Below are 63,559 nucleotides of genomic sequence, written 5' to 3'. Positions count from 1 at the left end.
TTGTCTGTTTGTCTGTTGTCAACTTTAACTTTGTCCATAACTTTTTATTGGTTGGAGCTAGGACTTTCATGTTTCACATGTGTATTCCTTTTGACAAGACCTTTCTTTGGGTACCATTATATTTGAGCTTTTGACCTTGACCCTGGAGTTTGACCCACTTTTGCGAAATTTTATGAGACTTTAACCTTTGCCATAACTTCTGAACAGTTGGTGCTTGGGGTTTCAAACTTCACATGTGTATTCTTTGTGACAAGGCCTTTCTTTGAATACCAACCACTTTGACCCTTTGAACTTGACATAGGAGTTTGAACTACTTTTTGAAAATCTTTAACCTTGGCCATAACTTTTGAATGGTTGGAGCTTGGGGTTTCAAACTTCACATATGTATTCCTTGTGACAAGTCCTTTCTCTGGATATCACCTTTTTTGACTCTTTGACCTTGACCTAGGAGTTTGACCTACCTTTGAAAAACTTTGACCTTGGCCATAACTTTTGAATGGTTGATTCTACGCCTTTCATACTTCACATATGTAGTCCTTGTTATTTTACCCTGCTTTTGATACCAACAACTTTGACCCTTTGACCTTGACATAGAAGTTTGAACTACTTTTGAAAAACTTTAACCTTGGCCATAACTTTTGAATGGTTGGAGCATGGGGTTTCATACTTCACATGTGTATTCCTTGTGACAAGACCTTCCTCTACATATCAACCTCTTTGACCCTTTGACCTTGTCCTAGGAGTTTGACCTACTTTTGAAAACTTTAACCTTGGCCATAACTTTTGAATGGTTGAAGCTAGGACTTTCATACTTCACATATGTAATTTTTGTGACATGCTCTTCCTGATACCAACCACTTTGACTCTTTGACCTTGACATAGAAGTTTGAACTACTTTTGAAAAACTTTAACCTTGGCCATAACTTTTGAATGGTTGCAGCTTGACCTACCTTTGAAAAACTTTGACTTGGCCATAACTTTTGAATGGTTGATTCTACGGCTTTCATACTTCACATATGTAGTCCTTGTTACTTTACCTTGCTTTTGATACCAACCACTTTGACCCCTTGACCTTGACATAGGAATTTGAACTACTTTTGAAAAACTTTAACCTTGGCCATAACTTTTGAATGGTTGGAGCTTGGGGTTTCAAACTTCACACATGTATTTCTTGTGACAAGACCTTCCTCTGCATGTCAACCTCTTTGACCCTTTGACCTTGACCGAGGAGTTTGACCTACTTTTGAAAAACTTTAACCTTGGCCATAACTTTTGAATGGTTGAAGCTAGGACTTTCATACTTCACATATGTAATTCTTGTGACATGCTCTTCCTGATACCAACCACTTTGACTCTTTGACCTTGACATAGAAGTTTGAACTACTTTTGAAAAACTTTAACCTTGGCCATAACTATTGAATGGTTGGAACTTGGGGTTTTAAACTTCACACATGTATTCCTTGTGACAAGACCTTCCTCTGCATGTCAACCTCTTTGACCCTTTGACCTTGACCGAGGAGTTTGACCTACTTTTGAAAAACTTTAACCTTGGTCATAACTTTTGCATGGTTGGTGCTAGGGCTTCCATACTTCACATATGTAATTCTTGTGACAAGTCCTTCCTTTGGATACCAACAATTTTGACCTTGACGTTTTACTTACTTTTAAAAAACTTTAACCTTCGCCATAACTTTTGAACAGTTTCAGCTAGGGCTTTAAAACTTTACAGGTGTATTCTTCGAGACAAGACCTTTATTTTGGCACCAACATTTTTTTTTCTACTTTTGGCCTGGAATTTGACTTGCATTTGAGAAACTTTAACCTTCGCCACAAGCTGCCATACGGGGGCATCAGTGTTTCACAAACACATCTTGTGTTCTATTATGAATTAAAGTACTTATTGTCTGATAAATGTACGCCATGTATATCCAAATATTAATGGATTTTAAAAATATAAAGAAAATAAATATGTAACTATACATTTAACATGCTACCTGGATAATAAAAATATGCGATGTATTACTAGATTTTAAACAATAATGAAAATGGATGTGTAAATATTGCATGTTGTCTGGAGAATTAAAATACATATACATAAAATCAAGTTTGAAAATCATATTAATAATGTTTTTACACTGTACATTCACACGCTTTGCTTGTACAATGTTTAGATTACAAACTTGTATGTTGACTTGTCGACGCGCTGATGGTGAACGCATTTTATCACTTATCCTGATTGACAGACCTGTTCGGCATGTTGATTGGTCGACGATGAGTTAATCGCTAATCCTGATTGACAGCACTGTTACGGAACACTGAACGCGCGTTCGTTTCCTGGGACCGCTACTGAATTTGGGGTTCGCTTTCAGCGTCCGCTCTGGGTCCGCTCTGGGTTCGCTTCGAGTTCGCTACGGGTGCGCTCCGGGTTCGCTCGGGGTCAGCCCTAAGCGAACCCGAAGCGAAACCAGAGAGTGAACCCGGGATGCGCCCTGGGTTCGCTTTCTGTTAGGTTGTGTCTGGTCGGTACTGTATATGTGCCCCTAAATTACACGAAGTACGAGGCTCCCAAGAATTGCAATTTTTTTAACTTTCAGAGAAAACACACCAAATCAATGTTTATTTCAAATATCTTCTACAAAAATTTATCAGCAAAGTTGTTCTGCGGGTGTGACCGGTCAACTGGGGATGCTCACTCCTCCTAGGCACCTGATCCTACCTCTGAAATTTCCACGGGTCTGTATTTACGCCCTCTTCACATATTTGTATTGTTTATAGTATTTCTTGAGATGGATCTCTGATCGTTTTCTTCACATTTTACATGCGGCTTCCTGACATTGCTTGCCGACTTGAAAACTCGTTTCAGTTCATCAAACATTACATACTAGTCTCTCCGGTTGCCTGCTTGAAATGCTTGTACCTACGACAAAATCATTTGTTGACTTTTATTGTTCCATTAATTGCATTTTGCGTAATGTAAACAAAATTATATATCTTTTTATATATATATAACTCCCTGACTACCGTTATGCAAATATTACGCTGACATAAAATGTTTAAATGAGCTTAATAATTAACCGGCAATAGTTTTTTTGTTTTTTTGTTTTTTTGTTTTTTTTTTTCTGAATGCAATGTATTTTTATCTTACCTCTGAAGCCTTTGTGTTGAATGTTGTAACCTTATTGCTAGGGACGATAATGTTAATACAAACTATATATATGTGAATTTTGACATTATTTTTTCCAAATCATTTTTTTCGATTGAGGTATTCTCATCCTTTGATTTAAAACTTATTCCTTCATTTGAATTAATAAGCTATACTGTATAGATTTCGTTTGTCACCCTTATCCACGAATTTACATCCCCGCCAACAATTATTTTGACAGTATTTTTATCCATGTAATCTTCTGAATATACGAGTTACACACAAAATAACGTCTGCACAAACCAACGAAATTTTACTTACCCTTGATAATTCACCCCCACCCCCCCCCCACCCCCCAAATTAAAATGATTCCACGGTATGCTTAGTTTGTAGTTTTGGGGGATGAAGTTGAAAATTATAATTGTTGACAGAGATTGGAGCAGATGTGATATTGCTTGAAAATATAAACAAGAATTTATTATAAAAACTTGGATTGAATATAGATATCTTATTTCAGACAACGGACATCTGCTATCCTGGGAAGGTTCTGGTTGGAGGAAAATGCACGTCAGTCATTCGGCACCCGAAAGGAATTACTTATGCAATCTTTTTATTATGTCAATTGAAAGTCACATCGATAAGCAATGATACGAGCAAGATTATTAATTCAGTTGCAAATTCTGTTAGACAACACTTATATGAAAAGCTTTTAGCTTCAGGTGCAAATTCTTTGAGAGATTTTTACTTTTTACCAATATATCCTATGGTAACTACTTTTAAAGAAGATTACTTTCATTTCACACTGCAAGTGAATTTGTATTTCCATTTGTCTTATTCTAAACACTTTGACAGGGACCAGATAGAGAGAGATCTATTGGCTTTACCTGCTAACTTGTCTTTGAATGTTAAAAAACAAGGAAATGAAAATATTTCGATCGATCTAAAAGGTAAAAGCTTTTCCAGTATTACCATTGCTCTGAAATCAGAAAAAAATTTACTTCCCAATTCATATGAATCATTCGCTGCTCACATACATAATTTTCTAGATCATCGATCATATCCATCATTTTTTGTTGTTGTAAGTAATTTACTTTTTTGCCGTCAGAGAATATTTAACAAAAGCGAAGTCAAAAGTGGAAAAATAAAGGGTCGGATTACTGTAAAGCAAACCAAAGAAATCTTTTACTTTGGCGACTTTGTTTTAGATTTTGACAACAAATATCGAGTTTGTGTCCGATCCGAGCCATCTTCTACACTTGTTATGGATCATGATTATGTCAGTAAACTTGAGACCTTAACAACTGTTTTAAACATTATCAGTATTTTATCCTTATTGACCTTGTTTGTGCTGTACATGATAGTTCCCGGATTAGGCACTCTTCCTGGTTTGAATATTATGAACACAACTTTTTCTCTTTTTTGTATGCAAATCACTTATACAGTAGCAAATGTTTTACAAAGGTCGACTTTGCTTTGTATGATAACAGGTGTTATTTTGCATTACTTTTGGCTTTCCCTTTGCTGCTGCCTTTTTATTTGTTCTTTTCATATGTTTACGACTTTTTCTACCTACAGAGAGAATGCTAAAAATCGTGGTAAAAAGTTAAGAGCTACATTTACTTTTTACGTTTTCTTTTGTTACTTTACTCCATTAATAATTGTCGGTGGTAATATGATTTCTACTTTTCTTTTACAAGGAAGCATAGGATACAGCAAATTCTTGTGCTTCGTAGAACATTTCACTCAAAACGTCCTCACTTTTATTATCCCTTTAACTGTTACATGTACAGTTAACACTGTCTTGTTTATTTTAACTCTTCGTAGCATCAAATTTGTTAAAAACATCAGGAAATCGAAAGAGAATAAATCGGAGCTCATTATTTCAATTAAACTATTCAGTCTGACTGGAACAGTTTGGATTCTTCAGGTGGTCGATAGTCTTTTGCAGATTTCGGTTTATTTCCTTTGTTGTTACATGTTTTACGTCTTTGCAGGGCTTTTTAATTTTTTTTAGCTTTTCTAGTTCACCAAGAATTTTAAACTTCTTAAACTCTATCTTTTGCAAAAGAAATAATAACCGAATTGAAGAAAAAGAAATCAATAATTAGCTTTAGATGTTCCAAGTGGTTTAAAAAGGACTAAATCCACTGTATAATTTTGTTTGTTTGTTTAAGGTCACTTTGAAAATTTTTACTCATATTGAAATGATACCGCTTGCCAGTGGATGACTGCACATTTTGACCTGTATTCGACGCTTATTGCCTTTGAGCAGCGAGGGATCTTTTTCGTACCGGCACCTACTGTGACACAGGATCTCAACTTATACGGTCTCATCCGAATGATTGGTTTCCACGCCACACATGTGCAATATATTGCCGATACATTTTCAAAATAGTCAAGTCTCACAGTGGATTCGAAACTACGACGTAAGCATCAACTCCTTACTCGACGACTCTAACCATTGCGCCAAACTGGCGACCCCACTGTTTGGAAAATTCTAATGAACATTTTCGAAATCTCAGACACCTGATATTGTAATACGTAGAGCGAACAAAAGACGATTTGTTGGTAAAGTATAGAAAAATGTTTTCAAACTAACTAAAAGATGCAGAAAAGCAAACAAAATTATATTGAAAGAAATTATACATTTATATATTTCTGATATTTTATATGCATAAATATATTAATTAGGTAATAATGTTTTATTTATCACACCTTTTATTACATAAAAAGGGGTTGTCAAAAGTTCGTGGACTAGCGCCATAAAATTTAAACTGCTTGAGGTACAATAATGAATTATCAAACATTCCATAAGCATCATCCTAATAGGTTTGATAGAAAAGTAAGACTTTTTCATAAAGATTTCTCCTTCTATCTGTGAATGGGAAAAGGGAGGAATAAAACAATCCGTCGGGAAAAGGAGCAAAAACATCACTTAAGGAAAAGTGGGTGGAGCCCCCACATACTAAATTCATGTGTACATATGTACAGTATTTAAAAGTATATATCATACAAATAAGAACAAATTGCATTAAATTTAACAGACATAAGCCTTTATACGCAAAGTTTATCAGTTGGCCAACTGTTAAATCAACGTCAATGGAGTTATTTTTGAAAGCATTTTTAAAGCAAAACAAAAAACAAAACAAAACAAAAACAAACAAACAAACAAAACAAACAAACAAAAAAAAACAAAAAAACAAAAAAAACAAAAAAAAAAACAAAACACAATGATCATTATAAGGCAATTATTAATAGTATTATTTCATTTTTTCAATAAGGATTCCGACGTTGTAAGTTATATATTAAATCATGCATACGTACATGTGTATACATGTCAAATTTAATTTTAAGCATACCAAAAAACATAATTAAAATCGCCTTGGTAAGATAATATGTTAGAAAGTGGATTGTCCTTGAAGAAAGACAACTCCCTCGTATTGCCCACTAAATACAGTAAATACAAATGATCTCTTCGACAAAAGTGTTATATTAAAAAAAAAATTAAGATCTTTCAAGTGTTTGAAAAAATAAATCAAATTGGCGATGCAATACATTTTTAAAAGTGTATGGAAACAGAGTATAATGTTTGGTATAAAGTGTTGTGTTTTTATCAAGACAAAGTTTGTATACACTAGTGATGTTTATTGTCTTTGGGGTTATAAAATGTACTTTTTAATTAAAAATTGTCGTTCAAACTGTTTCAATATCTATATGTATGTCATATATCAATGTTGATTTGTTACTTTTGCGTAGGTAATATTTATTGAAATAAGATTAAATAAATGCATGACAAGCATCTTAGTGAATTCGATTGCAAATTGATAAATAATACTCAATGTTTTATTTATTTATTTTTTTTTTTTTTCAAAAATGTAAATTACTAGAAAATGCAAAATGTGAGTACATTTGAAATGATAATGGATATATAAAACATCTTATTTTTGAATGTGATAATGTAAAACATGTATAGCACAAGTTCAATATAGTTATGAAATAGGTTGTGCAATGGAAACATATTGTTATAGGATTCTACTTAGAAACCGATTCAATAATACATTTTCATAGTACAATTGGTTCATATTTTGCGTATAAATATGTATTTTTAAAATGGTTTGTTGAAAACTTTACAAAAAAAGTCAATATTAAAACAATTTATCTAAGATTTCTTCTACAAGGATATATATTTTTTGCTGAACCTATCAAAAACAAACGTGTCTAAAAAAAACAGTTAAGTGTTCATCAAATCTGTTATAAAACGTTAACCTTTTGTTTCATTGCCCCCTGCTTTCACTGAAAGTGGGGGATATTAATTTCGGTCTATCTGTCCGTCCGTCTAGCTGTCTGTCTGTCTGTCCGTCTGTCTGTATTGCTGCGTCTGTCTGTTACACTTTCGTTTCAGCGCAATATCTCAAGAATCCTTTGAGCTTTTGCAATGAAATTTTACATAGCAGCCTCCTATGGCCTAGAAAAGAACCCTATTGATTTTTAGGTCAAAGTGTCGAAGATCAAGGTCATAAATTCAAAATATCTGTCTCTTTTAACACTCTCGATTCCCCTCGATATCTCGAGAAGCCTTTAAGCTTTTGCAATTACATTTTATACCACAGCTCCCTATGGCCTACGAAAGACCCCTATTTATTTTTAGGTCAAAAGGTCAAGGTCGTTAATTCATGCAATTCTTTCTGTGTGTAAAAGTTACTTATCCGGGCGATATCTCAAGTAGCTTTTGAAGTTTTGCAATTAAATTGTATAGCACCACTCCCTTTGGCCCCGCCCGCCCTTCTTTATGTGACCCTCGACTCCACTGCCCCTAGATCCGCGCATGTTCTTCTTTTTTCCTTAAGTTGGCATCGACCACGCTCAAAGTCTTAGAGTTAATTACATTTAATTCAGGTTGTCAGCGGACGTCATATTTTAACAATATCTATTAGAACTGTGTAGTAAAAGGCTTTTGTTTTTGTTTTTTTGTTTGTTTGTTTGTTTGTTTGTTTTTTGTTGATATTTTTTTATTTACATGTACTAGATGGTGGTATTCAGCAAATAAATGAAGAAGTTATGACCAATTGCGTGTACAAACTTTCGCATGAAATCATTATTTCAGTGTGAAAAATATATTATTTAAAAAAGAATCTTCGTGTACACATTTTAAAGAATAAGCAGTCAAATCTATACAATGTATATCCTTATTGGCATTTTTTATTTGCTTCAGTGTATACATTTAATAATTCTGCAAATCCGGGGAAGGGGGGGGGGGGGGTTGCCCTCCCGATATGAGCATCCTCCTCCTTTTTTCCTTAATCGGGGAACATAAATTCTCTGAATTACCTTATTTATTGTATATTACTGGTTATCCTCAATATTCGGGTTAACTGGACATTGTAAATGGGTATTATTTAGAATTTTGCAATATTAAGTGAAAAAATATAAAGACACGTTATAGAACTAGCGGAGATAATTCTTTTTTTTTTCAACTGGAATGAAAATGATTCTTTCAACATTACAGAATGTAACTGAAGATATGACAGCGTCAAATTAGGAAATCCTTTATCTTTCATACAGTAATAATTTAATTCTGGTTGTAACGCCGTATTTGATTGGTTAAAAAAGTTACTTTATATCGTATAAATTGGGTTGCCTACGTCACAATGACTTGCGTCAAAAATCAAGTAATCAAAAATGGTTTTGGTCGTTATTAACCAGTTACTGTACTCGTAACTGCTGATTACTTACTTTAAAATCTGTTATAAATAGAACTGTTTTTGATAATTAATTTAACATTGTAAGGTAAATTAGATCTTTTTATATAATATTTTTTTTTTCCTTAGTAGCTACACAATGCAATGTCCATTTGCTTCACGTGATCCTGTTATCATATTTTCTGCTTCTTTTTTATGTGTTTTTTTCCCTTTTTTCTTACATTTAGTCGTGTATAACTACATGCATTTATCAAGAACATACTTCTTACATGTATGTCTGTATTAAAAGACGTGTAGTTGCTTACTTACTATCACTACCACCAACCCCTCACAATAAATTTAATATCAGGTTGTCTTCGCTGACAACAAGATAGTGAGCTATTAAAAATATTTCCCCTCATGGCATTTGAAACAAGCGTTTTATATCTGTTAATGTTAGTATCAACAGAGTAAAAGAATACGCGTCACTAGAGAGTGAAAGCAATAAGATTAATAAAGATTAAAATCAACCTCAGTTTATTAATGTATTAATTTATATCCGAATAAATTAATAGAAGTAAAAGGGTGGGAGAACGTGTGAGCTTTTCTCAAACAGAGAGAAATAGCTCTTAATATGTTGTCATTTATTTTGGCTTGTAGGTGAGATAAATAGTTTTCATCTTTAGTAACATATCAAAGGATTCAATGAAATCTAAAATTTTACTATTCCTTAACTGATCATCCATTATTGAATTTGAAAGCACAGAAAGAAAGTATGGACGAAGTTGATGTCACAATGACATAAATGGCTACATAACTGCCTTGCGATGTCAACTGTGTTATCTCCTGAGAAAAAGAGTGGACTAATGCCAAAGAACTCATTCGTTCTTTCAATTTAAAAATGCATATTTCCTCTGTTGTCATGGAAACGGCGGCAGTTTTGAATGTGACATATGTGAATGTCACATCTAGAGTTCGTGATTATCATTTCTTTGAAGACAAACACTCCCCCAGCCATCTGAGAGAACAATGGAAGACAAAGCTTTGGTCTTATAATAACAATGTGTCTGGGGTGACACATTAACAGTTTTTCTCAAACCAGCATAGGAAAATGGTTTATTATGATTAAAAGTGGACGTGGTCTTTCGGTATATCTGTTCGTTGTATGTCGTCTGTTATCTAGTACGTGTATTCTTATATTCAATTTTTTCCAAGCTATGATATATGTGAAATTTTATCGTTAGTTAGTTTGGTAATCAGTGATAGCTTAAAAACATTATAGGATAAAATTTATACAAGTAACTGTTGCTATACTTTGAAAATATTTTTTAAAAGCAGTAGAACCATGATAAATCATGTAAATAATAGTATGCTAACATGTTCAGATAGTACGTATTGAATTGGTTCATTGCATGACCGACCGTCGGGGGGTAGGTTTGGGCCACAGTATTGTTCCAAAATTGTATTTGAGAATAAAATGGGGGAAAAGATATTGAATAATTTAAAGATTATTAGGTCTAAGAAGTACCAGTGAGTTAGGTGCATAATTTAATACATATCTGATGGTGCAGGCATGGGAGGGGAGTAATAATTTCATGGGCATAAATAGAAGATGGGCGAACAAGACTAGAGAAAATACCTAGAGTGCGACATATAAAAAATAAAATAAATATTACAAATTATCTTTGATATTTCATTTATCATTTGTGTATACTTCATGTAAAATCTCCACAAATAAAAAAATGACATTCAATTAGTATATCCATACATCATAAGATGCCAAAAATTCCATTTCATTAAACATAGGAAAATAGATACCTATTTATCTTCACATTTCGATTTTTTAACAAAAAAAAAACCAAATAACTTATATACATGATTTAATTAATGAAGGCTAAGTTGCAATCTCAAAAGTTACAAAATTCACTGATGATATAGTTATGCAGTTGTACATGATTTTTAATCCATTTCTGATATATCCGTGTAATTTTTCATTGTCGTTTGATGAATGTGCATTAATATGCAATATTTTTTAATCATAAACTGATTTACATCTTCATCTGAAAATGACATCATTAGTATCATCAGTGAAGTTTGTAGCATTATCTGCAGCACCGTTTTGAATAATTATACAAATATGCCATTAATGGATACAAACTCATCCACAAACTCTAAATTTTTCAATTGGTGGATATCATTTCATAAGCGATAACAATGGAGATCTATTTGACTTCGTGTTTCCATTTTGAAAATTAAAGTGTTTATATTAGTTTGATATGAATAACCTGCTAATGAAATATCCTTGAAGGCACTTGATCAATTCAACCTGTTGCACTGGACTCTGCCCTTTTTCTGATTTCGCTAAAGGCTGCATTACTGTTTTTATACTGATATATACTTATACATGTTTTACTTAATATATTTAATTTTATTTGACATTGACTAAAAACATCACTTTTGACCGAGTCGAAACACATTTTATTATTTTCAATTGTAAAACAAAATTATATTATATTTAATTCATAACTTTACTACCTCTTAAGGCTTTACATATACTTGGAATGCCAGAGACATTTCAGTTTCTGTCAAGAGATTTGTCTTTTTTCACATTGTATTAATTGAGTGTTTGATGTTTTGCATCTGTCAAAATATCAATAGAGTTTCGACACACTACTGTTCACGAGGGAGACACCATGAAATGTATACCCTGATGTAACACAGAATATAACTGCCTATGCTTCCACAACTGCCTTGTTCATGCAATGCTATGAGCTATTGCATTTACTCAGCATGTCATTTTAAAAACTTAAAAAAATCAAAAGTGCATATTTTAAATATCAGCAAACTCCGAGACAGAGAAAATAAAAAAAAAATAAGTAGATGTAGTTATTCAGAACGGCACCAAAGTGCCATCAATATGTGCTTGATTAGCAAAGAAGACAATTGACCATTCCATTTTCTCCTTACATCTTGCCATATAGACTGTACTTTTCGGTTGGTCATATACCACAACGTCCTTATCTTGCAGCATCTAGAGTATCATAACGAACATAAGAAGACAAAAGAATGAAATATCAACCAAAAATGGTAACGCTTTAATATACAAAAGTCTTTTGTGCGGATCTAGATGCTTGTAAGAGTGTTTTACTTGATAAAAAAAAGAATACTCCGAGAATGACGCAAATTTCTCTCGTAGATATACTTATCTTAAAAATAAGATATACATTTCAAAATTAGATGTGCAAACACTATATATTTTTTTTTTCAAAAACCATATATTCAATTAAAATGTTTCGTTAATTGTTGGAACTGTTTATTTCCATTAGATAAGAGAGATAAGAAAGACGATTTCTTTTTATTTTTATTTTAGAATTGGCATATTTCAAATTTCAAATTTATTTTCTCCTGTGAGTTGATTAGATTTTGTTATTACACTGATCCGAGATATGTTTTCCATCGTTGATCCAAACTGACCTACAGGGACAAACAGCTCTGTCAACAAAAAGAGCATATTGTAAATTATATAGTAGATAATCAAACAGCAGAGATTTGTATAATTTTATCTTTCTTCATAGATGTAAATGAAAGATTATTCTTTTTATTTATAGATATTTGAAAAATACACTTGTAAATATCATGGAATTTAAGCGCATTTAATATTCTAAAAGTGATCAGTAATGTAACACTAGTTGATAGCCATGTATAATCTGTTTTGTTTTGCTTTTTGTTTTATTTTGTTTTATTGTTTTCATATTCATTTGCTTGTTTGTTTTTAATCATCAGACATTTTGCTGTGTTGTATACCATGAAATCGATACAATGTTGAATGTAAAAAAATATCTTCTTTTAATTGTGGCAGAATATGCTATTAAATAATGAAATTTTGAGAGTATATTGACAAAGAATTTAGGCATACGAAACGAAATGATTATTTTATTTTGTTTTGCTATATTCGTTCTATTAACCTATTCGAAAGTATGTATGCATATCATTGTTGACATTTTCTTTCTTTTGTTTTCTTTTTTTTTTTTTTTTTTTTTTTTGAGAATCCGACATGTTGGAATACCACATGCAAGTTGTAAAGTGGGAAGGTCTTGGTCAAAAGCAAGATGTAAGCCATGAAGTGTTTGGTCCAATATGTCCTCGAAAGACATATTTGATCAATCACGTCCTGCGTTAAATTTCGGATGATGTGTTAAGCAAATATAACGTATTTTAGTGGACGACTTAAAAATACATTAACATCAATGATAGCGCAGGTATGTTAAGTCAGCACACAGATCATTATTCGGCAAATTCACACCTTTTGGTAAAAATTTAACATTGATAATTAAATCAAAAAGCCAAGAATAAAACATTTACTCTAATTATTTATTGTATAGGCGTTAATAAGTCTTTGGCTAAAAGAAATTCTCCATTACAACGTCATCATGTGACATATATAAATAGAAAATATGCCGTAATGAAAATTGAAAAGCTTAACACAACCCCAGGAATAATTCAATTCTGTTTGTAGAAATATTTATGTAAAAGCATCCTTTGACCAGGAAAAATACTGCTAGAATCATCTTCTCCAATCACAGAGATTATTCCATAATTTCGCATGAAACATTACCAATTGTTTTTTACATTCTGTACATAAGATCGAAGAAATTTCATCAATTCATGTTAACCACACGATTCCAGCAGTACCTTATAGAAAAAATAGAACACAAACTCTCGATATCGACAAAAAATACTTTTCAAAGTTTGCGACATAGTGTTGAACTTTTGTTTCTTTGTTTTTAAGAACGAAAGGGAAAATGCTGATCGGATTATAAGACACTGCCTGTCTTCATTACAAGATACAAAATGATGAAAATAAATCTGCAATTCTGATTCTTAAACTCTAATTCCTTATGAAACACACGTGATATATTAACCTATATGCTTTGAACTCCCATTTTATATTTTATATTATATTACATGTATTCTCGTTCCGTCTCATTTTCATTAGGCGATTATTTGTTCGACAGCTATGACGTCATGAGTTAGGTATTAAACCCCATTGACAAATACCATCCAAAAATAACAAGATTTTGTTTATATTTTTGTTTTGCATGTTTTCATTGATTTTGAGGACTTGAAATGAATTTATACGTGTAAATATTAAGAAATCATTATCAAGCGGAAAGGTTGGACAAGTTTGGATAGTACAGGCTCTAATAAGGCACCCCATTTTTGAACTGACTAAAAAAAAAAAAAAAAACAAGTAAAACAAAAGCTGTATTATAACTACGTAAATCGTCGAGCTTAGATGTTCAATCAATATTCTTATTTCAACTTAAAAAAATCAATATTCTTTGGTCAATAATCTGAGTTAAAATTCCCCTTAAATGTATATTGGATTAGACAGGTTTAAAAGTTTTAGCATTGAAACAGGCTATAGAAAACTAAATATGAACAAAAAATCATTATAGCTCAGTTAAAATATATAGATATTATAATTTGTAGAAGTCTCTTAACCTTGTTTTCGCAAAATTAAACCCGTAAGGTTCATGGCTATATAGTATATTAGAACGTATAATTCTTTATAAGCCTAAAACATATGCCGCTTACAAATACATAAACTTTATGACTGTTTACATGTAGATCTCAGTTGTTCTCATTTTTGTATGATGGCTTCAATTTTTTTTTGACACCATGAAAAATTTCTTATTTTAATTGAAAATCAATTTGATTTTATTTTACCTTGTCAATTCGTGTTTTGTTTGTTTGCTTGTTTAACACACGGTTGCGACCTTTTCTATCATATTGAGACGCCACCACTTGCCGGTGCAGGGCTGCAGATTTAGACCTGTATTCGGCACTTACGACCCTTGAGCAATAACGGTTTTATCCGAACGACCGGTCTCCACGTCAAACTGTGGATTTACTCCGCGCCCCTACACCAAACGCTCTAACCACTTCGCTACACGTGCGACCCTTATCAATGCACAGCAAATGCATAATAAAAGATTGTTATGCTTACATTTGTTCCTGCAAACCCAATTGCAGAACATTTCATTGTGAAAATTGTTTGCATTTCCTCCGCAGCATCCGTAGATAAACTTACGGCATTTCCCTGTTCTAATGTCGTGATAATATCGGAGACAGAAGCCATTGCACCGACCGCGATCCATAGGTAAACGACAAGCTGACTTTCCTAAATTGACAAGAAAATGAATTATAATGAAAACGTTTCATTCGACATTTTATTATAATATACATCATATATTTCAAAATTATTACTGATGGAAAATATGTTCATGCAGTAACTTTATATTTCTTTGTGAATTCGTAACTTTTCAAGATGTTGAAAGTATAATGATGTGTTAAGTTAATATTATACTCAAGGCATTATAGAGTATTTGATCTTTCTTTCTAGAAAGTCTTCATATTTGAGTTTAACTGTACTTTCCGGAATAGCATCGATTTCGTTTTGGTAAAAAAGTATTTCCAATTATGTATTTTATTATAATACGCATGCGCACTATTGCCTACCTGAGGGTCCAGGACGATATCCTCGTCCAATGACTGCAGCCTAAAATAAAGCAATGGCGTTATTTAAAATAAATAAGATGCTAAGTTCATAATTTCATTTCTGTATCGTTTCCTTTGATACTTATGTGTGCTCTGTTCTTTATACGAAAAACTATACCGGAATAGTTACTTATCCTCCATAGAAATGTTACATGCATGTACAACGAAAAATGAATCAGAAGCTTTGATCAAAAGGTAGGATATCTAATCACCACCACCCCCCTCCCCCGCACCCCCCCCCTAAAAAATCTTAATATAAGTTGATTGCTTGATTCTTTGTTGTTTAAGTCTCATTCAAATGTTTTTCACTCATATAGAGACGTCACGGAAAGCCGGTGAAGGGCATCAAATTTAGACCAATACTTTGCATTCAAGGTCATCGAGCAGTGATGGTTCCTTATCGTGCCAACGCCTACCGTAACACGGGACCTCCGTTTTTAAGGTCTCATCCTAAAGACCCGTGATTTTCAATTCTAATGCTGGGCGCTTGACCATGGAACAGTCACTATCGATGTAAAGTTCAAAAGACCATATCATCATATATTACAAAAAAGATGGTATATAAAATCTAATCGATTTTTTAAGTTTGTTTCAACTAACAGAACCGTGGAACTTAAAGGTATTTTTCCAAAATAGAAATGTGACTCTTTAAACACTTGTTTGAAACGAAATTCTATTAACCTAATCAGCTACTCAGGGAAGTAAACATGCGCATTCACCTATTACTGATTATACCACTTACAATGTGCATTTTGCACCACAAAGACAGTTAATATATGAAAAATCGGGAGGGTTTTAAGGACTGAAAGTTGATTTGGTGTATAGTTCGTTTTATTCGTTAAACCAGTTAAATCATCTCGTTAGATCAGATTCAGTGTAAATTTTACCGACTTTTAATTTGTGTATAGCTCATTTTCTGCGATCAATAGATAGGATCATATCACTTTTCATCAGCAAAAATATCCTAATACAGTAAAAAAGTGATACAATGAACCTGTTTTACTCTTCTCTTTAAACTATCTGTGTACGTCTCACTATGTGTATTGAATAAAAAAGAGTAAAACACTTATTATCCTTAAAAATTATCCTTTCAAATCTAAAAAGAACTTCCAAAAATTAATCTGTATCATTTTTTTTTTTCACTAGCTTTATAACTTATTTTGAACAGGTAGCTTGGAGGTAATATTTTTCCCTCTCGAGGAAAAAAAAGAAAGAAAGGGCATCAGGTAATTTCCTATTGAGCTTTTAAAACTGAAATCTATTATTTATATATTTTTCTTAAATACACAAAAAATGACAAACTTTCAAAGGTTTATCCCTCATTTTGGCGTATTATATGACAGGTAATTTTGATTGTCAACTTATTTATAAAATGTCCTTTTTAGAACCCACATCTTATGTTTATATATTGTTAAATACAGATTGTTGGGGGTTAGCTCCAAACAATGAGCGGGTAAAGGATGATTATTTAAAAAAAAAAAATGAGTTCCAAGATCTGAAATTTAAAAAAAAAGTTAGCGTCATATGAATTCTTTCGTCTGAAACCTTGAAGCAAGTGCAGCCAACATGAAAGAGTATATGTTAAAGGAGCAATAAAGCGTTGTTCATCGATAGACAGCGAGAAAATCACCAAAGAAAGAATCTTTTTAATATATAAATCAAATTTGTTGATTTTCCGCGGATTAAAAATATTTTATATCTTTTTATCTTTTAAAAATGAAAAAAAAAAATATTTACTTACGATTACAATGGTCAATACCAAGCCAAGTAAGAACATTCGTTCCATAATTGCTTTTTCATATTGCATTAATAAGCGTACTTTATATACTTTTCAGCGAACGAGAATCACGTGATTTTAACACGTGTTCTACGTGATAATTTTTTTTTTTCAACGATGATTAGTAATCAATGTTTCACGATTTTGCTACTGTACCTACAGCTACAACATACAAATGTGAGTATATGTAGAGTAACTCCTTAGTGTAGTGATATCATTTGTTATTCGTTTGATTTAACTATTGATAATTATCCTCTGGAAGTAAACCCGCTATTCCTCTATCTCCAAAAATGGAATGAAACAGAAGGAATTATACATCCTTGCCCATTTATGTGTTTGAGTTTTAATGAAACATTTAAACCTAGCAGCTTTTTTTTATCATTCTTTGTGTCAATATAGCAAAGAGAAATTATTTGAATGCATTTGAAGAAGAAATAAATGTGCATTTCTTAGCTGATTTACTGGTTTTCGCTTTTAGGTTTGTTTGTTTTTTTGTTTTTTTTTTTCAGATTTAAAGCATAAAATTAATTTCAAAATTGTAATTACCAAGCTTAAATAGACAAAGATGGTTTTCACCAATCACCTTAAAGGGATCCCACAAACATAGTTCAGGTCACGGTAGCCTAGTGCTTGAGGGTTTGTGTCGTAATCGGGAGGCCCTGGCTCGATTCTCGTTCCGCATCAAACCTTAGACGTAAACATAGTTAGTGATTGTTCCTTCGCCAACCGCTCGGCACTGGAAATGAAAGTCACCGGTCCTTCAAATGAAACCTTAAAAACCGATGTTCCTTGTCACGGTAGACGTTGGCACGATTAAAAAAAAACTCTCACTGCTTAAAGGCCCCCGAGTAGAGGTGTAAATTTGAAGTCCTTCACAGGTATCTGGTGACATATCATATATCGCCCGATACTAGTGTCGGCCGATTATGTTTTTCAGCCGACGAAAGGAGAAAAATTTGTTCGCCCGACCATTGGCTTAAATGTGACTCAGGTATAATAGGCAATCGAATTTCAAAAGAGAGAGTTATGACCTAGACGTGAGAATTTGAAAGGTTTGTTAAACACACAGCGCCTACTATCCTTCTATCTACGTCCCCATTTTATTTTCTGAGAAGTGTGTTGAATCAGAACATTCGAACTATTTGGGGAAGACTGATGTACATGCAGGGTCAAGTGATTTTTATTTACAAGCCAAACACGTGCGCACTTCATGTGAAAATATAGGTTGCGACTGACTTTGATATCAAAACAGATTTATTAAAGATTTAAAGTTTTCATTGTACTATTAAAATTAACATTTCAGTATCATAATTTTAAATTATAAAACAAGATGTGTTTGTGAAAAACTGATGCCCCCGTTTGGCAACTGATAGCAAAGGTTTAACTTTCTCAAATGCAAATAAAATATTTGGTACGCAAAGTATGAAAAACCTAGCAGCAACCATTGAATAGATATGGAAAAGATTAAGACAAAGGTTAAAGTTTTCCCAAAAAAGGTCAAAATCCAATGTCAAAGGGTCAAAGTTGTTGGTATCCAAAGAAAGATGATCTTGTCACAAGTATTACATATGTGAAGTATGAAAGCCCAAGGACCAACCCTTCAAAAGTTATGGCCAAGGTTAACGTTTTCCAAAAGTAGGTCAAACTCCAAGGTCAAAGGGTCAACGTTATGAAAGCCCTGCCAAAGTTAAAGTTTTCCAAAAATAGGTCAAACTCCTAGGTCAAGGTCAAAGGGTCGTTGTTGGTATCCTAAGAAAGGACTTGGCACAAGGATTGTACATGTGAAGTATGAAAGCCCTAGCACCAATTGCTCAAAAGTTATTGCCAATGTTAAAGTTTTTCAACAGTAGGTCAAACTCCTAGGTCAGGGTCAAAAGGTCAAAGTTGTTGGTATCCAAAGGAAGGTCTTGTCAAAAGAATTATACATGTGAAGTATGAAAGCCCAAGCATTAATTTTTCAAAAGTTATTGTCAAGGATAAAGTTTGGTAAAATTTTGCAAAAATGGGTCAAACTCCAAGGTCAAAAAATCAAATAGTGGTGGTAAATAAAGAAAGGTCTTGTCACAAGAAATACACATGTGAAATATGAAAGCCATAGTTCCAACCAATCAAAAGGTATGGTCAATGTTAAAGTTTTCGCGGACAAACAGACAAACAAACAACAGATAGACAGATATAGCAAAAACTATATACCCCCGAATCTTCGATACGGGGGCATAAAAAAATCTAGCATTACAGAATACAAAATTCTGCATATACTGTACTTATAACCACATATTCATGATTTAAATCTTTAATAGAAATATAGATCAAATGTCTATTTGAGCCAGCTTCTCCAAATATAAATCAGGGGCTTCAAAGGTAGTAGTAAATTTAATGAATCATCAAATTATAGAGAATTAGAAACGTCACTTAAATGTACAAGTATATCATTGCATGAAAATATTAGAATACATGTTTGTTTCTCGGAGACATCCACGCACCTGTTTTTTTTTTTTTTTAATTGTTACAATTCTTTACGTCAAAAAACGTCTGGTAGTACCTTATTTCGCACGAATCGCCTTTTCACCTTATATTTAATTAAATTCTTGGATTGGATTCTTCGGTTATTTCGTGTTGTACATAATTTAACGACAAGTCTATAACATTTTGATCAAATAGAATACCCAAGTCTAATTTAAAGATTAATCTTTCTTTAAAGTGGCAGATTTCAATTGATATGTAAAGGATTTAAAACTGTATTACGGTTTTTTATTGGTCACTTCCATTTTAGTGTGTGTAATAATCTTATATGAAATATGAAACTCGTGATATTTGGCATTCAAATCCTAGGATGTATTCAGAGAATAAAGAGATCGTCTGAGTTATATGAAATTGCATGTCCTCCTTATATATGTAATAGAATTTGCTTGTCGGCATTTATAAGTTATTTTAGATATATAAATACCTGTGCGTTCTTCAGTAATACGCTTAAGAAACAGTGGATATGGAACGTCTATATATTTTAGATCGAGAGTGCCGACAACGTCTCCGACGTCATCGAACAATCCGAAAGTCAGAGTTATCTTTCTTTACATTTTGTATACGCACTAGGTAAATGGGTAAAATGACGGTAAATAAAATCTAGAGAAGGCGTCATCAGATTTCAAAACAAATGATATATTTGGCACTTGTAGACTAATCTCTATTATACATACAATATCTTGAAAAATATTAAAAAGTAAAAACGTCAAAATTCATCGAAGTACATATTCACTTCCGGTTCGGACAGGAAATGATAAACACGAACAAAGCAAACCTTGATCATTGACAAATATCTGGATCTAGTATTCCTGAAAATTTTACTTCTTTATCTTAAACCGTTTCTGAGAAAAACTCCGGGCAAAAGTTCATTTTAAAACCCAACCATAACTTCGGACGGGCAGTGAGTAATCCCGCTCACAAAGATTTGGAGGAATAATAATGATGATAAAAGGAAAAAAAATACAATCACTGTAAGTGTTCCGCTTTGAACGGAACACCTAATAATAATAAGAAAAAGAAGATGATGAAACATTGAGCTATAGGTCTTCTGTTCTGAACGGAAAACCTATGTTGACGCTGTAACCGTTAGGGCGACCGAAGATACCTGTTTTAATTTTCCTCCATCTCTTCAACCCGCACGTGACATTTGGTACGTCGATCTAGGCTCTGACGTCACATGACGTCGTATATAATTTGCATTACAAAATCGAAGCCTGTAACAGTGCTAGTTTTAATAAAAAATGTTTAATCAACTGTTTTTCTACAATATCCATTAAATCAATGTTATTTTCTTTTGGTTGAATTTTTGTTGCTACCGCAAAAACGTAGTTTGCGGCCAGATGCAATTCGCAAAGCATTATGGGACCACAGGTAACCTCGGAAAAAAATTCGTTTAGATCAACGTGTGGTAGTCCGAAATTTCTCTTCGCCCAGGCGTTGTTTTAAGAACTCGCAGTGACGAGCAGAGCTTTGAGTCGGGCGCTGCACTCGCTATTAAAATCCTTTCTTTTGTTTGAGCGCTCCATTATTTTTCAGAAATGGAGAGTTGCAAATTACATTGAAAACGGTATTTGCATTTCTAAAATTCTACTCCGGAGTTCCCGTCTCTCTATTTAAGAAGGAACTTAGAAAATTTCATTAACTAAAGTTTTTTTTATTAAAAAAAACATAATGGTAGCACTGAGATTCGATCCCAGTATCTTTACCATGATAGCCAGCCACTCTTTTCACTATGCAATCGAAGCTGTTGACAGAAAATGGATTTAAATTACTTTATTACACTTTACTCGCTCTAATCTCTATATCTATTTATAAAATACTACTGATATGTTAAGAATATAATTACTGTGTATCTTTTATAAATTTTTATTATATATTAACAAACAATAATTACAAGCATTTAAAACAGTAGATTTTAAGCGGGTTTATGTACTGGTAGCGCTCCATTCCTTGAAAGCTATAAGCCTTGGCCCCTTTGGGGCCTCTGCCCCATTAGTGTTAAGGAATTGAGCGCTCCTCGTACGTTAACCCTAGCATAATGAACACTAGGATCACTATTAGGTCTTCCCGTATGAAACAAAAGACCTTAATAAAAGCAAAGCAGGACTAATCGTTTTAGAAAATGGAGAAAAAAGATGTAACTGAAACCCTCCGTTACTAAAAGAACACAGAATGGATACTTTCTCCGTTGGCGACAGATTTGTTGTGTGATTACGAACGCAGAAATTTAAAGCTTTTTTTTTTCTATTTACAAGGACATGAATAAAGTTAAATGCATCTTGTATATTCTTAAAATATTAATGAAGATCAAGATCAATCTTACCTGAAATCGTGTATTTTCTTTCTATAAGCAGATTGACAGCTGGGGACTATGTGGAATAGAATCGGAAAAAATCAATGATGACAAAGGCCCGATTTGTTATCAAATTTCCAAGTTTGGTGTTTTCACAATCATTTTTGGTTTTAGATAGCCGATCATCTCAGTTCTTAGTTTTCCGATTTATTTTTGGTTCAATGTAGAACAGATCAAATGTCACTCATCTGCAGCTGGATGATAAGGTACAGATGTACAATTCTGACTTATATTTCTAGAATGTTGGATTTCAGGCAATCAGAGGGCTAGGAAACATTCGAACATATGATACGAATGAGAGAATACAAGGCGTTAAAGCTTTGTTTCAGAGTTCTACCAAGTTCTTTTCTATCTTCAACTGGTTATTTCAAATGTATAATTTTAATTTTTTTTTTTTTTTTTTTTTTTTTTTTTTTTTTTTTTTTTTTTCCCTTTGTAGTCATATGGCGTTTATGCATTGAAAACGGCGCTTTCATACATTGATGTTTTCTAATACCCGATTTTTTTTTAAAATTGTATCAAATTAAAATAAATATGTAGCAGAACAACAGAAACAAAGGTGTTGATTTGCTTATATGTAAAAACAACATTCATATTCTGCGATTTTGTTTTCTTTCTTGATTTTTTGAGTGAAATCTCCTTTATCAATTGATAAACGACTCAATAATATAGCCATTTTCTTTTTACTTTCAATCAAACTCAACAGGCCTTTTGTGGAAGAACAAACCTTACAGCTTGGACAATCAAGCAAAGGTTGATTCCAGTCTATTTTGCGATTTTAATGCTTGTCGGCTAAATAATGATTTACGGTATCATGGTGTTCAAAAGAATCTCCGAAAGACGTGTACTACGTAGACATATACTCAGATACCAAAATCAATAGTCGGCAGTTTTCAATACAATATTAAAATTATATATATGTATCAGATGTCACTCTAAATGTTCACAGTTTGTGCCACTTATTTATTGCTTTCCATTTCTTTGTATATATTCAGATCTAAGTGGTTTACCACTTTTTTCTCTTTAGTCTGATGGATTTACCTCGATTCTTTCATTATATAACACATCATATGTTTATGTTTTTTTCTTTCTACAGGATCTAGAATATGTATACCCTGTTGCAACCACTACTGAAAGAATGTTCACTATTGAAATGATTATCTTAATAGTGGTTAAAACATGCATTTCAAAACCGAACACAGGGTGCAACCTCTATTGAAATAATGTTCACTACTGAAATAAAAGAAATCAATAGGGATTGAAATAATTATTTTAAGAGTTGCTGACAATGATTTCAATATCAAAACCGCACAATTAAAAAATAAGCTATTTTGATAATAAGAATTATGTAACTGATTATATAAATGCACATATTGTAGCTTTTGATTATCCATACAGATATAATGAAAAGAAAACGCCAAATTCAGTGGTTATCTTCGATCATTTTGCTTTCTCATTTCTCACTGTGCTCTCTTTCTCTTTCTCTTTCTCTCTCTCTCTCTCTCTCTCTTACACACACAATCACTTAACAGGACACTATATACAGGATATAAATCCAGATTTTTTTATGTTATAAAAGGTTACTTTCTTTCCCAAATGAACACAGCACACAGCACTGACACAGGTCAAACGGGTTTCTTATCTGCCCTAGGTACTATGGCTCATTTTTCTTCTATCTTTGCGTTCTTAATTACATTGTAGAAGCTGGACCTAAGTACAGAAAATTAGACACGAGACAATTTTATTTACAAAGTGATTAAAACACTATCCATTTTATAATTAACATACACTCATTGTTCAGATTTTAAACAAGGTTCAATAAGTGACCCCGGGAAAACTACAGAGATATGGGAAGTTAGGGAGAGTTGCTTTTGTTCGTAAGATTTCGGTATTTTCCTAACGTGAACAACTTTTTATCCAAATGAAATGGAGTAGCATTTCTCGGTGCAAAACTGAACAAAAGCTTTATAAATATAAGTTTGCCACCAATGTTTTATACCTGTAAATTCATTGATTTTAATGCATCTAATTCAATACTGTCGATGACGGTCATATTAAAAAAAACCCTTTCCTTACCATGCATAGGTAATTTTAATTTAAATGTATCGATCTATCTTTAAGTAAACCTATCTAGGACAATGCAACATTCTATCAGTACTAAGCCAAGGTTATACTAATACGTTAATACAATTCTATTATTACCTGCCTAAGGTAACTTTTAATTAATATAACGTTAATGTTATCCTATCTTTTCCAAGGAAATGGTGATATTTTACTTTAATTGTATCCTTACTACGCAATGTAACATTGAGAAGTTTTATTATTCCTTTCCTCACCACGCAAAGGTAATATTGAAACGTTAATACAATTTAATAATTGCCACATTCGGGTAATGTTTACACGTTAATATAATCCTATCCTTTTAAGCCAAATAGTAAAAAATCCCAACAAAGAATATCACTTATTCAGTTTATATAATTCACAGAAAGAAAAAAAAATATATTGAAAACAGCTGAACTTCACATGGCAAATTTCGTCTCAAGATATTAACTGACACTGTATGTTTTTTTTTACAGAAAAAGCACAAATTATATCTAGGTGACAAGAAGACATTTTGGGGTAAATATAATATCAAAGATTATCAATAATATATTTTTTTTCAAGGCACAAAAAACATTTCATTCTTATGATGTCAAGATTCAATATGTGAGATAAATTTCTCTCCCCTCCTCCTCAAGAAAAAAAATATCAAAGATAAAGTACTCTATATTTTTAACAACAAATGCAGGTAAACTCTTAGGGAAGACTCTTTGAGGTAGACAAAACGTTATATTTACAAGAGCAAATACTAACTTAAGATATTGATGCTAGCAACACTCTACGGGGTAAATTAACCCTTAAAGAATATCAAAGTTACAGTCTTATTTTATTAAAAGCAAAAACTACAAACATAACATTTTGATGACAGCAAGACACTACGGGGTAGCCCCCCAAGCTTAATTTCCTAAGTATATCCTAAGTATATGACAGCCTAGTCAATTATATTGAGATTAAGTAATTATAGTTTAAAATTTTAAAGTTAAGAATTCCTGGAATAATGTTTTTTTTTTTTTTTTAATCACAATAGTTGGCAATTTTTTCAATCTCGAAAGATATTTTCAAATCTAAGAAATAAGGAATAAATATTTCTCAGAATCTTTTTTTTTTTTCAATTTAGTATTCTGTATTCAAAGCAAGAAAATTATTTTAATGTAACAAAGTAAATGTCTACAAATTTTGCTATGATTTTTAAAATTGCATGTTATATGTTTTATTCACAATTAAGAGTTAATTTTAACGGCTACTTTTCATTTATTTTGCAGATTTAACCCCCCTCCCCTGCATTTTATTATCAAAACGACACACAAATACTATTACCAAAACTTCACTTGGTAATTTTCCCTTTCAAAATCAAAAATCTGATATATTGTATTCTTCAAGTCAAAAATAACTTACAAACTTACTATATTGCATTTTCCTATTCTGCTAATATTACTAAAATCTTTTAGAAGGGTGATTTGTCAGTCCTCATAATTTTGTGAACATCTCTAAAAAGCGTCTCATTGGCAATTTCTTGTAAAATAAAAATTTCTCTCTGATTTAAAAATAAAACGTGCGATAAATTATTAAAGACATAAACTTCTAGGATAATGAATGCATGATTTTTATATTGCAAACGATATATTTTTCCAAACGCCATGCAAGGTGGAAAAATTTAATATTAAGGTCAATATAACATTTAATCTTGTAAACACTGAGAAACAGTATATAAAAGTATGCTGTTATTATTACATGTAAAATCATTTTCTTTATCTTCTTGTGGTTTTCTGCCAATACTCAATATTTTTGGGTCACATTTTGACCCCTTAAAGGAGTTTTAGAGAACTGAAATATATTAATTTTCAGTAATTACAAAAATAACCATGTAGGAGCTATCTCCCTTTTCATAGCATTATATATCTTTTCATTTTCCTTAGGCTTCAATTAATGCATGCTTTTGAAAAAAAAGTATTTCCGGTTTTATAAGTTTCTTTTCTGAAATTCTCGATGTTTTTTTTTTTTTTTTTTTTTTTTTTTTTTTTTTTTTTTTTTTTAATTAAATTTGAAATCACGCATGTTCATTTTTCTCGAAAAGGATGCAAGCAATTCTTGTAATATTTGAGAGGAATGATGACTTTGACATTGTCTTCAGGTTATTAGGTCATGAAAACAAAATTCTTAAAATATATGTAAGTGATTTTTAGGGGTCAGTCCAAAAACAGTTTTTCCCTGTAACTTTATTTCTCAAACAATCTTCAAGCAAATTTTTGGTTTTGTGTTTATAGCGTAAAGAATACAATATAAAAATTATGGTTGGTTGGGTCTCTTTTTTTAAATAATTGAAATATAGTAATTTTTAGTAATTTCAAAAATAACCACGTACATTGTAAGACTTAGTACCCTTTGTAGGTTTGCTGGGAGGCTTACAGTAGAAAGAGTGCAAAAAGTAAATAGTGCAACCGAAAAATTATGGTCAATGAGATCACTTCCTGATCCTTTAGAGGAGTTTAGGAGTATCTCCTTTCATCTGTTGTTAAAAGGCAGAAATACTCATCAGGTTTCAATTTTGGTATGCATTTGAAAACTGCCTATGTTTAGAGTATAAATTTCTTCATCTTGCAAGAGTTGTTTGATTTGCGTGATATTTAATGTGTCGAAAAGCCCTTCGTTTTGTTGATCGACAAAGCTAGTTATACCTTGTTTCTGTTAAAATAAAAAGGGTATGCCTTTGAGCAGAATTTTGTTTTGTTGAAATATTCTTGATAATCTTGAGTAGTAAAGAACAATGTCGTCATAATATGACATCATAAATGTGTAGTGGCTTATTATGTCTTTGGTACCAAGTATGTAGGAGTCAATAAGTTTTAATCTTTTCTACATAATAAGTGTAACCCTTTATTTTCAAAGAAAAGCCTACACCTTGCATTTAAAGATAAGGTAGTAACAATTTCTTGTAAAGATATTTTAAAAGGTATCCATATAGGGATGAAAAGTTGAATTAATTGAAAATCAGAAATCTAAATCATAACACTGGCTTTAATCAGCCTTTTTAGTGTACACAATTATGTAGAATTAAAAACATGCAACACTATGTGGAAAAAAAGATTAATATAATTAATTGACTATAAATTAAGAAGAACTGTGAAACTCTTTAACTCTTTAATATGTCCGTTTACTCATTTCTCAGATGTTAAATGGAAACTCATTTAAAATACTTGGACAAAAGTATTTAAAAAAAAAAGAAAAGAAAACATTTAAATAAAACATTTTCAGTTGTATCTAGAATCTAGGGCGCTCTATCCATTTTGAAAATTAATCTCTCAAAAATACATGTATTCAAAAGCAACCAGGAAATAAAATAAGAGTTTTTTTTAATATTAAATAAATTTCCTAGGATACAAAGCTTTTCAGGGTAGGACAGAGTAAAATTGGTTGTACATTGGTATATACTGAATAAACCGTAGAATGTTTTGATGTACTGTGATGCACAGTATGAAGGTTCAGGGAATAACAGCAATGCACTGTGAAGATCAGTTATCTGTACAGCTAATATCTGTGACGTACAGAGGTAAGCAGTGATTGCGTACTGTGAAGTATTGTGAAGTACAGTGATGTACAGAGGAAGTGTACTGTGAAGTACAGGGAGGTGCTGTGAAATGCTGTGCTTCTGTACAGTGTTGTACTGTTATGTACTGTGAAGTACAGACGTAAGTATAGTAATGTACAGTGAAAGTACAAAGGTTGACAGAGATTTTCAGAGAAAAATCAGAATATCAGGGGATAATAAGTCCAGTAGTGAGATTTGCTGTGTGATTACGAACGCACAGATTTAAAGCATTTTTTTTCTATTTACAAGGGCATGAATAAAGTTAAATACATCTTGTATATCCTTAAAACATCAATGAAGGTCATTGTTACCTGAAATTGAGTATTTTCTTTCTATAAACAGATTGACAGCTGGGGACTTTGTGAAATAGAATCGGAAAAAAATCAATGATGACAAAAGCCCGATTTGTTTTGGAATTTCGCATTTTGGTGTCTTCACAATCATTTTTGCTTTTAGATAGCCGATATTCTCAGTTCTTGGATTTCCGATATATATTTTGGTCCAATGTAGAAGAGATCAAATATTATGCTCCTCTGCAGCTGGATGATCAGATACAGGTTTACAAATCTGACTAATAATTCCTAGTGTGTTGGATTTTAGGCAATCAGAGAGCTAGGAATCATTCGAACATATAATACGAATGAGAGATCACAAGGCATTAAATATATGTTTCAGAGGACACAAAATCTACGAAGTCCTTTTCTATCTTCAACTGGTTATTTCAAATGTATAATTTTTACCCAATTTTAGTGGGTTTTTTTTACCCTAGTATTCATATGGCGTACATGCATTGAAAACGGCGCTTTCAAACATTGATGTTTTCTAGTACCCGACTTTTTTTTTAAATTGTATCAATTCAATAAAAAAATGACCGGACAACAGAAACAGAGTGTTGATTTGCTAATATGTAAAACAACGTTCATATTCTACAATTATTTTTCTTGATTGATCCCTTAAGTGAAATGTCCTTTATCAGTTAATAAACGACTCAATAATATAGCCATTTTTTTTTTTTTACTTTCAACCTATATTGAACGTTCTATCGTTAAAACGATATTGTCTTACGGACCTGGATTAACGATAGAATTCGTTCCGTGTATTGGCAATGCAGGAAAATAAACACGGGCGATAACTTGAACTCTGTGCATTATCTATGAACAATCCAGAGGGTTCCGAATGTAAACATGGCGTTACATTTGAAGCGAGGGAAAAACGTTGACAAAATGAGTTGAATATGTGTATGTATCTGAATTATTTTTTATGTTAAAAGGCATATTTAATTTCAAAAAAGGTTTGTTATGATTAATTTGGTAGTTATTTTCAGTGCAACTCCTTTTGTATTTTTCAAAATCATTTCGGAGAGGATCCGCTCCGATTTGCTACATTGCAAGTATATGTGACGTATTCTAACTGTGATGAGGGCTTGTCCCAAGACACAGTTAGATTATATATTTTAAGTACTTTCAATCACACTCCACAGGCCTTTTGTTGAAGAAGAACAAACCTTAGGGCTTAATAAATCAAGCTAAGGTTGATTCCAGTCTATTTTGTGATTTTAATGTTTATTCGACTAAATGATGGTTTGTAGTACCAAGGTGTTCAAAGACTTTTTCTCTGGAAGAAGTGATTTAAATATCAAGGCGAAAGAAAGATTTTTTTCTTCATTTCATCAATGTTGACTTAGAAATTTCAATGATTCTCTTCTACTTATAAGACGCCGATACATCTCATAAATTCAACACAGCGCTTCTTTTCTTTTAATCCCACTAGCTGTATAAGTAAAACAAAGAGTGATTATTTCAAACCACAAACTCTATTTGACATGAATTAGGTATTTAGTCTGGATTGAACACTGTTGAAATTGCGTCTTTTATCTTATTCAGGCCTAGGCGAAGTACTTTTTTTTGTTTCTTGTGTGTTATATATGCATTTATTCATCAATAATGCCCTTGAACTGACATCTTGCAATTGTTACTATGCTTTATTTATATTTTATAAATATATTTAAGGTAAGGTAGGTCCCTACTTAACATTCTCTGGGCTAGTGCAATGCTTTTCCTATTTAAACATTAAAATTATGTTTTCGGTTATGGATTGATTGATTGTATGTTATTTTACGTCCAATTTGAGAATTTTTCACTCATATAGAGACGTAACCATATACCTGTGAAGGGCTTCAAATGTTGACCTTTACTCGGCACTCAGGGTCATCAAGCAGGAAGGAATCTTTAACGTGCCAACGCCTGCCTTGACACGGGGCTTCGGTTTTTAAAGTCTCATCCGAAGGACCCGCAACTTTCCCATCAATGTGCCGAGCGCTTGGCGAAGGAACAGTTGCTACCCATTTTTATCGACTTAGCGCAGTCGCGGCCGAGATTCGAATTCACGACCTCCCGATCACGAAGCAAGCGTTCTACCGACTGAGCTACCGTGAACGGTGGTTTGGGTTATTAATAAAACCCATAAAATACATGTCTTTACTAGTCACTTTCCTGACCAGAATCTCCGAAAGCGTGCACTACGTTGACATATACTCAGATACCAAAATAAATAGTCTGCAGTTTTCAATACAATACTAAAATTATTAGATGTTACGCAAAATGTTCACAATTAGTGTCACTTATTTCTTGCTTTACATTTCTGTGCATACGCAGCAATGTTTAGGCTTCCCGAAGCTTTAAAAGCGTTCAAAACATAACACTGAATTGCAAAGTCGGTTTTTATTTTTATTTGTAAGTTATGTACTTAAGTACGTCCAATTTATATAGAGAGTTCTCTAGGTTATAAATAAACGTATTTGTTACGCTATAGGTCTTCTGTTCTGATCGGAAAACCTATGTTGACGGTGTAACCGTTAGGGCGAGCGCAGATACCTGTTCAGTTTTAATTTTCCTCCGCCTCTTCAAACCGTACGTGACATTTGGTACGTCGATCTAGACTCTGATGTCACATGACGTCGTATATAATCTAAGCCTGTAACAGTGCTAGTTTTAATGGAAAATGTTTAATCGACTGTTTCTTTTGTTTTGTTTTTTTTTGTTTTTTTGTTTTTGTTTTTTTTTTTTTTGGGGGGGGGGGGGGGGAGTTTACAATGTCCATTAAATCAATGTTATTTTATTTTTTGTTGAACTTTTGTTGCTACCGAGAGAACGTAGTTTGCGGCGATATGCAACTCGCAAAGTATTATTGGACCACAGGTAACTGCGGGAAAAAATTCGTTTAGATCAATGTGCAGTAGTCCGAAATTTCTCTTCGCTCAGGCGTTGCTTTAAGAGCTCGTAGTGACGAGCAGCGCTTCGCGCCGGGCGCTGCACTCGCTATTACAATTCACTCTTTTGTTTGAGCGCTCCATTATTTTTTTTAGAAATGGAGAGTTTCAAATTACATTGAAAACGGTATTTGCATTTCTAAAATTCTACTTCGGAGTTCCCATGTCTCTATTAAAGAAGGAACTTAGAAAATTACTAAAGTTTATTTTTATTTTAAAAAACATAATGGTAGCACTGAGATTCGACCCCAGTATCTTTACCATGATAGTCAGACACTCTGTTCACTATGCCATCGAAGCTGTTGACAGACAACGGATTTAAATTACTTTATTACACTTTACTCGCTTTACTCTCTCTATCTATATATTAAATACTACTGATAAGTTAAATATATATTTACTCTGTATCTTTTATAAATGTTCATTATATATTAATTAACAATAGTTACAAGCATTTAAAACAGTGGATTTTAAGCGGTTTAATGTACAAATAGCGTTCCATCTCTTAAAAGCAATGGGCCTTGGCCCCTTCGGGGCCTCAGATCCTCGTGCATTAACCCTAATATCATACACAGTAGAATCACTATTAGGTCTTTTCGTATGAACCTTAATAAAAAGCAAAAAGGACTTATCGTTTTACGAAATGGGGAAAAAAAGATGTAACTGAAACCCTGCGTTACTAAAACAACACAGAATGGATACTTTCTCCGTTGGAAGGGATATTAATCGTGATTAACTGCAATGAAAATAAAGCTATATTTTATGGATCATAACAAGATGTACTTGGTGACAGATTTGTTGTGTGATTGCCAACGCACAGATTTAAAGCATTTTTTTTTCTATTTTCATGGACATGAATAAAGTTAAATGCATCTTGTATATTTTAAAATATTAATGAAGATCATTCTTACCTGAAATCGAGTATTTCTTTCTATAAGCAGATAGACAGCTGGGGACTTTGTGAAATAGAATCGGAAAAAATCAATGATGATTAAATCCCGATTTGTTATCAAATTTCCAAGTTTGGTGTCTTCACAATCATTTTTGCTTTTAGATAGCCGATCATCTCAGTTCTTACATTTCCGATTTATTTTTGGTCCAATGTAGAACAGATCAAATGTCACTCATCTGCAGCTGGATGATAAGGTACAGATGTACAATTCTGACTTATATTTCTAGAATGTTGGATTTCAGGCAATCAGAGAGCTAGGAAACATTCGAACATATAATATGAAAGAGAGAATACAAGGCGTTAAAGCTTTGTTTCAGAGTTCTACCAAGTCCTTTTCTATCCGGTTATTTCAAATGTATAATTTTAATCCGTTTTTAATGGGTTTTTTCCCTTTGTAGTCATATGGCATATATGCATTAAAAACGGCGCTTTCATACATTGATGTTTTCTAATACCCGAATTCTTTTTTAATTGTATCAAATTGAAATAAATATGTAACAGAACAAGAGAAACAAAGGTGTTGATTTGCTAATATGTAAAAATAACATTCATATTCTGCTATTTTTTTCTTTCTTGATTTTTAAGTGAAATCGTTATCAATTGATAAACGACTCAATAATATAGCCATTTTCTTTTTACTTTCAATCAAACTCCAGAGGCCTTTTGTGGAAGAAGAACAAACCTTACAGCTTGGGTAATCAAGCAAAGGTTGATTCCAGTCTATTTTGCGATTTTAATGCTTGTTGGCTAAATGATGATTTACAGTATCATGATGTTCAAAAGAATCGTGTACTACGTAGACATATACTCAGATACCAAAATCAATAGTCGGCAGTTTTCAATACAATATTAAAATTACAAGTATCAGATGTTACGCAAAATGTTCACAGTTAGTTTCACTTATTTATTGCTTTACATTTCTGTGCATATATTCAGATCTAAGTGGTTTACCACTTTTTTCTCTTGAGCATGATGGATTTACCTCTAGTCTATCAATATATAACACATCATATGTTTATGTTTTTTTTTTCTTTTCTTTCTACAGTATCTAGAATATGTATACCCCTGTTGCAACCACTATTGAAAGAACGTTCGCTATTGAAATGATTATTTTAATAGTGGTTAAAACATGCATTTCAAAACCGAACACAGGTTGCAACCACTATTGAAATAATGTTCACAATAGAAATAAAAGAAATCAATAGAGATTGAAATAATTATTTTAATAGTTACTGACAACGATTTCAATATCATAACCGCACAATTAAAAAATAAGCCATTTTTATAATAAGAATCATATAACTGATTATATAAATGCAAATATTGTAGTTTTTTTAATCCATACAGATATAATGAAAAGAAGCCGCCAAATTCAATGGTTATCTTCAATCATTTTGCTTTCTGATTTCTCACTGTGTTCTCTCTCTCTCTCTCTCTCTCTCTCTCTCTCTCTCTTACACACATAATCACTTAACAGGACACTATATACAGGATATGAATCCAGATTTTTTATGTTATAAAAGGTTACTTTCTTTCCCAAATGAACACAGCACCCATCACTGACGCAGGGCAAACGGGTTTCTTATCTGACCTAGGTACTATTGGTCATTTTTTCTTCTATCTTTGCGTTTTTAATTACATTGTAGAATCTGGACCTAAGAACAGAAAATTAGACACGAAACAATTTCATTGACAAAGTGATTAAAATGCTATCCATTCTATAATTAACATACAATCATTGTTCAGATTTTAAACAAGGTGCAATAACTTGCCCTAGAAAAACTAAAGAGATATGGGAAGATAGGTAGAGTTGCTTTTGTTCGTAAGATGTCGGTATTTTCCTAATGTGAATAACTTTTTATCCAAATGCAATGGAGTAGCATTTCTCGGTGCACAATTGAACAAAAGCTTTCTACATATAAGCTTGCCACCAATATTTTATACTTCTGAATTCATTGTTTTTAATACATCTAATTCAATATTGTCGATGACGGTCATATTAATTTAATCCTTTTACCATGCATAGGTAATTTTAAATTAAATGCATTAATCTATCTTTAAGTTAATCTATCTAGGCCAATGCAACATTTTGTCAGTACTAAGCCAAGGTTATATTAATACGTTAATACAATTTTATCATTATCGGCCTAAGGTAACTAATTATTAATATTACGTTAATGTAAGTTCCTATCTTCTCCCATCCAAGGTAAGGTTGATATGTTACTTTAATTGTATCTTTACTACCCAATGTAACATTGAGACGTTTCATTATTCCTTTCCTTACCACTCAAAAGTAATGTTGAAACGTTAATACAGTTTAATAATTCCCACTAGGGTAATATTTACAGGTTGATATAATCCTATCCTTTTAAGCCAAGGTATAATATTAAACTAGTGACACTTTGCTTTTCAGTAAAATTTGATATATTAAATATTGATTAAATTTCGCCTTGGGAAGGGGGTTAGGATTTTTCAAAGTGGGGATCTACAGGTATTTCAATTAATTTTTTTCTCCCCCCCCCCCTTTCTTATATAAATAATGAAGTGTTAATTTTAATTAAGAAAATAAATTTTGAATAAATTTGTGTTTACATCTTTCATTTTTGGGGGCATTTTACAAATAATAATTCTGACATTTGAATACAAAAACAATTAATTGAGTTGTATGAAATTCTGTATATGATTTATTGTTTAATGTTTAAACTACATGTAGGCACGTACAACTCTTTTGCATCTCAGAACAACTGGACCACAGCGTGTTAAATGTATGGTAAATTCTTTGCGATCTGCCTATCAGATTGATATCTACATTGTATCGTCCAGCATCTCCATAGTGATCCAGTATCGGGGATATGAGATTTTAACAAACACTTGGAAATAAGATACTTTGAATTAAAAAGAAAATTACACACCTTAGTGAGTCTTCTAACTGCTTCTCATTCTGCAATTCTGAAATACAAGATAAAAAAAAAGGCTATATCCCAGGCAATATGTTATCAAAATGTAATTGCTTGAGCAATTATAAACAAATGTCACCTTTTTTACAGCAAAATCGGTAAAAGATGCTAAATTTTTGAAAAATATATCTTGTCTAATAATTGTGATCTAAATTATTATTTCCCAATCTATCAAATTAGATATATTTATTCTGAATTTAATGGCAAATTTCTAAAGAGTTTCACATAATATGTCTTTCATCATGGCAATTAACTGGAGGCACGCTATTCAAGAGTTCGAACAAATGTAATTATTATCATTATTATTATTATTTTTTTTTTTTTTTTTGAAAAAAACATAGGCCATAGTAAACATTTGTTTTTTGCTTTAAGTCCCCGGGGAGTACATTGTAGGTTTTAGGCAAATTGCGGTAAAAGCAGGGATTCAGCACATGATTCTCAAATTTAACCAAAAGGGATTTTCCTCTGTATTTTTAGGAAATATATCAACCCTTTCGAGTATTTACGATATTATACTCCTGGTAAAAAGAAAACACACACACACTAAAAAATCCCATTATAGGAAAGCAAACCTTTAAAGAAAATAAGAGTATTTTATCATATTATTTTTTATATATCTATTTTTTTTTTAATTTAGTTTTGACGTGATTAAAGTATATAGTACATATTGTAACAGGTTTCCTTCTTTATTCATTAATACTTTGTCAGTTATTTGCTACTGTTTTTGGAATATGTTTGCCTCGAGCGACCTTTTCGAAAAAAAAAAATAACGAACGTAAAACAAATATATTATTTTACCATGGCCTTATGCAGACGTCAATGTGAGAAAAGAGGTTATCAAATAAAAATACATATTGGCTCCAGGTGTAAGTAGGAGAATTAATGACAAAAGGATAAATGATGTGAAAATGCAAGTGTAGGGCATTTCATTTTCTTTCAAATAAAATTTTTATCGTGTTCAAATAATTCGTTTCAAAAAGGGATATATTATAACTGATATTCTTAGCGGAACTCTTAGATGATTAAAAAAAGTCCTGGCCAGAGCAAATGAATGAGGTCGGAAAGACGTTTTTCCTGCTCTTCTCCAACGTATCCATTTGATTTTCATCTATTAGTATATTGCACTTGTATTTGTAATGTATGAATGTGTAGGACAAAAATTTGAATCCATTTGCTACCTTCTCTGAAATATAAACAGAGAATGCAACGCACTACTTAAATTATGATGAAATCGCAATTCCAACATAGTTTAATCATCAACGCCTATTTCTGCTGATAGGTATCTAAACTCATTGTCAAAATGTATCAGAGTATCTCCAAGTTTCGATCGAAAGGAACCGTTCACGGTAGCTCAGTCGGTAGAGCGCTCGCTTCGTGATCGGGAGGTCGTGAGTTCGAATCTCGGCCGCGACTGACCTAAGACGATACAAAATGGGTAGCAACTGTTCCTTCGCCATGCGCTCGGCACTTTGAAGTGAAAGTTGCGGGTCCTTCGGATGAGACCTTAAAAACCGAGGCCCCGTGACACGGCAGGCGTTGGCACGATAAAGATCCCTCAATGCTCAATGGACCTGAGCGCCGAGTAAAGGTCAAAATTTGAAGCCCTTCACGGTATATGGTGACGTCTCTATATGAGTGAAAAATTCTCGAATGGGACGTAAAACAAAATACAATTATTCAATCAATCGAAAGGCTGTTACTTCATTTTTATCTCCATCTTCTGGAAATTCTATATACGATTTTGACTCTATTAGATCCAAAAATGAGAATGGTAATTGTTTTAATGGGGTCTTTCTCTAATGCCTCCAAAAGCAAAATATTCTCACCATTTCTTGAATAAATGACTTCCATACTTGCCATATTGAGCTCAAACATGCATCAATATGACTGTAAAAACTAAAAACTTATGACACAGACGGTTTTTCTGCTATTATGAATGGCGTACGTGATATTATCTGCTATCCCTGTCCCTGGAATAAAATCACGATGATGTATACACAGCCTTAGATTGAATTCCTCTTCCAAACGCGTAACCAGATTGATGACGAATATTCTGTCTTTCTCGGCACAGGCACTTGGGGTATAGAACCCCCCCCCCCCCCCCCCGCTTTTCCATTTTTTTTTCCATTTTTTTTTCTTTTCAAATCTGGGGTCCAGTCACCTTTTTCCTATTTTTATATTTTAATATGCACTATATATTATCAATAATGTAACTCTTTTGTCTCTATATGTTGTTTTAAATATACCGTTTTCGACTGATACATAAAAAGAGAGAAGACTTGCAACTCTTTTCTCGTCGTTTGCCTCACCTCGCTTAAACTTCGCCTGATTATTTATCTAAAGCATAAGACCACATGGGATATGCATACATCAATAAATTTGTTACACATTCCTCTTCCTTTTCATATTTCCATTTAATTTTTTATGTGCCCTCGATTTGTAAATATTTCGATTAAATCAACCGCATCTAGGGAAAATTTTGTTGATGTGCACTAGCTGGGTCTGGCTTTCTTTTCACTATTTTTTTTGTTATTTTTCCCTCGAAACGTAATACATATATCTCAATTTCCACCTATATCTATAAAGAATACGACTGGCGGTGATTGTTATGATAACCAAAGTTAATGCCGTCTTAATGACAATGATAAGACTATATGAGGAACACTGCTTTTACAAAAGTTGGAATAATCTGATATCTGAGAATCGGATCTTTGTGGAATTCGATAAAGTACATATATAATCATTAAAATGAAGAAAAACAATGTTCTTTAAATGGAGAACCCATTTCACAAATTCCAAGTTTCCACAATCGCATTTCAATTTGTTGCCCTTTAAATGCAAATAGACAATCTTCTCTTGTGATTCTGCGTCTAACATATTTCTAGTTTCCTTATTCATTTTCGATAACTGGTTATCGGAGAGGTCTATATAAGACAGACGAACCATATGGCTTATGGGGACTAAACTTACCCAAAGAATTATAACTGAGGTTAAGATTTTCAAGTTGGATGAGATTTTGAAATATTTTTGCCGGAAGTTGAAGGATCCTGTTTCGAGTTAGATTCAAAGAGGTTAGCTTACGTAGATTTTGAAATATTTTTCCCTCGAAGTCATTTTCCAGATTCACACCAAGTGCATTATAGGAGAGATCAAGATGGGACAAGCTGTGAAATCTTCAAAAAATCTTGGTGAGATATAGTTGCAAAAATTATTAGAGAAGTCCGTATGAATTACAATTTCCATGCCAGAAATGGGCCCATTTAGTTCGTAAATAATATTGTTTTGCAAATGAAGCTTTGACAACACAGGTTTACTAATAAATTTGAATGAAAAGTCTTGAAGTGTAATTTTATATTATCGTGAAAATGCACAGAATGTAGTGTAGATGGCAGGAAAATTGTAATATTTTTTGGTCTCAGTAAAAGTCTAGGCCATCTATTGTTCCTTTTCAGACCCCTATGCTGGTTTTCTGAGAAATTCGCACGAACTGGTCGAGTATCATTGTAGCTCATGGCAATGTCTCCTTTAAGATGATGAAAAGAGGACTGGAAACTTGCATTGATGGTCACTATTTTGGACAAAGCACCGAATTCTACTAAATATATTCCAAAACTGAGTTTGTTATTGATCAGATTTAGATGATTTAGCGACTTACACCCGATTCAACGCTGTTGATTCGATTGGACGCCAAGTTTAGTTCATCCAAAACTGTATTCTTAAGGCCAATGAGATGATATGTTTTAACGATGAAACTTACTCCGTCATTTTCTTCACCAGTTGATCGGTCCCGGTCAAGATCCTATCAGATGGAAGACTTTTCGTTGCTCGATCACGTCTAATTATTGTTACTGAGTATCATTATTTATTTATTTTTTTTTTTTTTACCAATTTTCTGCAGTAGATTTCTCGAAAATGCCTTGATGGGTTTCTATGAAACTTTCAGGAATAATAGTAAATTAATTATCCTTGAATTTTTTTTTTTTTTTTTTTTTTATGAATTTGCCAACTTCTCTTCCGGTCGAGAGTTACGGAAGATTTCCTATTTTTAGCTGACCCTTTGAACAGGCGTTTTCTCAAAAAAATGGTCAGAAATATAATCATGAAACTTTCAGGGATGATAGATTTTGACCTGAAAATGTGATGTATAGGGGTATCATATATATATATATATATATATATATATATATATATATATATATATATATATATATATATATATATATATATATTTGTTTTGATGACGTCACTTTTGGTACCGAACTTTACGTAACATAGTGATTTTCTGAGGGTCACTTTGTCCAGTAGTTTGAAAATCCAAAACCTTCTTTGTGCTGCACTCTCATCTCATCGTTTAAAATCAAAACACGGTAAACTTACGCTTAGCATTTAAATTGTGTATTTAACTAAGAAAACAAAAGTCTCATATACATGATTTAAATAATGAAGGCTAAGTTGCAATCACAAACGTTACAAAATTCACCAATGATACAATTATGCAGTAGTAGATTATTTTTAATGCATTTCTGATATATCCACATAATTTTTATTATCGGTTGATAACTGTGTGTTTATAGGCAATATGTTTAATTATAAACTGATTTGCATCGCCATCTGTAAATGATATCATTAGTATCATACATGAAGTTTAAAGCATTATCTGTAGCACTGTTTTTTGAATAATGATACAAATATTCCATTAATGGACACAAACTCATCCACACATTCTAAATTATGCCATTGGTGGATATTATTTCATAAGTCACAACCGCAAATGTCTCCTTTACTTTTTCTCTCCATTACGAGAATCAAATACAAGTCCTTATATCAGTTTAATATGAATCACCTGTTTATGAAATATCCTTGAAGGCACTAGATCAATTCAGCCTGTTGCACTTCGTCTGGACTCTGCCCTGTTTCTGACCTTGCTAAAGGCTACATTACTGTTTTTATACTGAGTATACTTATACATGTTTTCATTAATGTATTTAATGATATTGACATTTAATGTATTTAATGATATTGACAATTGACATTACTAAAAACATCACTTTTGACCGAGTCGAAACACATTTTATTATTTTCAATTGTAAAACAAAATTATTTTATATTTAATTCATAACTTTACTATCTCTTAAGGCGTTTCATAAACTTGGAATGCATTTCATTTTTTGTCAAGAGATTTGTCTTTTCTCACATTGTATCATTTGAGTGTTTGATGCTTTGCATCTGTCAAAATATCAATATAGTTTCGACACACTACTGTTTATGTGGGAGAAAACATGCAATGTAACCCATGGTGTAACACAGAATATCACTGCCTATGTTTCAACAACTGCCTTATTCATACATGTACAATACTTTGAGGTATTGAATTTACTCAGCATGTCATTTTAAAAACTTTAAAAAATCAAAAGTGCATTTTCTTAATATCAGCAAAATCCGAAACAGAGAAAATGAAAAATTAAGAAGATGTAGTTATTCAGAACGACACAAAAGTGTCATCAATATGTGCTTGATTAGCAGAGAAGGCAATTGACCATTCCATTTTCTCCATACATCTTGCCATATAGACTGTACCTTTCGGTTGTTCATATACCACAACCTACTAATCTTGCAGCATCTAGGGTATCATAAGGAACATAAGAAGACAAAAGAATGAAAATATCAACCAAAAATGATAAGACTTTAATATACAAAAGTCATTTTGGCAGATCTAGATGCATGTAAGTGTGTTCTACATTATAAAAAAGAATACTCCGAGAATGACGCAAATTTCTTTCGTAGATATACTTAAAAATAAGACGTACATATACATTTCAAAATTAGATCTGTAAACATTTAATTTTTTTTTTTCAAAAACCACATATTTAATTAAAATGTTTTGTTAATTGCTGAAACTGTTTATTTCCATTACATAAGAGTGACAAGGCAGAAGAGTTTTTTTTTTTTTTTTTTTTAATTTTAGAATTGGCATATTACAAATTTCAAATTTATTTTCTCCTGTGAGTTGATTAGAGTTTGTTATTACACTGATCCGTGATATGTTTTCCGTCATTTATCCAAATGGCACAGCTCTGTCAACAAAAAACATCATATTGTAAATTATATGCATGTAGTAGATAATCAAACAGCAGAGATTTGTAAAATTTAATCTCCCTTTAGAGAGGTAAATAAAAAATTATTCCCCTTATTTATAGGTATTAGCAAAATACATTTGTAAATATTATGGATCATAAGTGTATTAAATACCCTAAAAGTGATCAGTAATGTAACACTAGTTGTTAGCCATGAATAATCTGTTTTGTTTTGCTTCTGTTTTATTGTTTTCATATTCATTTGTTTTTTATTTGTTGTTTTTTTTTATCATCAGCCATTTCGCTGTCTTGTATACCATGAAATCGATACAATGTTGAATGTAAAAAAATATCTTCTTTTAATTTTAACAGAATATGCTATTAAATAATGAAATTTTAAGTTTATATTGACAAAGAATTTATGCATAGGAAACGAAATGATTATATTATTTTGTTTTGCTATATTCTTTCTATTAACCTATTCGAAAGTATGTATGCAGATCTCTGTGTCGACATTTTTTTGAGAATCCGACATGTTGGAATACCACGTGCAAGTTGTAAAGCGGGAAGGTCTTGGTCATAAAGCAAGATGTAAGCCCGGAAGTGTTTGGTCCAATATGTTCTCGAAAGACATATTTGATCAATAGCGCCCTGCGTTAAATTTCAGATGATGTGTTAAGCAAATATAACGTATTTTAGTGGACGACTTAAATGTACATCAACTTCAATGATAGCACAGGTATGATAAGGTAGCACCCAGATCATTATTCGGCAAATTTACACTTTTTGGTAAAATTTAACATTGATAATTAAATCAGAAAGCCACGGATAAAACATGTACTCTTATTATTCATTGTATAGGCGTCAATAAGAAATTCTCCATTACAACGTCATCATGTGACATATATAAATAGAAAATATGCCGTAATGAAAATTGAAAAGTTTAACACAACCCCAGGAATAATTCAATTCTGTTTGTAGAAATATTTATGTAAAAGCATCCTTTGACCAGGAAAAATACTGCTAGAATCATCTTCTCCAATCACAGAGATTATTCCACATTTTCGCATGAAACATTATCATTTTTTTTTACATTCATTAAGATCGAAGAAATTTCATCAATTCATGTTAACCACACGATTCCAGAAGCACCTTATAGAACAAATAGAACACAAACTCCAGATATCGACAAAAACTACGTTTCAAAGTTTGCGACATAGTGTTGAACTTTTGCTTCTTTGTTTTCAAGAACGAAAGGGAAAAGGCTGATCGGATTATAAGACACTGCCTGTCTTCATTACAAGATACAAAATGATGAAAATAAATCTGCAATCCTGATTCTTAAACTCTAATTCCTTATGAAACAAACGTGATATTTTAATCTATATGCTTTGAACTCCCATTTTATATTTTATATTATATTACATGTATTCTCGTTCCGTCTCATTTTCACTAGGCGATTATTTGTTCAACAGCTATGACGTCATGACTTACGTATTTATCCCCAGTGACAAATACCATTCAAAAATAACAAAATTTTGTTTATATTTTATTTTGCATGTCTTCATTGATTTCGAGGACTTAAAATGAATCTTTAAATGTAAACAATAAGAAATAGTTATTAAGGGGAAAGGTTGGACAAGTTTGGATAGTACAAGCTCTAATAAGGCACTCATTTTTGATCTGACTAAATAAAAAATAAGTAAAACAAAAGCTGTATAATAGTTATGCAAATCGTTAAGCTTAGATGTTCTATCAATACACTCATCTCAACTTTAAAAAATCAATATTCTTTGGTCAATAATCTGAGTTAAAATTGCCCTTAAATGTATATTGGATTAGACAGGTTAAAAAGTTTAAGCATTGAAACAGGCTATAGAAAACTAAATATGAACAAAATCATTGTAGCTCAGTTAAAATATATAGATTTTGTAATCTCTAGAAGTCTCTTAACCTAGTCTGAGCCAGAGTATTTCTTGTTTTCGCAAAATTAAACCCGTAAGGTTGATGGCTATATAGTATATTAGAACCTATAATTCTTTATAAGCCTAAAATATATGCCGCTTACAAATACATAAACTTTATGACTGTTTACTTGTAGATCTCAGTTGTTCTCATTTTTGTATGATGGTTTCGATTTTTTCTATGACACCATAAAAATTTCATATTTTAATTGAAAATCAATTTGATTTTGTTTTACCTTGTCAATTCGTGTTTCGTTTGCTTGATTGTTTAACGCCCCGTTGCGACCTTTTCTATCATATTGAGACGCCACCACCTGCCGGTGGAGGGCTGCAAATTTAGACCTGTACTCGGCACTTACGACCCTTGAGCAATAACGTTTTTATCCGAACGACCGGTCTCCACGTCAAACTGTGGATTTACTCCGCGCCCCTACACCAAACGCTCTTACCACTTCGCAACACGAGCGGCCCTTATCAATGCACAGCAGATGCATAATAAAAGATTGTTATGCTTACATTTGTTCCTGCAAACCCAATTGCAGAATCTTTCATTTCGAAAATTGTTTGCATTTCCTCCACAGCATCCGTAGATAAACTTACGGCATTTCCCTGTTCTAGTGTCGTAATAATACCGGGGACAGGAGCCTTTGCACCGACCGGGATCCATAGGTAAACTACAAACTGACTTTCCTAAATTGTCAAGAAAATGAATTATAATAAAAACATTTCATTCGATATTTTATTATGATATGTATCAAATATTTCAAAATTATTACTGATAGAACAGATTTTCATGCAGTAATTTCACATTGTTTTTGTGGATTCACAACTCTTCAAGATGTGGAAAGTATAATAATATATTAAGTGAATATTATACTCAAGGCATTATAGAGCATTTAATCTTTTTTTTTTTCCTAGAAAGTCGTCAAAGTTGAGTTTAATTGTACTTCCCGGTAAAGCATCGATTTTGTTTTAGTAAAAAGCATACACATGCGCACTTTGCCTACCTGAGGGTCGATGAGGATATCCTCGTCCAACAACTGTAGCCTAAAATAAAGTGATGGCGTTATTTAAAATAAAAAGATACTAAGTTCATTATATCATTTTTGTATCGTTTGCTTTGAGACTAATGTGTGCTCTGTTCTTTATACGAAAAACTACACCGGAATAGTTACTTATCATCTATAGAAACGTTACATGCATTAAAAAGGAAAAATGACTCAGAAGCTTTGAATATAAGGTTGGATATTTGATCAATACCACCCCCCTCCCCCCCCCCCCCCCAAAGCCAATGGTCGGGCGGTGTGCCGGTGAAGGGCATCAAATTTAGACCGATACTCGGTACTAAGGGCCATCAAGCAGTGATGGTTCTTTATCGTGCAAATGCCTACAATGACACGAAACCTCCGTTTTTAAGGTCTCGTCCGAAAGACCCGTAATTTTCACTTCTAGTGCCGGGTGCTTGACGAAGGAACAGTCCCTACCGATGTATAAGTTCAAAAGACCAAATCAACATTAATGAAAAAAAATATATATATATTAAATCTAATCGATTTTTGAGGTTTTTTCAACTAACAGAACAGTGGAACATATTTTTTTTTTTATCCAAAATAGAAATATGATTCTTTAAGCACTTGTTTGATATGAAATTCTATTAATCCAATCTGCCACTCGAGGATTTAAACATGCGTATTCACCTATTACTGATTATACCACTTACAATGTGCATTTTGCACCACAAAGACAGTTAATATATGAAGAATCGGGAGGGTTTTAATGACTGAAAGTTGAATTGGTGTATAGGTCGTTTTATTCGTTAAACCAGTTAAGTCATCTTGTTAGATCAGATTCAGTGTTAATATAAAAATATCGGGTAAATTTTACCGACTTTGAATTTGTGCATAGGTCTTTTTCTCCGATCACTAGATAAGATCATGTCACTTTTTATCAGCAAAAATATCCTAATAAAGCAAAAGAAGTGGTACAATGAACCTGTTTTACTCTTCTCTTTAAACTATTTGTGTACGTTTCACTATGTACATTGAATAAAAAAGAGTAAAACACTTATTATCCTTAAAAAATTGTATCATTTTTTTTTCACTAGCTTAATTACTCATTTTGAATGGGTAGCTTGAAGATAATACTTTTCCCTCTCGAGGAAAAAAGAGAAAGAAAAAATATCATGCAATTTCCTACTGAGCGTTTAAAACTGAAAGCAAGTACTTATATATACATTTTTTTAAATACACAAAAAATGACTAACTTTCAAAGGTTTATCCCTCATTTTGGCGTATTATATGACAAATAGTTTTGCTTGTCAACTTATTTAGAAAATGTCAATTTTAGAACTCACATTTTATGTATGTTTATATATTGTTAAATACAGATTGTTGGGGGTTAGCGCCGAACAATGAGCGGGTAAAGGATGATTATTTTAAAAAAAAAAAAAATGAGTTTCCAGATCTGAAAATAAAAAAAAAGGTAGCTTCATATGAATTCTTTCGTCTGAAACATTGACGCAAGGTACAGCCAACATGAAAGAGTATATGTTAAAGGATGCAATAAAGCGTTGTTTATCGATGGAGAGCGAAAAACATCACCAAAGAAGGAATCTTTTTAATATATAAATTATATTTGTTGATTTCCTGAGGATAAAAAAAAAATTTAAATCTTGTGTTTATTTTGTACTTTACTTTTCCATTGAGTACACCTAGCTTGAAAAGATACTTTTAAAAATGAAAACAATATTTACTTACGATTACAATGGTCAATACCAAGCCAAGTAAGAACATTCGTTCCATAATTGCTTTTTCATATCGTATTAATAAGCATACTTTATATACTTTTCAGCAAACGAGAATCACGTGATTTTAACACGTGTTCTACGTGATTTTTTTTCAACGATGTTTACTAATCAATGTTTCACGATTCTGCTACTGTACCTACAGCTACAACATACAAATGTGAGTATACGTAGAGTAACTCCTGAGTGTAGTGATATCATTTGTTGTTCGTTTGATTTAACTATTGATAATTATCCTCTGGAAGTAAACCCGCTATTCCTCTTTCCCAAAAAATCGAATGAAACAGAAGCAATTATACATCCTTGGCCATTTATGTGTTTGAGTTTTGTTGAAACATTGCTTTTGTTGAATTAATTTTTTATAATTCTATGTGTCAATATAGCAAAGAGAAATAATTTGAATGCATTAGAAGAAAAAAAATGTGTATTTCTTGGCTGATTTACTGGGTTTCGCTTTTAGGTTTGTTCGGGTTTTTTTTTCGGATTTAAAACATAACATTTATTTCAGAAATTGTAATTATCAAGCTTAAATAGACAAAGATGATTTTCAACAATCACCTTAAAGGGATCCACCAACATAGTACATGTACAGGTCATGGTAGCCTAGTGCTTGAGCGTTCGCGTCGTGATCGGGATGCCCTGGTTCGATTCTTTTCCGCATCAAACCTTAGACGTAAACATAATTAGTGTTTGTTCCTTCGCCAACCGCTCGGCACTGGAAATGAAAGTCACCGGTCCTTCAGATGAAACCTTAAAAACCGAGGTTCCGTTGTAGACGTTGGCACGATAAAAAACTCTCACTCCTCAAAGGTTCCTCGTAGAGGTGTAAATGGAGTCCTTAACGGGTATATGGTGACGTATCATATGAGTAAAAAAATCTTGAATGGGACGTAGATCAACAATCAATCATAAACATAGTTTTATGCTTCAAAAAAGCAAAAAAAGTATTACTGATACCTATAAAATGCTCATCGCTACATAACTATAATAAAATAGAGAACTGCATGACATGTTCCAAAGATAAAAACAATGGATAGAATTTTTTTTTCTGAAATAAATATGTCTTTACATTTAAAGAATAATGAAAAAAAAATTATGCAAAAATATATACATTCTTTACTGAAAGTGAAAAAAAAACAACATAAAAACACTCTAATTTAAGATATGTAAAGAAAATTAGATGTAATCTACTAAGAAAAAGGATGTAATTGAAACTCTGCATTAGTTTAACAGGACAATATACAAACTCAAAACCTTTCTCATCGGTAGGGTGATATACCGTATACATAGAATTTTTAGCGAGAATCAAATTTTGCGATTTATTCCTAAAAATTGAGGATCAGTCGGCAGAGTGCTCGCTCCATGATCGGAAGGTCCTATGTTCGAATCACGGCCGCAACATACCTAAGTCGATCAAAAATAGGTAGCAACTGTTCCTTCGGCATTTTGAAGTGAAAGTTGCGGGTCTATCGGAGGAGACCTTAAAAACCAAGGCCCATTGTTACGGTAGGTGTTGGCACGATAACGAACCCTCACTGCTCAATGGCTACGAGTGCTGGGAAATGATCGAAATTTGAAACCCTTCACCGGTATATGGTAATATATCTATATGAGTGAAAGATTCTCGAACGGAACATAAAATGACATTCAATCAATCAATCAGTCATCGATGTTCCCAGGAATTAATGTGACTGCTCAGCGTCGCTCGATACTAGTGTCGGCCGATCATGTTTTTTTTTTCAGCCGACGAAAGGAGAAAAATTTGGTCGCTCGACCATCGGCTAAATTGTGACCCAGGTATAATAGGCGATCATATTTCAAAATACAGAGTTATGACCAAGACGTAAGAATTTGATAGGTTTGTTAAACGCACAGCGCCTACTATCCTTCTATCTACGTCCCCATTTTATTTTCTGAGAAGTGTGTTGAATCAGAATATTTCGAACTACTTGGGGAATACTGAAGTATATGCAGGGTCAAGTGATTTTGATTTACAGGCCAAACACGTGTGCACTTCGTGTGAAAATATAGGTTGTGACTGACTTTAGATTCAAAACAGATTTATTTAAAGAATGGATGTGACTTATACTGTAAACAATTAAATTAAGATGTTAACGGTGCGACCGTTGGGACGAGCGCGGTTCACTTAATTTTAAGATACGCTTCTTCAAACAACACGAGACAATTGGAACCTCTAGATTGTGACGTCACATGACGTCGCATGTTAGCTGCATTTGCATAAACGAAGTTTGAAAAGTGCACGGTTTTAACAAAAAAACGTTTAATCTACTATCTGTATGCAATATCATTAAATTGAGGTGAGTTTATTTTTTGTGAATTTCTTGTTGTTGCTACTGCGAGAATGAAGTTAGCAGCGAGAACAAGAAGCGTTGCATTGTGGGTCTCGAGGTAATTCTGGAAAACAATGTGCGAAGTCCGAATTTTCTCTTCGCCCAGGCGTTTTCGTTAGAGCTCGCAATGCTGCGCTCGCTATTAACATTTCTTTGGTTCTTGTATACATTGGAGACGTGGGGTTAAGAGGGAATATCTCTCTCTCTCTCTCTCTCTCTCTCTCTCTCTCTCTCTCTCTCTCTCTCTCTCTCTCATATATATATATATATATATATATATATATATATATATATATATATATATATATATATATATATATATATATATATACTATTAAATTTAACATTTCAGTATCATAATCTTATATTATTGAAAAAATCTACCATTACACAATACAAAATTCTGCATATACTGTACCTTTTACCACATATTCAGGATTTAAATCTATAAAAGATATATAGATCAATGCCTATTTGATCCAGCTTCTCCAAAATATAAATCAAGGCATGTAAGGGGGGGGGGGGGCTTCAAAGGTAGTATTAAGTTTAATGAATCATTAGATTATAGCAAACTAGAAACGTCAGTTGAATTATTGTAACAATTCTTTACTTCAAAAAAACGACTGGCAGTACCTTATTTCGCAAGAATGTTCAATTAACTCCTTGGGTTGGATTGATTGGTGATTTCGTGTTGTAAATAATCTAACGATAAGTCTATAACATTTTGATGAAATAGAATACCCAAGTCTTATTAAAAGATTAGTCTTTCTTATAAGTGGCAGCTTTCTATTTATACGTAAAGGATTTCTATCTGTCACTTCCATTTTAGTGTGTGTAATAATTTTTATATGGAATATGAAACTCGGGATATTTGATATTCGAATCCTAGGATGTATTCAGAGAATTAAAAGATCGTCTGCGTTATAGAAAGCTTCGTTCCAGTCTCATTCTAGACAATATAGGAAAGATAAATTGCATGTCATCAGTATATATATTCTACAATTTGCTTGCCGGCATTTATCAGTTATTTAAGATATATATAAATGCATGTGTATTCTTCAGTAATACGCTTAGGAAACAGTGGATATGGAAGGTCTAAATATTTTAGATCGCGAGTGCAGACGTCTCTGACGTCATCAAACAATCTCTAAAGTTCTTTTATCACTTACAAGTTAGAGTTATCTTTCTTTGCATATTGTAAACACACTAGCTAAATGGGTATAATGAAGGTAACTAAAATCTATTAAACGTGTCATCCGATTTCAAAACAAATGATATATTTGGTACTTATAGACTAATCACTATTATGCATAACAATATCTTGAAAAGTATTAAAAAGTAAAAAAGTCAAAATTGACCGAAGTACATATTCACTTCCGGTTCGGACAGGAAGTGCTGAGCACGAACAGAGCAAACCTTGGTCATTTACAAATATCAGGATCTAGTACTCCTGAAACTTTTCCTTTTTTATCTCAGACTGTTTCTGAGAAAAACGCAGGGCAAAAATCCATTTCAAAATTTTAAAATCCGACCATAACCTAGGACCGGCAGTTAATTTTTCAAAAAACGGAATTTTGTATTATCCTGTGAAATTTTTTTTTAAAAATTTATCCAAACATCTCTAAGTAATCGCACTCACAAAGTTTTGGAGGAATAATAATGATGATAAAAAGAAACAATACATTTAATATAGTTGTTCCGCTGTGAATAAAAATAATAATAATAATACGATGAAGAAACAATGTGCTCTAAGTCTTCCGTTCTGAACGGAAATCCTATTAAAATCAACTTGTGACGTCACTCTTTTGTCCATTATTTTTTAAGGAATGAATTTAATAGCTACCCAATTTATACAGCGTAAAGTGGGTGGGGGCAGTTTACGCTTTATGAACCGCGAAGCGGATTATAAAAAAGCGTAAACTGTTCCAGACTACTTTATACCGTTTAAATTGTGAAGGTTTTAATTTCATTCCTCATAATTTAATTTTCATTCGTTTACTGTAAGAAAAAAGATGAATGCCTTTTTAAAAAAAAAAAAAAAAAAAAAAAAAAAAAAAAAAAAACTTTAAATTGTACAAAATGTAAATGTAACGTCAGGCGGATCAATACGTTTTTGATTTTGACGCAAGTCATTGTGACGTAGGAAACCCAATTTATACGATATAGAATAAATTTTATCCAATCAAATACCGCGTTATATCTAGAATTAAATTATTCAGAAATTGAGAGTTGCAAATTACATTGAAAAAGGAATTTGCTATGTTCAAATTCTTCGGAGTTCCCATGCCTCTATTAAAGAAAATAAAATAGAAAATTTCATTTACTAAAGTTTATTTTTATATTAAGAAAAAATCATTCAGGTACCACTGAGAATCGATCTCGGTACCTTCACCATGATAGTCACAAACTCTTTTCACTATGCTATCGAAGCTGTTGACGGACAACGGATTTAAATTAGTCTATTACGCTTTACTCCCCTCACTCTCTCTATCTATATATGAAATTCTACTAATTTGTAAAATATCTTCTATTTTTTTTTTATCATATATTAACAAGCAATAATTACAAGCATTTAAAATAGTGGATTTTAACCGGGTTAATATACTCAAAGCGTTCCATTCCTTAAAAGCAATGGGCCTCGGTCTCGACTCCATTACCTTTAAGGAATGGAGCGCTACTCGTACATTAACTCTAACATAATGAATAGTAGAATAACTATTACGTCTTTCCGTATGAAACGAAATAAAAGGAAAGAAAAAGGACTTATCGTTTTAGAAAGTAGGGGGAAAATATGTAACTGAAACCCTGCGTTGCTAAAACAACACAGAATAGATACTTTCTATTTCGGAATGGGATATCAATGGTGATTAACTGCAGTGAAAATAGAGCTAAATTTTATGGATCATAACAGGATGTACTTGGCGACAGATTTGTTGTCTGATTACGGACGCACAGATTTAAAACATTTTTTTCTATTTACAAGGACATGAATAAAGTTAAAATCTTGTTTATTTTAAAACATTAATGAAGATCATTCATACCTCAAATCTGTATTTTCTTTCTATAAGCAGATTGACAGCTGGGGACTTTGTGAAATAGAATCGGAAAAAATCAATGATGACAAAAGCCCGATTTGTTTTGAAATTTCCAATTTTTGTGTCTTCACAATCATTTTTTGCTTTTAGATAGCCGATCATTTCAGTTCTTAGATTTCCGATCTATGTTTGGTTCATTGTAGAACAGATCAAATATTATGCTCATTTGCAGCTGGTGATCAGGTACAGATGTACAATTCTGAATAATAATTTCTAAAATGTTGGATTTTAGGCAATAAGAGAGCTAGGAATCATTTAAACATATAATACGAATGAGAGAATACAAGGCGTTAAAGCTTTGTTTCAGAGGACACAAGATCTACCAAGTCCTTTTCTATCTTCAACTGGTGATTTCAAATGTATAATTTTAATCCGTTTTATTTTTTTATTTTTTTTATTTTATTTTTTTTTATTTTATTTTATTTTTTTTTTTTTTTTTTTTTTTTTTTTTTTTGCCCTTTGCAGTCATATGGCGTTTATGCATTGAAAACGGCGCTTTCATACATTGATGTTTTCTGATACCCGAATTTTTTTAATTGTATCAAATTAAGATAAATATGTAGTAGAACAGCAGAAACAAAGGTGTTGATTTGCTAATATGTAAAAACAACATTCATATTCTGCGATTTTTTTTCTTTCTTGATTTTTTGATTGAAATCTCCTTTATCAATTGATAAACGATTCAATAACATAGACATTTTCTTCTTACTTTCAATCAAACTCCACAGGCCTTATGTGGAAGAAGAACAAACGTTACAGCTAGGGTAATCACGCAGAGGCTGATTCCAGTCTATTTTGCGATTTTAATGCTTGTTGAGTAAATGATGATTTAGAGTATCATGGTGTTCAAAAGAATCTCCGAAAGACGTGTACTACGTAGACATATACTCAGATACCAAAATCAAAAGTCGGCAGTTTTCAATACAATATTTAAATTATCAGATGTTACGCTAAATGTTCACAGTAAGTGTCACTTATTTATTGCTTTACATTTCTGTGCATACATTCAGATCTAAGTGGTTTACCACTTTTTTTTTCTTTAGCATGATGGATTTACCTCTAGTCTATCAATATATAACACATCATATGTTTATGTTTTTTTCTTTCTACAGTATCTAGAATATGTATACCCTGTTGCAACCACTATTGAAAGAACGTACGTTCACTATTGAAATGGTTGTTTTAATTGTGGTTAAACATGCATTTCAAAACCGAACACAGGTTGCAACCACTATTGAAATAATATTCACTACTGAAATAAAATAAATCAATAGGAATTGAAAGAATTATTTTAATAGTTGTTGACAACGATTTCAATATCAAAATCGCAAAATTAAAAAAATAAGCTATTTTGATAATAAGAGTTATATAACTGATTATATAAATGCAAATATTGTAGCTTTTTATAATCCATACAGATATAGTGGAAAGAAGCCGCCAATTTCAGTTAATATCTTCACTCGTTTTGCTTTCTCATTTCTCATTGTGCTCTCTCTCTCTCTCTCTCTCTCTCTCTCTCTCTCTCTCTCTCTCTTAAACTATCACTTAACAGGATGTGAATCCAGATTTTTTTAATGCTATAAAAGGTTACTTTCTTTTCCAAATTAACACAGCACACATCACTGACGCAGGGCAAACGTGGTTTTTTTTAATCCCACTTAGGTACTATGGCTTATTTTCCTTCTATCTGTGAGCTTTTAATTATATTGTAGAATCTGGACCTAAGTATAGAAAATTAGACACGGGGTAATTTAAACACTATCCATTCTATAATAATAAACTTCATTGTTCCGATTTTAAACAAGGTGCAAGAACTGGTCCCGGGAAAACTACGGAGATAGGGAAGTTAGGGAGAGTTGCGTTTGTTCGTAAGATGTCGATATTTTCCTAATGTGAATAACTTTTTATACAAATGCAATAGAGTGGCATTTTTCGGTGCACAATTGAAAAAAAGCCTTATAAATATTAGCTAGCCACCAATGTTTTATACTTGTAAATTCATTGTTTTTAATACATCTAATTCAATATTGTCAATGACGGTCATATTGATTTAACCCTTTCCTTACCATGCATAGGTACTTTTAATTTAAATGCGTAAATCTATCTTTAAGTAAATCTATCTAGGCCAATGCAACGTTCTATCAGTACTAAGCCAAGGTTATATCAATACGTTAATACAATTCTATCATTACCGGCCTAAGGTTTGTTTGTTTGTTTGTTTGTATGTTGTTTAACGTCCCTCTAGAGAATTTTTCACTCATATGGAGACGCCACCACTTGCCGGTGGAGAGCTGAAAATTTTGTCCTATACTCAGCACTCACGGCCATTGAGCAGTGAGGGATCCTTTTTCGTGCCAGCATCTACTGCGACACGGAACCTCGGTTTATACGGTCTCATCCGAAGGACCGGTCTCCACGTCCCACAGTGGGATTCGAACCCGTGACGTAAGGATCCACTCCTTACCTCGCGACTCTAGAGTGAACGCTCTAACCACTGCGCCACGCGTGCGACTACCGGCCTAAGGTAACTATTAATTAATATTACGTTAATGTTATCCTCTCCCATCCAAGTTTATGTTGATATATTACTTTAATTTTATCTTTACTACGCAATGTAACATTGAAACGTTTTATTACTCCTTTCCTCACCACGCAAATATGATATTGAAACGTTAATACAATTGAATAATTGCTACACTAAGGTAATTTTCAATATAGTCCTATCCTTTTAAGCCAAGATATATTGTTAAAATAGTGATACTGTGCTTTCTAAGAAATTTAATATATTAAGTATTGATTATATATAATTTAGGGAGGGGGTTAGGATTGGTCAAAATGAGGACCAGCAGCTATTTTAATTAATGATTATTTTTTTTATAAATAACGAAGTGTTAATTTTTATTAAGAAAATAAATTTTTCATAAATAAGTGTTTACATTTCTCATTTTTGGGGGGCATTTCACAAATAGAAATTTTGACATTTTAATTCAAAAACAATTATTTTAGTTGTATGAAATTTTGTATAGGATATGTTGTTTAATGTTTAAACGAGGCGCGTACAACAAAATCTTCTGCATTTCAAAACAGCTGTACCACAGTGTGTTAATTGTAGGGTAAATTCTTTGTGTTCTGCCTATCAGATAAATATCTACATTGTATCGTCCTGAATCACCATATATAGTGATATGAAATTTAAACAAACACTTGGAAATAAAATACTTTGAATTAAAAGAAGATTACACACCTTGGTGGGTTTTTTAATTGCTTTATATTCAGCAGTTCTGAAATTCGAGATGACAAAAAAGTGGCCATATCTCAGGCAATGTGTTATTAAAACATACCTGCTGGAGCAATTGTAAACGAATGTCACCTTTAATTTACAACAAAATCAGTAATAAGTGCTAAATATTTGAAAAAAATATATCTAATAAATATGTCTTATAACTGTGATCTAATATATTATTTCCGATTCTATAAAATTAAATATGTTTATTCTGAATGTCGTGGCAAATTTCTAAAGAGTATCACACAATATGTCATTTATCATGGTAATTAAGGTCAAGATCTAGTAAATGAAGAGTGCCTACAGTTTTCTCAAATTTGAGAAACAAATTCCTTTAATAATCTTTTACAATTGTAGCTAAATAAATTGAGGTGTATCGGGAAATAATTTTTAGATAAAAGCAACGAAAAAACATATTTAAAACTGCCCTTTTCAATGAAAAATGAAGACAATCAGGTATAAAAATGGGAGTTTTCTGAATCTCAGACAAATAGAATGTATCAATATTGCCTACAATCTCTCAATAAACGGTTTCTCATATCTTCTTGACCTCTTCTTTAAAATGATATAAAATTGAATTTAGGTATCGGGGTTCCTTTAGAAATGATTTCAAATTGAATTCCATGAAAATGTGTCATTTTCTACTTAATTCTGTTATAGCCGTAAAATACGGTAAAAAATAAGATTAAATCAATTATGACGTCATAATGGATCTAGCACCAAAAGACAGATTAAACTCATTTACTAGATCTTGAGCTTAACTGGAGGCACACTATTCAAGATTCCGAACATGATAAAAATTCTCAAATTTCACCCAAAAAGGATTTTTCTCTATATTTTTTAGGAAATACAGCTTTTGATGGTTTATATACTTTCGAGTATTTATGCTACTATACTCCTAGTCTTCTACAGAAGAAACACACCAAAAAAAATCCCATTATAGGAAAGCAAACCTTTACAAAAAATTAGAGTATTTTATCATATTATTTTTTTTTTTTTTTTTTTTAACTTTCAATTTTTACATGATTAAAGTACTTGAGAGTAAATGACACAGATTGTAACAGGTTTCCTTCTCCTTTATTCATTAATACTTTGCCAATTATTGACTATAGTTTTTGGAATATGTTTGCCTGGAGTGACCTTTTGAAAAAAAAAATAAGGAATGTAAAACAAATATATTATTTTACCACGGCCTTATGCAGACGTCAATGTGAGAAAAGAGATTATCAAATAAAAATTCATATTGGGTCCAGGTATAAGTAGGAGAATTAATGACAAAAAGATAAATTATGTGAAAATGCAAGTGTAGGGCATTTTATTTCGTCTCAAACAAATTTTTTATTGTGTTCAAATAGATCGTTTGAAAAGGGATAAATTATAACTGATATTCTTAGCGGAACTCACAGATGAATCAAATAAGTCCAGTCCAGAGCAAAGGAATGAGGTCGAAAAGACGTTTCTCCTGCTCTTTTCCAAAGTATCCAGTTGGTTTTCATCTACATGTGTATTAGTATATTGTACGTGTATGTGGAAATGTGTGAATGTGAACGACAAAAAATTTGAATCCATTTGCAGCCTTCTTTGATATAAAAACAGAGAATGCTAAGTTCTACTTAAATTATGATGAAATCGTAATTTCCACAATGTTTAATCACCAACCCCTATTTCTGCCGATAGGGATCTAAATTCATTGTCACAAGATCTTAGAGTATCTCCAAGATTCGATCGAAAGGCTGTCACTTCATCTTTGTCTCCACTCTCCGGAAATTCTATATAAGATTTTGACTCAATCAAGTCCATGAATGAGAATGGTAATTTTTTCATGGCGTCTTTCTCTAATGCCACCAAAAGCAAAACATTCTCACCATTTCTTGAATAAATGGCTTCCATGCGTGCCATGTTGAGCTCAAACATGCACCAGTATGATTGTAAGAAATCTGAAGTTATGACACAGACGGTTTTCCTGCTATTATGAATGGCGTTCGTGATATTATCTGCTATCCCTGTTCCTGGGATGAAATCACGATGATGTATACACAGCCTTAGATTGAATTCCTCTTCCAAACGCTTAACAAGATCAATAACGAATGTTCTGTCTTTCTCGGCATAAGATACAAATGCATCAAAGTGATACAAATTTTCTAAAGCGTCTGGCTTTTTTTCACTATTTTTATATTTTTCCCTCGCCACGTAATACATATATCTCAGTTTCCACCTATATCTATAAAGAATACGACTGATGGTGATTGTTAAGACAACGAAAGTTAATGCCGTCATAATGACGATGATGAGAGTATACGAGGAACACTGCTTTTCCAAAAGTTGGAGTAATCTAATATTTGAGAATCGAATATTTGTGGAATTCGATAAAATGCATGTATAATCATCAAAATGAAGAAAAACAAGGTTCTTTGAATTGAGAACCCATTTCACGAATTTTAAGTTTCCACAATTGCATCTGAAATTGTTGCCCTTTAAGTTCAAATAAACAATCTTCTCTTGTGATACTGCGTCTAACATATTTCTAGTTTCCTTGTTCATGGTCGATAACTGGTTATCGGAGAGGTCTATATAAGACAGATTAACCATATGGCTTATGGGTAATTTAAACTCACCCAAAGAATTATAACTGAGGTTAAGATTTTCAAGTTGGAGGAGATTTTGAAAAATTTTTGCCGGAAGTCGAAGGATCCTGTTTCGAGTTAGGTTCAAAGAGGTTAACATACTCAGATTTTGAAATATTTTTCCATCGACGTCATTTTCCAGATTCTCTCCAAGTGCATTATAGGAGAGATCAAGATGGGACAAGTTTCTGAAATCTTCAAAAAATCTTGGCGAGATATACCTGCAAAAATTATTGGAGAAGTCCGCGTGAAATACACTTTTCATGCCAACAATGGGCCCATTTAGTTCATAGATAATATTGTTTTGCAAATAAAGCTTTGACAACGCAGGTTTACTAATAAATTTGAATGAGAAGTCTTGAAGAGTCATTTTATACATGTTATCGTGGAAATACACAGATTGTAGCGTAGATGGCAGTAAGATTGTAATATTTTTTGGTCTCAGTAAAAGTGTAGACCATCTATTGCTTCTCAGATACCTATGCTGGTTTTCTGACAAAGTCGCACAAACCGGTCGAGTATCATTGCAGCTCATGACAATGTCTTCTACTTTAAGTTGATGAAAAGAGGACTGGAAACTTGCATTGACGGTCACTATATTGGACAAATCACCGAATTCTACCAAATATATTCCAAAACTGAGTCTATTATTGGCCAGATTTAGGTGCTTTAGCGACTTTGGTAGATCAGACAGAACACCTGCCTCAAGGCTGTTGATGCGATTGGACGCCAAGTTTAGTTCTTCCAAAAGTGTATGTTTAAGGCCAATAAGGTGATATCTCTTAACAATGAAACTTACTCCGTACGTACATTGTAGATTCTCAAAATTTAAAACGCGAACAGAAGTAGAACTTCTTAAATCACTCGATATATTGGCCAAAACCTCCAGAGTTAGTTCCTGATTACTGGAAATATCAAGATGCACAATATTTGAGGAGTTATGAAAGGAATCCAGTTCAATCATCTGAAGCGAGTTTTTAGAAATTGATAAATTCCTCAGGAAACTATATTTTTCCAGTGATCGTCGATCAACAATTCTCAACCAATTTCTCGAGACATCCAAGTAAGCGACATTTAGAGAAAGATTGGTAGGAAAATTGCTAAGTCGGTTATTAGCAAGACTTATCCCTATGACCTCATTGCTAAATGAAGGTGCTGATATTAGATCAAGGTTTTCACATATTGCCCATAGCTCTCCCTTTATTTTTTGACATACACATTGTTTGTTTGACGAACAATCCAAGGAAATCACTAGTACTACTGTTGCGAAAATGACAAGAAGTCCAAGTTCAATCACCTCAAAATTCATTACTCTACAAAAGATTAAATACAGCTATAAGAATGATAATATGGAAGGGGTCTTCTTCCTCTTTATTTGGCACCTAGGAAAATGATTAAAAATAAAACTTGGAAAAAATGACAACATTAATTGAATGTATAAAATGATCTTGAAAAAAAAATAGAGGCCTAAATTTAAATCACCCCTGTTCCAAATTTAATTTTTAAAAATAGATTTTCAACCTTGATTTTCATCAACATCAAAGGTTTTAGACGCTTACGGGGAAAATACGAAAAAAAAGGAGGCATACTTTTTCATGATGTGAAGAAAATGTGACAGTTAAAAGTAACAGCAAACATTTATTATTACAATAAAAATTAAAACTTATGCATATAAATATGATGATTGATGACATATCTAATTTATTAATTTACTTTTAGACCACATACGGACAAGATGCTTTTTAAAATCAGAATATCACAGCATAATGCTCAAATAAGATACATTTCATCAAAAGTCATTTGAAGTTTCATAAATTTTACTAAACGTAATAAAAATATATAATGACAATAAAAATAGTGTCTCTTGAACATTGTACGGATAAATTATTCAAGCTTACATTTTTTTTTTTTAAATATAAATGTTTTCTGATTTCATATAAACTTTGAAAGTGGAATCCAAATGTATTGGGTCAAATATTAGGAATACTTATCAAAAATGTTGGCAAGGAAAATATAACTAAATGTTTGTGTCACTAAATATTTACTTTAACAGCTGTGAAATATTGTGAATAAATTATTCAAGCTTACATTTTTTTAAAAATATAAATGTTTTCTGATTTAATATAAACTTTGAAAGTGGAGTCCAAATGTATTGGGTCAAATATTAGGAATACTTATAAAAAATTTTGGCAAGGAAAATATAACTAAATGTTTGTGTCACTAAATATTTACTTTAACAGCTGTGAAATATTGTAAATAAACAAACATTGTGGTAAACAAGCATCATCTGAAGAAGATAATTTTTGAATATAATTCTTTCAAAGTTATCGATCTAATCAGAGAGTTGTTAGACTTTAAACATGTTGAAATTGTTTCATAACTGTCTCTTCAATACAATAGTACACATAAAAAATATGATTTAAAAATATAGATATATATCTATTACTTATTGTTCTAAGGCAACGAAATGTGATTAAGCAACAGATCACTTTTTTATGAAAAGTCTCAAAATTTCATTGCAATTTTCCAAATAAAAGTAAATTTACCTTGATTTTCACGTGTGCGATTTCTAACTCTTTTCTGCATTAAAGATCACTTGGCTTTAAATGCAGTTTTAACAATTACAGAATAATCATCGTCATTTGAAAGTGCAAATACTGAATCACGGGTCCTATAACCATATGAAATTACTTCAGATCAAAGATTAACCATATTTTCAATTTGTTTAACCTTGAAAAAAGAACAAACAATGAACGTTGAGAAACCAGATATAGAAATGGCAAAACCCTTGTGATTCCCCAGCATTTTGGAAACTATTTTCGCTCTAACATATAAAATTTCTGATCAAATGTTTTCCTTTTTGGCAAAGATTTTTGAACTTTCATTGCAATATCCAGAAAAAAAGAATCATCAGCATGAATTATATCTTGTGAAAAAAAAACCCATTACTTGTCAATATAAACAAACTTTTAAAGGGGGTCTTCCCATTCCTTTCACCGTTGTCGTTGATCACAGAACAGCCTGGTTGATACAAGAAAACAACCCATATGTAAGATTAATTACAACATCAATTTAAAGCCGAAATTTACTTAACATTTGAAAGCATGTGAAGAATTTCAAAAGATAGTGATTTAAGATAGATATATAAATAGCTGCAATTCATTTAAATAACGGTCTAGTTAGATAATGCATAGATCAATGTGAAATATGAGAAGCAACAATTGAAACATTGTCCATGCCGTCTTAGGTTTGAACACTAAAATATCAAACCTGAGGGCTTTTCCCCTCTGATTAATATTTAAGTGAAAATTACCCTCAGAAAAAAATTTTCAAGCAGTGCAAAAATATGAAGCAAAGATGTTTATATACGAGGGGTGATCAAAAAGTTCGCGAACTAATTGAATTACTTCCTTAAAAGAAATAAAATGAGGTTTCAGTGCTCATTATTTTTTAAAACAGTCCTCTCCGATTATAATCTGTCATTGTTCTGCCCATGCACGAATCACGTGATTCAGGCGGTCGCGTGACATGCTCCGTGGCGTTCTGTTCACAGAAATTAAAAGATTTTTCCGAGTCTCATATTTCTTACCATGCAAGTTATTTTTTAAAACAACAATAGTCCATCCGTCAGAAATGGCCAAATCTCGGCAATGGGATGGGCGGATAAGGGCATCCCTTCACAGAATTAGCATGGTGATCATCAAAACCCGAGACCTCTGTCTCGGGAACGTCGTTTATCCTATGTGGATAAAGTATGGACGACCTCTTTTTATCATAGCTCATATGTTTAAAGTCTAAAGTAAATGATATTTTAGGGATCAAATATTTATATTATTGTTAAGATATTCAACTATTTTTCTAATTGTAGTAACTTGGCTATCTTCCATAACAAATTGCTCAACTAAGGACACCGGCTCACTTCCGCTGGGCAACAGTTCAAACATCATTTTTAACCATCTCCCTGCCTTCACTAAAACAATCAATCCAATTAATGATTGAACTTCTGGTAAGTCATTTGTCTTCATAAACCTTGTACAAGTTATCATATTCTACTGCAAAGGAATTTCCAAGATATACGTTAAACTTTACAGCCGTTCGTTGCTCGAGTACGACTGAGTCAACCATTTTTTGTCAAAGGTCACCTACATATTGACGTCATTTTCACATTGTGACGTCACAAACACAGAGCAAAACATTATATAACACCTGCTATTTATAAAATATGTGTATGACTATATGTGTGCCAAATTTCATTCTGATCTGAATTGTGGTTTTGTAAAAATAGAGATAGTTCGCGAACTTTTTGATCACCCCTCGTAATTATAAAATTACAAGTCGATCTTAAAGGTATTTTGAAGGACTTTGGTCGTCTTTTCCTAGGGAAAAGAAACAATTCCATAACTTTACAGCAGATAACTTATAACGATATATCCCAGTGAACTCAAAATAAAAGTTCCACATACGTTGCAACATCCGTTTCATGTTTGGACGTTCGCGCTATATACAGTGTACGCTGATTTTCATTTTTTTTTTCCGTCCATATCATTTTCTAGATTTTCAAGTTATCAACATCATATAAGAGTACAAGAGGGGACAAAATATTTATAAAACAAAAAAAAAATGGTGAGATATACTATAGCTGCAAAAATTCTTGTAATTGTTTGTAATTAAGGACTTTTCTATGTTTGCTATTCCGTTAATAGATAATATCATTTTACAAGTTCACCTCTGACAATATAAGATTACCGCATGGGTATGTTAAGGCTACACCCAGATACCCTACCTGCCTATACAATATGACGTCATAGTAAGCTGTATGACGTGAACCTTAGAGATAATGATTTCTTCATATCTGTATTTAAAGTTTAATTTCAGGTCCAAGAAATAATTGAAATCATTCAAAAACATAATAAAAGCTAAATCATGTCGTTTTGGGGTTGTATAAATAGTTTAGTATTTATCGCAGGGGTTAAATACCAAACCCATGACGTCATAACTATTGATCAAATATTTGCCGAGTGAAACTTAAGGTGACGAGAATTCATGTTAACAAATATATGAAATGGGAGTTTTAAAGCTTATACCGTGAATGTCATGTGTGATGCATCAGGAATTAAAGATTAAGAATCAGGTACGCTAATTTATTCTTATCATGTTTTCTGAAAATGAACACAGGCAGTGTTTTGAAATCCCGATCAGCCTTTCCTCTGTCGTTCTATAACAACAAAAATGCAAAAGTTCAGCACTAGGCTGCATACTTTGAAACATGATTTTTGTTTGTAACAAAAGCTTGCATTCTATAATACTTGGAAAGTGCTGCTAGAATCGTGTAGTCAACATGAATTGATGACAATTTCCTGATCGTATGTACAAAATGTAAAAAAAAAAAAAATTGGCGAGGTTTCATGCCAAACTTTGGAATATTTTTTTTCTGTGTCGAGAGAGTAGGATTCTAGCAGCACTTTTCATGACCCAGTGATGTTTTAACATAATTATTTTCACAAAAAGAAATGAATTATCCCCGGGGTAGTGTTGAACTTTTCACTTTTTTGTTAAGGCAATTTCTTCTATTCATAGATGTCACGTGATGACGTCGTGGTGGAGTGTTTTTTTAAGCCTAGGACTCAATGACGTCTATACAATGGATAATAATAATAACTGTTTTATCTATGGCTTTTCCGATTTATCAATGTTAAATTTTACGAAAAAAGTCTAAGTTCGCAGAAAAATGATCTGGGTACTGCCTTAACATACCTGCGCGATAGATTTGAATGCGAAGTCTGTTTGACAATAGAAAAATTGTAACTTGATGTTGAATAGATTATATATACATGTATATATATATTTTTCGGTAATATAGAAAAAAACGAAGACCACCCAGGTTTTTAACAAATATCCAATGCTTACATTCTTGATAACTGATCCCCTATCGTTGCTGAATAAAAAAAAATAACCTGCCTTATATGTTGGTTTCAAAGTCGTTCACTGAAAAAGTAGAAAGTTAAAGCATCCAGAATATTAACTAATCAGATTTCAGCACACGTGCATGCATGTCCTCGTATTTTTTTCTGATGTTACCATAATCAAGACACTTTTCTTACAAACATCAACTAAATTCTGTTTTTCTTCCTGGTTCAAAACCAAGAAAGTTTTAAACACTTACAATCTTAGCCAATCAGATTTCATTACAGGTTTTTGTGCGTATGTTCTAGATTTCTCACATTTATTATATTCCTTTAGTGACTAAACTATATATGTCTTGAAATTAAAATTATGTTACATGTATTAGATAGTAAGACAGTTACAGCCTAAATGTATCAGCCAATCAGAATTCAGCAAAGATGCATACATGGCCTTATATTCAATTTTAATAGTCGCATAATGAAGGAACAAGTTATACATTATTATAACACAAGTTATATATTATGAATTTCATACTGTTCTGTAAAAATGTAAGGAAGTTATCGC

General features: G+C 32.3%; 2 protein-coding genes, 1 long non-coding RNA gene and 1 pseudogene across 3 annotated transcripts; all 4 read right to left on the bottom strand.

Annotated features, from left to right (window-relative positions):
- Positions 1-12,168: 12,168 nt before the first annotated feature.
- On the bottom strand, positions 12,169-15,382 carry LOC133174422 (uncharacterized). The gene is made up of 3 exons (XR_009719139.1): positions 15,343-15,382; positions 14,831-15,004; positions 12,169-12,312 (listed from the first exon to the last, which is right to left on the bottom strand). It is a non-coding gene; the product is annotated as an uncharacterized LOC133174422 (long non-coding RNA).
- Positions 15,383-36,146: 20,764 nt separating this feature from the next.
- On the bottom strand, positions 36,147-38,662 carry LOC133174554 (toll-like receptor 4; annotated as a pseudogene).
- Positions 38,663-40,821: 2,159 nt separating this feature from the next.
- LOC133174419 (PI-stichotoxin-She2a-like) lies at positions 40,822-45,736 on the bottom strand. Its single transcript, XM_061309543.1, has 4 exons — positions 45,692-45,736; positions 43,943-43,982; positions 43,452-43,625; positions 40,822-40,971 (listed from the first exon to the last, which is right to left on the bottom strand). Coding segments are annotated over exons 1-4 (261 nt in total). The 3' UTR covers positions 40,822-40,969.
- A 10,378-nt stretch (positions 45,737-56,114) lies between these two features.
- Positions 56,115-58,400, bottom strand: LOC133174553 (toll-like receptor 4). The gene has a single exon (XM_061309664.1). The coding sequence runs from the start codon at positions 58,398-58,400 to the stop codon at positions 56,115-56,117; it is 2,286 nt and encodes a 761-aa protein (XP_061165648.1).
- Positions 58,401-63,559: the final 5,159 nt, after the last annotated feature.

Source organism: Saccostrea echinata, unplaced genomic scaffold (assembly GCF_033153115.1).
Source record: "Saccostrea echinata isolate AGI-Se365-2 ecotype Australia unplaced genomic scaffold, CSIRO_AGI_Sech_v1 ptg000058l, whole genome shotgun sequence".
NCBI lineage: Eukaryota > Metazoa > Mollusca > Bivalvia > Ostreida > Ostreidae > Saccostrea > Saccostrea echinata.
This window is presented reverse-complemented; position numbering and strand designations above follow the sequence as displayed.

Coding starts and splice junctions, on each gene's coding strand:
- LOC133174553 (XM_061309664.1), bottom strand. CDS start 58,400: ATGAATTTTGAGGTGATTGAACTTGGACTTCTTGTCATTTTCGCAACA.
- LOC133174419 (XM_061309543.1), bottom strand. CDS start 45,736: ATGGAACGAATGTTCTTACTTGGCTTGGTATTGACCATTGTAATC. Junction 43,983..45,691: donor TGGTATTGACCATTGTAATC/GTAAGTAAATAT, acceptor ACTTTATTTTAG/GCTACAGTTGTTGGACGAGG. Junction 43,626..43,942: donor ATATCCTCATCGACCCTCAG/GTAGGCAAAGTG, acceptor TTGACAATTTAG/GAAAGTCAGTTTGTAGTTTA.